This window comes from Colias croceus, chromosome 8, assembly GCF_905220415.1.
Source record: "Colias croceus chromosome 8, ilColCroc2.1".
NCBI lineage: Eukaryota > Metazoa > Arthropoda > Insecta > Lepidoptera > Pieridae > Colias > Colias croceus.
This window is the reverse complement of record NC_059544.1, coordinates 11,518,742-11,571,297: the sequence shown is the minus strand read 5'-3', so window position 1 is coordinate 11,571,297 and position 52,556 is coordinate 11,518,742. Positions and strand designations below refer to the sequence as shown.

The 52,556-nt window shown below is 38.2% G+C and overlaps 4 protein-coding genes across 6 annotated transcripts; 2 read left to right on the top strand and 2 right to left on the bottom strand.

The window, feature by feature from the left end:
• Nucleotides 1-3,891: 3,891 nt before the first annotated feature.
• LOC123693768 (protein phosphatase 1 regulatory subunit 14B) lies at nucleotides 3,892-23,644 on the bottom strand. Of its 2 annotated transcripts, none has more exons than XM_045638979.1 (6): nucleotides 23,442-23,644; nucleotides 7,870-8,049; nucleotides 7,569-7,694; nucleotides 7,144-7,269; nucleotides 6,673-6,714; nucleotides 3,892-4,864 (listed from the first exon to the last, which is right to left on the bottom strand). In XM_045638979.1, the coding sequence occupies exons 2-6, from the start codon at nucleotides 8,023-8,025 to the stop codon at nucleotides 4,823-4,825; spliced, it is 492 nt and encodes a 163-aa protein (XP_045494935.1). In that variant the 5' UTR covers nucleotides 8,026-8,049; nucleotides 23,442-23,644; the 3' UTR covers nucleotides 3,892-4,822. The 2 variants fall into 2 exon arrangements, with proteins under 2 accessions (XP_045494935.1, XP_045494934.1); XM_045638978.1 differs by having other exon boundaries at nucleotides 23,365-23,624.
• A 1,597-nt stretch (nucleotides 23,645-25,241) lies between these two features.
• On the top strand, nucleotides 25,242-37,218 carry LOC123693861. Of its 2 annotated transcripts, XR_006751727.1 has the most exons (11): nucleotides 25,242-25,674; nucleotides 26,502-26,665; nucleotides 27,191-27,297; nucleotides 34,271-34,545; nucleotides 34,660-34,783; nucleotides 34,972-35,130; nucleotides 35,381-35,559; nucleotides 35,800-36,096; nucleotides 36,261-36,492; nucleotides 36,697-36,940; nucleotides 37,031-37,218. XR_006751727.1 is itself a non-coding variant. In XM_045639115.1 (10 exons), the coding sequence occupies exons 1-10, from the start codon at nucleotides 25,441-25,443 to the stop codon at nucleotides 36,822-36,824; spliced, it is 1,899 nt and encodes a 632-aa protein (XP_045495071.1). In that variant the 5' UTR covers nucleotides 25,242-25,440; the 3' UTR covers nucleotides 36,825-37,218. The 2 variants fall into 2 exon arrangements, 1 of the variants encoding a protein (XP_045495071.1); XM_045639115.1 differs by having other exon boundaries at nucleotides 36,697-37,218.
• A 3,314-nt stretch (nucleotides 37,219-40,532) lies between these two features.
• LOC123693725 (blastoderm-specific protein 25D) lies at nucleotides 40,533-48,411 on the bottom strand. Its single transcript, XM_045638923.1, has 6 exons — nucleotides 46,901-48,411; nucleotides 46,356-46,673; nucleotides 45,860-46,143; nucleotides 44,950-45,235; nucleotides 44,491-44,676; nucleotides 40,533-43,112 (listed from the first exon to the last, which is right to left on the bottom strand). The coding sequence occupies exons 1-6, from the start codon at nucleotides 48,221-48,223 to the stop codon at nucleotides 42,855-42,857; spliced, it is 2,655 nt and encodes an 884-aa protein (XP_045494879.1). The 5' UTR covers nucleotides 48,224-48,411; the 3' UTR covers nucleotides 40,533-42,854.
• Nucleotides 48,412-49,946: 1,535 nt separating this feature from the next.
• Nucleotides 49,947-51,787, top strand: LOC123693948 (chitinase-3-like protein 1). Its single transcript, XM_045639215.1, has one exon. It carries the CDS (start codon nucleotides 50,092-50,094, stop codon nucleotides 51,406-51,408), a length of 1,317 nt encoding a protein of 438 aa, XP_045495171.1. The 5' UTR covers nucleotides 49,947-50,091; the 3' UTR covers nucleotides 51,409-51,787.
• The last annotated feature ends 769 nt before the right edge of the window (nucleotides 51,788-52,556 follow it).

Here is a 52,556-nt window from a genome sequence, read left to right as displayed (position 1 = left end):
CAATGGCCAGGCCGCCGAGTAACTTAGGGTTTCTATTATATCTATACTAATATTATTAAGCTGAAGAGTTTGTTTGTTTGTTTGAACGCACTAATCTCGGGAACTACTGGTCCGATTTGAAAAATTCTTTCGGTGTTAGATAGCCCATTTATCGAGGAAGGATATAGGCTATATTATATCATCACTACGCTACGACCAACAGGGGTGGAGCCATGGGGGTGAAACCGCGCGGAGCAACTAGTTACAAATAAAATTACCGATTATTTTGTATGCTCTGTTAAAATCAGAGGATATAATATTATAGTAAATTTAGTCCATTGAAATGTTACATTTTTTAGGACAAATGTTGAGTTTTTTAGAGGACGCAATTTTATTTTTTTTGGAGGTCAGTGTGGAGCTAAAACCAAGTTTGTGGGGTCGCCACTAGTGATGCAACGAATACGAATACGAATATTCGTATTCGCCGAATAGTAGACATTTGGCGAATATAAGAATATTTAAAAACGAATATTTTTGTACGCAACTCTATTTACTACAGATTTAAAAATCGCGCGTAAAAAGATGACGTGTTTAGAGGCCCTTAACCGCAACGACCGACTGTTGATCCTTTTTTCTTTTTTCTTAAGAAAAGAACGAACTAAAGACTTTTTTCAACGGCTGGAAACATCCAGACTGAAAAAAAATCGCCTAAAACCAGAAAATCTACTTACGAATTTAGTTTTTTAAATAAAAATTTGACTATTGTAAATTTTAATTATTAGAAGAGTAAACATTTTTTAAAATAAATATGTAAATCTTTTATTACCAAGGCAAAATATTCGTATTCGTATTCGTATTCGCCGAATAGTAGGTTTGATATTCGTATTCGTATTCCTAAAAGTAGTATTCGTTGCATCACTAGTCGCCACCCTTGTCCCACGGCCGCCATCTTGAAAATAGTGGTTGAAATGGTTTTTACGATATATCACTTAAACTATTTATCTGATAAAAAACATAGTTAGCATTATTTGTTGAAAATTAAATTTTCTGCAATTTTAGTCCAGTAACTTTTTGTCGTAGAACTATAAATAAAAAAGTTATAAGCGAAAATGTTCAGAAATTAAAGCTATTTATATTTTTCAATAATTTATTTTTTATCATTTTACGAAGAAATTGTATCAGACCATTTTTGTAGATTGTTTTTCGAGGAACAACTTTTATATAATATTACAATCTATCTAAAATATTGTTTCCTTCTGGGATTTCGATGAAGATTTGCATCCATACACGGAACAGTTTATGCGCGCCATTATAGAATATGTAAGTATGTATAATCAAATTATTACACAAATTTTGTGTGTGTGTATAATTGATTATATTAATTTGATTATATCATTGCGTGATCCTTTCGCGCTCGGTACTGCAAACTAAGCTTGTTTGAGGTACGATCCCCCGCCAGTTCCCCTGCACAATTAGGTTTCTCTGCATAAGTACATTCGTCGCCGTACTGAAGGAAGTACTTATGTTGTAATACTGTGTCTTGGCACTATTGAAGGTGAGGATCTTTCTAGTTAAGTATAACTTTCAATAAGTTTCTTCTCTTGAAGAAAGAAAAAACAAGAACGTGTATATTTCAAGTGTTAAAAAACCGGCCATGTGAGAGTCGGACTCGCGCACCGAGGGTTCCGTATTTAATACCTATTTAATACCATAATTTGGTATGAATTTCAATTTAATACCTCTACGCGTTTATGAGGAAATGGGTAGTAAGAGCACCCTGTAGGTTTTGATTCCCTTGCAAGTGTCGAAAATTTGCGGCATAAACGGCTGTATCTTTTGATTGCGTTGGCTTAGAAGTTTGATTTTTTCACAGCTTCAAGGGACAGTAGACCTGAGTAATTGATATAAATTTCAGCTTCATACCTCCACGCGTTCCTGAGAAAAAGGGTCTTGACAGACGGACGGACGGACGGACAGACGGACAACAAAGTGATCCTATAAGGGTTCCGTTTTTTCCTTTTGAGGTACGGAACCCTAAAAAATAAGAGATCTAGGTATATAGTTATACTATACGGTTTTGTTTAAGGTCTTAAGTCATGGAAGAAAAAAAAACAAACAACGTATTAAATGTATTTATTACAAAAATTTCATCATCACTTGACAGTTTCTTTCAGGCTAGGTTCTAATACGCAAACTACACGTTACACCACATTGCACTTTGGCGCGCGCACAACTCGGCCACGCTCCGCAAATATTCAAGCATCCCAAATGAAATCCCGCGCCACTCGGCGCTCGCACTACTTATTCATATTAATAATTACTTTTTATTGTATATTTTTATGAATTAAATGCTACAGCAGTAATGCAACGTTCACATACATATGCATAGTAAACAAATTCAGTTCCGGTCTTGTCGTTTTTGGCAACATAGTATACTTTAATAAGATTAGTAGGTACACTAAAAATTAAAATACGTAGGTACATAATATTTACCTACTTTAAGGCCATGATAAGGGTTCGACTGAAATAATGACGACACGGTGATATAATGGTAGGGGGAGTCCGGGAGAGTTGAACCGCTTTTTACTAAAAACTCTATAAAATCTGATCAGTGACCTTGAGAGCTTTAAGATCTTTACCATATGGAAGCCTTATTATCTGGCTAAGATTTTATACCATTTTGAAAATAAAAATTACAAGGATAAGAGAGTAAACTAAGTTGTAATGAAAAATGAGTTTTGATTCAAGTCTCCCCAACCGGTGGGACACTTGATCATAGGGTGCGGGACACTTGCCCATACCTTTTTAGAGAGGAGAAATGAAGCAAATAAAGCACATAATTAATGTATTATTTAGACACGTTTAACAATAACTAAAATATTCATAATCACCTTCTAAACAAATTAGTGAAAATAATTAACCAAATGTTTTCAGAGCAACTGCATAACATAACATTCGTTTTGATCTATCTACTGCTACATAAATCTACAAAACTAATTTAAAGACATTTGTTACTATAACTATCAGTCTCAAAGATTAAATGTGGCACATGTAAAATCAACATAGGTTTAATAAGTGGTAATTCAATGAAATTGGCGAAGTCAAATGCTAGTTGCATTGCTTGTTTTCTGGTTAAGCCATAGTGCATTTTGCAGGTCAATGAGTAACGAACGAGTAATGTCTCTTTATTTACATTGAAAATCTGGGAGCATTTGTATTGGCTCCTCTTGTCTTGCAAAGGTGTTAACTTTTGTTCACCTAACATGTAATACCGTCGTAAAATGGTTCTGTCTATCCCATACTAATTGATTGAAATTTGACGAATAGATCTGCCACTCTTTATTTCTCTGTCTGCATTTTCAATCTCAGACTAAGTAAACGGTTTCCTGTGACGACTACCTTCCTTAGGCTTATTAGGCTTATAGGAATTTTCTTTCTGAAACAAAACAAAAACTAACTTAAATAGTGCACAAACTGCAAAGGGAGAGTTGAACCACTGTTTAAGTCTCCCGACTGCCGACTGGTTCAACTCTCCCACACCCGACTCAAGGCCATATCTTGATTTTTTCCAACAAATCCACTATTAATTGGAGAACAACACTGAACGTACGACAAAATATGATAATCTAGTAATGCAATAACGTAGGTGTTTGATACATACCTTCATAAATGCGTGCATAGCAATTAAAACAACAGATCCAAAAAAATTCACTCCGCGACGATGAAAATACTTTTTCGTAACTCACGGTCGAATGCGTCTGTTATCACTCAAAATTTCGAGTTGCTTGTGATTGGCGGATTATGCGCGTTCATTTGTTTGCCACTTGGCGTAATTTGGCGCCTAATTTAAAAAGTTATTGAAAGTGGTTCAACTCTCCCACCTGGGCAAGTCTCCCGGACTCCCCCTACATATATGCTTCTAAGGAATTGATTCAAGAAGCAAGTTATGTTAAATATAGTAAGCCTAAGCAAATATTTATTTAGGTGTGTAATCGCATGAGAAATCACGATAGAAAAACGCAGCAAGATTTTTGAAACAGCTGGCTGGCATAGAAATACCTATTATGTATCTTACTATGTGGCAAACTCATACTATCGATATTCGATATAAAAAATGATACCACAGAATATGTATAAACTGTTAATAAATATAAAGTTTAAATCTAATTTGGAATCCCGAGACTCCTTTTATGCAATACTTTTAGAACGTTTGTCTCATTAATTGTTGTTGTACTACAACTTTTATGCGTGTGTGTAAAATATGTACTTTATATTATTACGAATATCGAGTAAATAATTTGTTAAGAAATATTTCTTGAAATAGGTAACAACTGATATGTTCAGTGCACTGTTAGTCCCCGTGCGTCGGGAGTCGAGGCCGAAGATAGAAACTGAACTATATTACTTAAAAATATATATAAAACGCTTACACTATAGAACCGTTAGAACATAATACATTACATTAATTTTATCTAGACTGCGACTTCAAGACTCGGGAGTGCAATCGAAACCTGTGAGTATCTCGCGTGGTCGAGAGCAACTCGCTGCCACCGCCTTATTCATAGATATACATAGTTACAAATTTGTAGATAATCATACTTAGTTATATTTTAATTATTCAAAGTTGCAGCGTAAAAAAGTAAGTAATATTTTTTTTGTTCCAAACAATAATAATGTGTAGTGGCAGCATCCCCCGTGCGTAGTGTGGCTGCAACCGGCCCGCACCGGCCCGCACCGGCCGCACGCCGCGCTGATTCGCGCGTGAAATCCGCAACTTGAATTAAACTACTCCACCGCCGCGCCTCGCCGCGGCATCTTGAGATTTGGTTCCTTTATCACGTACTTACAGCGTTTTCGCCTTTTCTAATAGATCGTTTATAAATTTCTGAAATAAAAAACTCGTTTATTAATACCTAATCATTAAAGTAATGAAATTTGGCTCAATTCATCATTATCATTTGGCTCAATTAATCATTAGCTCACGCGATTTACTCGTTACATAATGCTAAAGCCATATTTAGAGGAACGGACGCGCGTGATTTTTCTACTCGAGCCAGGAAAGAAAATTACAAACTAGAATATGCTTGTACAATGTACAAAATAATATAAATATAACTTACTAGCTTTCCGCCCGCGGCTTCGCCCGCGTTTTCAAAGCAAACCCGTTCCCGTAGGATTTCCGGGATAAAACCTATCCTATGTCCTTTCTCGGGTATCAAAATATCTCTATACCAAATTTCATGCAAATTGGTTCAGTAGTTTAGGCGTGATTGAGTAACAGACAGACAGACAGACAGAGTTACTTTCGCATCTATACATATAATAAATCTGTAGAAGGGTCAATTCTGTACATTGACTTGTACTGTACATTCACTTCTGTACATTGATTGGATCGATACCAAACCCAAATATGTGATTAAAAAATTTTTTGTCTGTCTGTCTGTCTGTCTGTCTGTATGTGAAGACATCACGTGAAAACTAACGGTTCGATTTCGATGAAACTTGGTATAATTATACCTTATTACCCTGGGCGTAAAATAGGATACTTTTTATCCTGGAAAAATACGAAGAAAAAAATTAATCTTAATTTTTCAGTTTTATCCATAGACGTTTGTTCTGTAGAACCGCGAACACACGTTGCGTATTATTATAGGCCTAACCGTATTTGGGTCCAATAAATATTTATAAGATGTCATTGTCAGAGTTACTCAAAATGGAGAAATAAACCATCCACGCGAAGGCCGACCTCCGCGCGGACGGAGTCGCGGGCGGAAGCTAGTTATTTAATATAGTTAAAAAAAACTCGCAGTTATCCTCATGAAGTTATTATTATATTTTAATGTCACCGATCGTTGATAAGTGTACAAAGTTTCAATTAATTCTGTCGGTTTAAAGTGTGTCAAAAATTAAAGTAGTCGGTTACATGTGGTTACACACACACACAAACTTCACCTGTATGGGTGAAGCTAATAAAAGCCTGTTAAAAACATTACTTAAAACTACATAAAGTCGAATGTAGTAAAACATTTTAAAACGATTGTACAGTTTTACAGCGGCGTGGGCGGGTAATAAAACACAAAATAACACTTTCGGGGCTGTTTTGTGTAGTTACTGCGTCATTCAAGAACTTAGATAGACTAGATGTCGCATTGAATATTCTTAATGTATTTTTAACGTGTTTTTTACACTTTTTACAAAGTTCGAACACTATGATAGAGCAAGCGTAGTAGGTACTAGCGTGACAGGTTTAACATCCGTTAAAAGGCTATAATTAATCTCAAAAATCTATACATATATTATAATAAATCTGTAGAAGGGTCAATTCTGTACATTGAAAACATTGAAAAAATAAATAGCAGGGGGTGTTACTGGATCGATACCAAGCCCAAATATGTGATTAAAAAAATTTTTGTCTGTCTGTCTGTCTGTCTGTCTGTCTGTATGTTCAGGCATCACGTGAAAACTAACGGTTCGATTTCGATGAAACTTGGTATAATTATACCTTATTATCCTGGGCATAAAATAGGATACTTTTTATCCCGGAAAAATACGAAGAAAAAAAAATCTTAATTTTTCTTAATTTTTCCGCGCGGACGGAGTCGCGGGCGGAAGCTAGTTTATAATATTAGTATGGATAAGCCATCTCATAATTATTCAAACTAAATGAAATTGAACAAAAAGTTCGATACTCACATATACATCTTTTTGTGGTTTCTTGGCATCAGCTAGGAGCACCTGTAACATGATTATAAGTAGTTATGTAAGTATATTCCTGTGACCTGTCATGGAAGTCACGAGGAGGGTGAGGAATTTGAGAAACAATTTTACTTGGCGTAGGTTTGAGAGATATGCCCTGTTTGTTTGTAAGGTGTGTCAGTATTGAAGAACTAAATGCCCTATGTTATTGCCTATTCCCTATGGGTTTTCTGTCAAATCACTTCCACTAACTGAACTTGTGGTATTTTGAAATAAGACCTTTGTACGTTGTGGTCATTAAATAAAAAAAAATATCACCAAATTAGAACTAAGAAAGTTTTTTTTGTCGTTACCACTATGTTATAAGATACTTTCAACCACTTTCAATTATAAGATTGTAAACATGACGTGGAAATGATACAAGAAAATGGATACCTAATAAGGAACGCAGTGAAAAATATGCATTACCGTGAGATGGCGGCGGCGCTGGTCGTCGCTGTCCATGTCCAGCAGCTCGTCGATGTCCACCTCCACCTCCTGGTCGCCCCCCGTCGCGCCCCCCGCACCCGCACCGCCCGCACCCTCGCTCTGTACCTACAGGAAAAAAAAGTCCGTGAGATCTTGTCGCGAGAACTTAGCATTAAGAAGCTTAGAAGCATGAGTACTTATTGGTAAGTAGTTATTATTGGTAAGTATGCTGTATGTACCTACTCTTAAGTAAGATATGAAACAGAACCACAATCGTAAATTTACCATGTAAGTATGGGGGGCACGAGCGAAATAAAGTAAAAACTATATTTTTTATTGAAGATTGAAATTGAATACATGAGTTGTTAAAATTGTAAAGTGAGAACAATATTTGTCTTTAATAGTTGTTTCAGTAAAAAGAATACCGGCGACTCGTAGAGCTTCTGCAGCTCATCGTAGAGCCACATCTCTACGGCGAGCCTCTTGCGGATCAGCGCCATCTGGTGGCTGCCGTACTTTGCCGTCAGAAACTTTTCGCGGCGCTCCTTAACCTGGGAATAGGGATATTTTTATTTGTTTGTGAATACATACCTACATCGAAAAGTATAATCATCAATTTGCGATGGATAAGATAATACATTATTTCAATTCGAACATAAAAGGAAGTTTAGGCCCTTCGTTGTAAATATTAAAGTTGTACGGAAAATTAAAATTTTGGAATCTTACTTCGCCTTTGTCGCTAAAATTGACATGTAGACCTGCTTTCGCAGGCGAGCGCTCTGTGGGCGAGAGCGCGGGGTGCGCCGGGTGCGCGGGGTGCGGGGGGTGGGGGCGCGCCGGGAACGCGCCCGCCGCGCTCGCCGCCGCCACGCCGCACTCCATGCCGCCGCCGCCGCTGCTGCGGCCCTGCAAGCGCAATCAACACAATGTTATATAGTGATTGAAAATTTTTATGGGACCAATTCGACTGCCATCCCGCATCGAACAAAAAAGAATCACGTATATCGGTTCAGAAACCTCGGAGTAATCGGTGTACATTCATAAAAAAATATATATATACCGGCCGAATTGACAACCTCCTGCTTTTTTTTGAAGTCGGTTAAAAAATAAAAAGGTCTGAATTGGTTCGGTATTATTAGTAGTTTAAACTGCATAAAATTAAACTAGATAATAGGAAAGACTGATTCATTAAAAGAAAAATTGTCTGTACCTTCTATTGTTTTCACTTGATACCGTTAAATGATTCAATAAATATAGAAAACTAGCGGTCCGCCCCGGCTTCGCCCGTGGTACATATTAACGTTTTCTCTACATAAGAACCATCCTCGTACTTCAAGGAATATAATAAAAAAAGAATTATCGAAATCGGTTCAGCCGTTCTCGAGTTATGGAATTACAACGAAAAGTGGCATTGAAAATATACACGGTCGGAGTAAGATGAAAGGCGCGGGTTCAATTCCTGCCTCATGATCGAATTTTTTCTATTCTACAAATTTTTATATAAAATATTTGTCATTGCTATAAAGTTAAAATTTTTTACTTAGTCGTAAGTAACTTCAATCTATTGCTTTGCGTAGCGTAGCATCATGGTCCCTGACACTGCATTAGTGAACCGTAATTTCGTCCAATTTCCGCCGAAGCCGCTTTAAGCTGACATAAACTCGACTAACTTGTTAATCCTATAGAATCGAATTTGTGTCAACTGAGTCAACTCAACGCACATCCATTCTACCAGCCGGTAATTAGGAACTAGGAAGTATCTAAGAGGCTTTCTCGGTTCAGTAAAAATTAAACAACAGATTTCCTAGAAATACGATAAAAGTGTAAATCAGGAATTCGGAAAATCCCACGGTCGGTACAAGAAGTAGTTTACAATTATTGTGTATGCAAATGAGAGTCGGAGGGTCTGCGGCGCAGCGGTGCGAGGCAGAGGGTCCGGCTTCGACATGTTAATTATTGTTTCACGGGGAACTGCATATAAGGAGCTATTCACACTCAATGCCCTTTTGTCCACTATATGCGAAGCGAGCTGAGCTTTTCTATAGGGTGCAGGGAATTGTCACAGGGCGTAAGTGTTCTGGTTTATCAACTAGGTATTTAGTGTTGTTTAATGCACTGATTTTTGACGAATCTTATAAATTTATTAAATCTTATAAAAGTCGCGGCAAAATAATTTTTTTCAATCGTAGAGCACTCTTATACTTCGCATTTTGATTTTGATCGTTGACGTTGCTTTTAAAATTTAAATACTAGACTATCATAGTATAAATATAGTGAGCAACTTGGGTATTTTATCTGGAAAACACATAAAAGAAAAAGTTATAATACCTCTCTTAATGAAAGGCCGCTAGCGTAAGCCGCAAATAATAATATTAAAATGATTTCGAAAGCTGCCTGGAGTGCACATGACCCATTTCCGTCGGCTTGCGCTGACCTTAGCTGGCAGCTCGTTGAATTACATTCGGTCAGTGACTTCCAATGCGTTTGTCAATTTATTAATTGCTCGAACAAAGCTTTTGTCCGTTATAATACTATCCCTACTGTATGCTCTACAGTCTACCCCGCGGATAGGGCTATAGAGCCTAGACTCTATAGAGTAGGCATAGTGGGGAAGAAAAACGAGAAGGATCGATCGATTTATTTTTATTTCGACTGCGCGAGCGTTGATAATAATTTGAACCTATATTGATATATAATCGATATTGAATTTTTACTTGTGACTGTTTTTTTTTTTTTTTTGTAAGGTGTTTCTCAATGTTAGCCAGAAGGGCTTCTACATTTTAACGCGGACGCGGGGGTGAACTGAAGGTTCACCCTGTTAGCGACATGCACAAGGGCGTCCCCCCTTGACGGGGACCACGAACCTCGGCTTGAGCTGTCGCTTGAGTGGAGGAGGCCAGAAGGGCCCTAATCGGACGGGACTTGTGACTGTGTCAAACAACTAAACTAAGTGAACAGTTGTACATTATCCTTATCCGTACATTAATCTTTGGAAAGTAATACTTAGAACACAGTCGATACTACAGATTGCCTGTAATACATCACGTTCAAGAAGGATTTAAACGCACAATAGTTGGTAAAATACAGGGCTCTGAGCTGCACTTAAAGGCAACATCGCTCCCCGCAGGATGTGTGTGTGAGGGCGTACAGAAAGAGGCCAGGGCGCTGCGGGAGCGGCGCCATCGCGCGAGTGGGCTCTCGAGGGCCGGCGGCGCTCAGAGCGGCTCAGAGTCGAAACTAGTAATACACAATAATACCACAGTTATATTAGAAAATGAGTACTTCTGTACTCCCCCTATATTTTATTACCCCAAAACTTCATTTAATATATTTATCAGTTCGTATGTTTCTATCTTATACATATATTTCTGCATTAAATGAAATTTACATATTTAATTAGGGATCATGATAAATAGAAAAAAATATATGATAAGTAAGTACATGCATCTTTCTTCTAAGCGTGGTGATGCCTCAAAAGTTAGACCATGATCCAAACGCAGCAATCGAATTTCTTATAGGTAACTGTTTGTATGTTTACCGCGTAATACTTAATCGATTCTTATGAATGTTACCTAGCACGGTTTGAATTTCTTCGAATTAAGAAACGGGATTTCAGACGTTCTTTAGCGTGGTATTATGGTAGTACTCTTGCAAGAATTTTGAATATGAATTGCTTAATTCAATTACCTACGCGTACAATTCGTTTCAATCATTACTTTTTTTTGTTTAAAACATTTTCTATTCCAGATATTTTTGACCAATTAATATCTTGCCCTGAGGCACGAATATCATTGAAAAATTAGATATTCAGAAAGTCATTTCACAGTTTTCTAGGAACACGGGTTGTGGAACTGCTGATTAAAAAAATTGGATAGATACCTATAGCTATAGTGCGTTAAGACCGCTATCTTTGAATAAAAAGTAAAAACTATAATTCCGTTCATTGGATTCAATCTTGATTCAATAATCTGATCGTTATGTTTTTTATGTACTTAATAAAAGTGGAGTATTACAAACGCTTAACTACTAATAATTCGAAACGAAACGCCAAGATACGTATCAAATTCAAGGTTAGCAAGGTGAATTTAGTATTTTTTATTTATTCTGGTGTTGTTTTATAAATTATTGCGGAAATCGAAGTCGCAAAGGTCATCTACTATGAAGAGCATTCATGAATCATGATAATTTTAATAACCGTTCAATTGGTCTGTGCCACAGGTCTGTGCTAATTAATATCTGTTTGATTGTGAGCATGGCTCTCTTTGGAAACTAGAACTAAGTTTCGTCTCGACTTGCAACTGTTTTGACACGTGTAGCCTTGAGCCTAGATACCCACTCAGTAATATAAAAACTTTGTCACGTGTTTATTTGCTTGTCGCCATAGAGCACCTACTTGTGTTTATCTATTTTATCACTGACACAAGCAGTTTCCATATACCGCATTAACTTCGTTAAAAAGATAACCCTGATAATGCATATATGAAATTGACATTTCTTTTTACAAAAATTCATTCGAAGCGTAGGCATTTCAACTAATAGTGAAGAGTGAGCTTTAAAAGAGATATTAATAATATTACAATGTACTTAATCATTTTAGCGTACCTAGAACCTACATCAATTAATGCTCAATAAGTTTGAAATCATAGCCAACCCTATATTTTGTATATGTATAATTAAACGTTGTTCGCCGTTTGTACAAAGGTATTATTATCTTTTCATTTTCCAACTTCACATACCTATTCAAGTACTAGGAGTCAAAAATAAAGCAGCTTGTAAGTCATTATCCACGCAAAGCGTTCCGTGAGAAGTCGCTTTAGTACAAACAAAGGGCCGCCTTGGGCGCGGGCGCCGAGACGTCCGCCCGCCGCCGACGCCGCCCGCCGCCCGCCGCCCAGACACTACACGCAGCCCTTTCAAATGCAACTATTTCACCCCGCTGCATTTTGTATTCTGCTCAATAAACATACAGTACCGAGTACGATCCGCCTGGAAATTATATTTTACGGCACTGCATGCAATGAACTTTACGATAATATTTTCGTGAAATTTGTATTTCAATTTATTTGATAATCACATAAATAAAAAAAAAATTATTTATTTATTTTTATACTTTAAATAAAACAGTACCTATCTACCTAACCAGCCCATTTAGATTAGTACATTAAATATTAAAAAAAAGTAATTGTTATGCAAATTGCTATGTGACATAATATTATTTTGTTTTTTTTTACGTATACATTGAGTTAATAATGTACTCCCCAATATAGTATTTTTTCTGTGTGCCTGTTTGTATGTGCGTCAATCACGTAAAAACCACTACCTAGGCAGACTTTGACCTCATCTTCGAAACTCCACGAAGTAAAAAAAATGACCCGCATGGAAAGCCGCGGGCGGGAATCTAATGATAAATATTTTATTTAATTACTAAAATGCGACCTCAAAATAAAGGATCTTGTTTGCGTGTAAAATATTAACCTTCGGGGTAGTTTTAGACGGCCTTTAGTGACTTGGTTAATCTAATATTATATATTATCCAATCAACTAATGACCTATTGAACCCCATAATTTGATGAGGCTAGTTTTTAGAACCTCACAAAATATAAACAGTATGTAAAACTAGCCTCATCAAATTATGGGGTTCAATAGGTCATTAGTTGTTTGCTTTGTGAAAATAATTATATTATTCAAATTAAAAAAGTTATATTTTGGAATAAACATTGTTCTCTAAGGGAAAATAAAACAATTGAGTTTTCAGTCAACCTAAGAACTTAATACATCTTTGTAAATAAATTTCTGGACTGTCTGCAGAACTTGGCACACATTTAGATCTCATTTCTTTTTTTGGCAAATTAAGTCAACGATTGAACTCGGCTCCAATTTTTACATTTATGTTTTTGGTGGGATATCATTACTTTTTGTACAGAAAATTACTCTACAAATGTGATTTAAGTACTTTATAAATATTTATATACGATTTTTTTTTCTTGCGGTTTCTCTGTATGGTTTGTTTAGTATTATTTTCTATATTTTCTTGTATGTTATGAATGTCAGCGCACATTGCCCCGTCATTATCTGCAATTTTTTAAACTCGTTTTCTGTTTAAAAGATTACATGATTTTCTAAACATCCAGCGTGAATTTGTACACACACTATTACCAAGATGTAAAGATCGTTGTAGAAGAATCGTCGCCTTACTCCATGACGTTACGGTATTGCCATGACGCGATCTTGAAATTTTACTCTAAACGCGCCTAAAGATGTTTCACTCATCTTACGCAAATTAAATCATTTCGACCTTCGACGAAGCCTTCTTCCATTACACCATTTATGGTAATTATTTTTGCATGCTTGTATTGGCTAAACATGTTTGTGCTTTATTAATATAATTGTATCACCATTGAATACCATGTTTAAAGCAAAATAAAGATTTTATTTATTTATTTATTTATTTACACTGAAATTAAAACTAAACTAAACACTCATAAATAAAGAATAAATAAATGTGAATATGTAAAATTATCATTTCATTTTTTTCATTTCATAATCATTTATTCACCATAAAATACAAAATTAAATACATAGTATCATTATCTTAATTAATTATTAAACATTCAAAATACAAGGACATAGATATGCATTGTACCAGATGATTAACAAAGATAATATGAACTGCAGGCCTACACTAAGGCAGCTTGTATTGTAGGCCTGCAACCCTTCCTAAATATTACAAAAGGTACGTACTCATTATATAATTTTAAATTATTTATACATAACGGATTTTATTAAGATTAAATTTACAATATTTTATTTTTATTTATTAATTTATATACTAAATGAAATCTGCGCCTATATTAACGCCTTTATTTATAAGTGTGTAACTATGTGTGAATGTGTGTGTGTGTTCGCGTGTGTGCGTGTGCGAGTGTGTGTGTGTGTGTGTGTGTGTGCGTGTGATTTGTGGCAAGACTGAGAAAGTAAAATGGTTCAGACAATAACTTTAAGCATTTGCTCTATTGCTTCATAATCATGCCCTATCAACCAGTTTCGTATGGCACTGTTGGCATCTCTTATGGACATCGAAGGCAGAGCTCCAATATCTTTGGCCATTCTATTGTATATGAGAGGTCCAAGAAATGTTTGCTGGCGTTGAGCAAGTTTAGTGCTTGTTTTGGGCTGAGAGAATACTTTATCTTTCCTTCTTTTACCTATAGGATTAGAGCTGATTAATCGGTGCTGATTAATGAGAATTTTTTGAATAAAGAGTTGTCTTACAGATAGTACCCCACATTCAGCGAATAATTCTGATGTACCAAAATAAAAAGGCCTGGAAGTAGCGACTTTCAATACCGCTCGTTGAGCCCGTTCCAGTATTAACATGTTGGTACTTGGAGCACCTCCCCAAGATCTACAGCAATAAGTTAGTAGTGGCTTACAGAGTGCATTGTAGACTTTAATTATTAGGTCACGATCTGCGACTTCTCGGAGATTTTTAAAAACATAAATGAGCTTTCGAATTCGCTTACTTTGATACTCAATGTGAGGTTTCCAGCAAAGTCTGCTGTCTAGGATAATTCCTAAGTACTTGATGGAGGTGACGCGTTCCAGTTCAGGACATGCACAGGAAGAAATATGGCAGCTCAGATGCGCTTTTAATGAAATTTGCTCAGGACGATTACGCGTTTGGGAGAAAAGTATATACTTGGTCTTTGCTATATTAAGTGAGAGCTTATTTTTCTGAAGCCAAGTAATTACTAGTTTTAATCCTTCCTCAGCATTTGACTGAGCTTCCTGCCAACTGTTCCCAGTGAATATTAGAGCAGTGTCGTCAGCATAGGAGAATATTTTACCTTGCTTCAAGGAGATATTAAAGAGGTCATTAACGTAGACCAGAAAAAGACTCGGTCCGAGTACACTGCCCTGCGGTACACCATAGCTAACTTCCCGGTTTTCACTTATATAGTCACCAATTTTAGTTTTTTGTTTCCTGTTTGTGAGATAATCTTTTAACAAAGATAGTGCATTTTCCCTGATACCTACTTTCTCTAGTTTTTCAACAAGGGTGGGTATGGAAACTGTATCGAAGGCCTTTGCCAAATCCAGAAAAACTCCAACTACTTTATTTCGTTTGTCTAAGTTATTAACAATGTATTCTGAGATATTAGATACTGCATTTTCAGTTGATCGGCCCTCCCTAAAACCATATTGCGATGCGGATAGAATTTGGTATTTTTCAAGAAAACTCATTAGTCGTTTGTTTATTACTTTTTCAAGCACTTTGGATAACACCGGGAGAATAGAGATGGGCCTGTAGTTTTCGACACTATCGCTGCACCCACCCTTATGAATAGGAACAATTATAGACGTTTTAAAAGCATCAGGAAAAACCCCTGTTGTGAGACTTCGGTTGCAGATGTGAGTTATGACGGGCACAAGCACAGTAGCCGAGCTCTTAACCTCTTAAGACCATAGGTACACATACGTGCACCTGCATTTGTTGGGGAAAAAAGATGTAATAACGACATCTATTGGCATTTTTTAAACTAAAACGTCTTTCTTTAAGCAAGGAGGTTCAAATAAAAGTCACAGATGGCGTATACGGAATCAATAAACTTAAAAATTATTCGTTTGAATTTGACAGATAGATTTTTTTTTCAACCGTTCCTGCTTTTTTTATTGTAAAATAGTTTAAAAATAAAATTACGTAGATTTTAACGAAATAGTGGTGTCTTTCTATTGTCAAATATCTGGAGCAAAGTGTGTAAAAGTAAGTACCAGTTTTTTTGTTTTCTTGTACTAATATTGCCTCGATGTTGTTTTGTTACACATATGTGTACCTCAGTATCTAATATATATATTTTTTTACTGTAGGAGATTTCAGCATGGCGATGAATGACGAAGAAATAGAGAAATTATTGAATGATAGCGATTTTGATTTTTCTGATGATGATGACGACGATGAGTACTTGCCTCCAGAAGACCTTCGAGATCTTCAGCGGCCGGAGGAATCTAACGAAGTCGAAGACGAGGGCCATCTGAAGAACATACGGAAGAGGTGATTCAGAGTACACCGATGTACAGATGTACCCGGTCCCAGTCCTACTGAGAGAGGAGAAGTCTGCATTGGACCTCCAGCAAAGAAACACCGGTTGGTTGTATCACAACCGATACCAGAAGTTAGGCTAAACAATGTGGGGCACCTGCCTCGTTATGTGGAATCTAAGTTCGCATCTAAATGCAGACATCCCATAAGTTCTTCACGGTGCCGCACCATGTGCGTAAAGTGTCAAATGTTTTTATGCATATTGAAAAATAACTGCTTTGAAAGTTATCATACTACCAAAAACTGTGGTCCTTAAATCCCGAAGTGCACATATGTGTACCCAAGTTTTTTTTATTTTCTAATAATAATAATATTAAAAAAACAAATCCTGAGTTTTATTTTAACCTAAAAGAACTCGAAATTAGCATGAAATACTTTCTTACTCATTTCTTTTAGGTCTAGGTTTTAAGAGGTTAATGATTTCCGCTGTGATCCCATCATATCCCGGAGCACTATCACTCTTTAAATTTTTAATTATTCCAAGTATTTCGTCTGGGTCTGTTTCTAACATGACAATGGAATTAGTTTGTGAAAGAGTATGGTTTATGTTAGTTGTCATAGCTGTGGATTTAATTTTTTCAGCTAGAGTCTTTCCCACGCTAACAAAGTAATCATTTATAAAGTTGATAGAACAAGTTGGGTTATCCTTTACTTTAATTAAGCCCACATTTTTATTTTCATCTCTTTCAGTATTAGTGACTTTTTTTATTGCCTGCCACGTTTTTTTAACGTTGTTTTGATGTTTTAAAAGTTCAGCTTTGTAATAATCTTTTTTCAAATTTTTTAATAATTTCGTACAGAAGTTTCTATAACGTAGGTAAGTAGTCCTTAGAATAAGGTTATTAGGAACGTCTTTCAGTCTTATGTGCATATTGTCTCGCGTCTTTATGCAACGGAGAATTCCAGGAGTAATCCACGGTTTTAGTATTCGTTGCTTACCTGATATTTTAAAGGTCTTTGAACAATATTTCATAAGGTTAATTAACTTATTATATAAAATATCTGTCGCCAGATTTACATCCATTGCTTCGAGAACCTCACTGAAGTCGGCAGCCTTTAAATCATTGCATAATTTTACTACGTCAATTTTAGTTAAAGTTCTACTATAGCTCAATTTACTAGATTTTTCTTTAATTATATTTAACATTACTGGCTTATGGTCAGTTACATAAGTGTCAATAATAAGTGTGGTATATTTACACCTTGTTTTGAGCATTACATGATCAAGGCACCTATTCCCACGGGTTATCAGCGTGTGACTAGCTAGAAGTCCATGACTAGCTATTATATATTATTTTTAACTGTATGAGCAATAAAGGCAATATTTTTATTACAATTTTCCTTTATTTTACGTTTAATAACAGTTTTGAATAAAGAAATCATGCAATCGAAGTAATCCGCCCTAGCGATACTAGCGCGAGTGAGTGTGATGTCAGAGGCGCTTCGAATCTACAGATGTTTCGTCCTAATATATGTAAACTTCAATAATCTATATCTCAGTCATTTATTGATGGATTTCAAAATTTTTTTCGGCCACTGATTAGTTTTGATCTATTTTTTAAGACTAGTAAGGTGAATATACTATTTTCTTTTTTTTTAAACTTTTCCATTTTTCCATACAAACAAAATTTATGTCATTGAAAAAAAAATTAAATACAAATAAATTCAGAATTTTCTGATTTTTTCCTTTGTACACTCACTATTACCTAGTTGATTACAAAATTTGAACTTTCTAGGTCATCTGGAAGTGGGTTAGGTTTTGTATATGTTTATAAGTCAGTCAGTCTTAAAAATTGCGATTTTTGGATATTAATATCTACGCAACTGTTTAATCTGTATTTATGAAATTTAAGGTTCTTGTTTATCTTGAGGTCCTCTTGATATGTACCAAATTTGGTTTATATAACTTAAATAGTTTTCGAGTTATAAGGGGGTGAAAAGTGGCTCGAAATGGTTCGTGTAAATATACACACGGCTTCTGCTCGCCAGTTCTCTTCGCTTGAACTCGGCTTGACACGCTGCCGCGTGTCTAGATGTCTAGATAAAGGCGAAAGTTTGTATGGATGTATGGATGTATGTATGTTTGTTACTCTTTCACGTAAAAACTACTGAACCGATTACAATGAAATTTAGCACACATATACAGGGTAACTTGGATTAACGTTAAGAAGAGTTCAGTAGTTCTAAATTTAAAACTTATATAAAAAATGTACTAATTCAGACTTCAGAGAGCCTATTACAGTTTATTAAGGAATACATATATGGACGATAAAAACCCATGGAAGGTTGTCGCGTAAAAACCACAGGACAGTTCTTTGGCATAATATTATGATTATAATGTACATACCTATAATGTATTTTGTAAAATTAAATTGTAAATCTGACATGATTAAAAAGAGCAACTATGGAGTTTCTTGCCGATTCTTCTCCGTAGATACTGCTTTCCGAATCAGTGGTAAATGTTAAAATATGTAATGACGTTTCAAAAGTGCTTCTAAAAGAAGTCTAATTGAATAAATAAATGTTTGAGTTTGAGTTTAACACATAGGATAGTTTTTATCCCGGAAATCCCACGGGAACGGGAACTATGCGGGTTTTCCTTTGCAAACGCGGGCGAAGCCGCGGGCGGAAATCTAGTAATTATTATAAATGAATGAAATATTCTAGGAACGTCACTGATTAAAATAAGGTAACATAAATAAACGGTTGCTGTCGGTGACGCAATACGGGGTGACGGGAGAGCGCGTGTCGCGGGTCGCGTGACGGGCTCGGGAGCAAGACAAGATACACAATTTATAATTATTATTAGTTCTATCATTGTCTTAAGAGTTCTAAAGATTTAAACTATTTAGTTTTCTGTCGATTTACTAACAGAACATTACCTATTTAGGTACTTATGACTTCTATTATTCGTTTTGTTTCATTTTCCGCAATATAAACAGTTTCGTTTCAGACGTATGGTGCGTAAAGTATGAAGAGTGTCACATTTACGTGCACAATTAATTAAAACTGTTACAGAAAATCCTGTATGTAGTTTTAATCTTTCTGCTTTCATGATCTTCTCGTTATATTCAGTATAAGTTAAGCTACACTGTGGTTTACTTAGGCAAGCTATGCCTAGGAAATATTACTAGGTATATCAAAACTTCGTCAGGTATGCAACATAGTACAATATGGTATTCCATATTAACAAGTAAGAGTTGCAGTTTCATTTAATCCTATTTGAAAGGAAAAAACGAAGAAGTGTGATGAGTTTGTTGGATAACAAAGTGTAGAGTAGACGAGTAGGTAGTGTAGAGTAGAATACAAAATGTAATATAATCCCACAGGTTATGTTACTTTAATCAACAATATTAGCTCTACTTAGCAGCTTTTTTCCGAGTATGAGCATAGGAATTTTAAACATAATATCCCATTTATGACATTTATTTCCATAAAAATAAATTGATTCAAGAAAATCTAGAAAATTTAAATATTTTTTCTCGCTATGAGGTTGTTCAGTACGCTCGATAGTATATAGACAGATAAGTACTGTGTAACGAGACGACAGACGTGTTAGGAATTATGATGTAAATGATAGAATCAAGTCCTGAAGAGATCCTGGCAGCCTGGCTCCACGTGTCCCGCGGGCCGCAGAGTCGCGGCGGCGTATCGACCGCGGCGAGCTCGTCGCTACGTTAATAAGCGCGGGACGAGGAGGAATCTCTTCCACATTCATTTTCTTATTTATCGGGATTTTTTATGACTCTCTTGAACGAACTGGACTCTCTTGAACTTGAAACTGATCAACTTCGTTAAATTAGGATAATACATTAAGGACACAATACCGCAATACGGCTCAGGCTCAGTAAAAACAATGATACCTTCTTCAATATTGGAGATATCCACGATTCTAACTACTGTTAATTGAAAATTGAAAGCATGTATAACAAAAATTAAAGTTTTATGTAAACTTACTTTTTTATTATACCTACATTTCTACATTGGTGTAAATTACATCGGTTATTTCCCAATAACAAATGACGCTGTTGGCATTAAATCCAGAAGGAAATTCTAAATATAAATTGGTGAATAGTCACAACTATTTTCCAGTTAATCCAGTTAGTCATAGCCATATCAAATTATAGGTTTTATTTGTCATATTATTTTTGTTTTGTGGAAAAGGTAGTTTTTGATCACGATGATTCCACTTCCGCATTTACGTTGCAGGGAGACTAGGACTTTTCTCTGTATCCTAAAGTTTTACAGAACACTATTATAGAGGTACCTTATTCATGACAGGGCTAAGATACAAACTGAGTATGGAAAAATTATCATGATCAACCATTCTGCAGCGTGCTGTAGAGACTAGAGTGTGGTGTGTGAAGGTACAAAAAGTAATCGATGAATATGGAAACATTAGCGGGCAGCGAAGCGCGTCCTCTCCGGTTCCTCGCCAACGACCTCCTCGACCGCGCACATACTCACTCTGTGAGGTTACCGACAAATACGATAATAATTTTCGAATAGACGATAATTTTCAAAACAAATACAGAGATAAGTTGTTATGAAAATACATGTAGAGTAAGTGGTATATACCTAGAAGTTAATTAGCTTTAAGAACCTTTGAGTGTTCTTGGCTTTATTATTCAATAAATGAATAATACCCATGTTGCAAGTCCAAAGAAATTAAGCGGTATATCCCTGCATCTCAAATTAAATAAAGGTTTGTATCCACAAGAAAAACTGCATCAAATAAATTAAACGAATTATTTTATTAACCAATCTGCCTATAAAATGTTGAGAATGTTCGATGTCCGATGTAAGTAGATAATTAAGTTGTAGAATTTTTTAAAGAATTTGACGTGTCATAAAATTGTATCATTAATGGCTAGGATGACACAGAAAACGTGCGAAGTGCGCACCGCGAGAGGTCGGCAAGGTTGCTGACCTTCGGAAGCTGACGAGCAACGGTGTTTCGCCACACCGCTCTTCCTCACATATCGATATTATCCGAAACACATTCATAAACATGCACGTGAAACTTGGAACAGGAAAGTTTGGCAAACGGCACGTCGTTTGGGACAAAATATTATAGTTTGATAACGAGCAGAACGGCGCAGAAGCTCGCAAACATAGGAACGCTAATAAAATCATGAGATGTGCGTCACCTACAGAAATAGCTGAGAGTTCAGGCGCGAGTCCGCTTCCTATTTATATTGTTAGAAGTGGATCTGACCCTAATACGAGCTGGATTACTGCTAACTGAATAACTTAACGACGATACGTTATAGTATATTTATGCCTGGTTAAGGGGTATTAAAATTAGGTCAGCTCGACGCGTTCCTGGCATATTTTATCGTTCAGAGATTATTTTTGGCCATCTAAAAATAAACTGGTTTTTACCAAAGGATGTTATGCTGCTTATTGTGTGCAAATTCTTAATTAGTTGGGAAGCTATGCAATCATTGCAATTGCGAAGGCAAGGTACTTTGTTATGCAACTGTAGTCAGGTAATGCACGAGGCGCGAGGGACCGCAGCAATCCTCAACGTTCGCAATGCTCTGATGGGCTCGTTGCGCGACAACACCTTTTCGGCCTCTGAAGTCGTAATCACTGCCGTATTTATTTCCCAAATCAGCAATCCTTGTAATAGGTCTTAAATATTAATACTGCTATCCTGTTACATACAACGCATTCCTACGGCTTAATAGATAGGTACTTACTATACAATTAGTGAATTTATAATTATAATACAGACAGTAATATTCTCTGTCATATACCTATATTATAAAATTGTTAGTTTTTACATTGTTATGATTGGAAGAGAGGAACTATAGTTTCTTGACGAATCTTCTCTGTATAAACTGCTTCCCGAACCAGCACGGTGCAGTGGTAAAATTATTATTTTTCTGTATTTTGACTATTCGAAACAAGAGACGAGACAAAAGCGCTTCTAAAAGAAGTCTTAATGAATAAAGAACTGTTTGAGAATGAGTTTTATTACTTCTAAGTTCAAAAAATTTAACATAATTGTAGAGTCACCAATTACAGGTTAATGCACTTATTAAATTTTGGAAATGTTTGGTTTTAATAATATGATGATTGATGGGTAATATTATATGTTACTTGCTTGTTCACTATGTAAATGTTTATTCATATCTTTCATGTATCGATTTCGTGATTGAATCGTTATCTCATTCTTACATTCATAGAGCTACCTATACCAAATTGTTTTTGCTAGAGCTTTTTCGTAGAATTAGCTACATGACGTAGCGTATGAATTTATCGAAGTAAATAATTCGAACTCAAATAGACGATACAAATGCTCGTATTCAGAATACATTATTAGTCCATCGTAAAATGTCTTCAAATAAATTCATTGCACCTGCCAATAGCATTTGCCATAGAAATAATGTAGAGTTTACATTTGAACAATATTAACGGTGCGCTTCGTTGATGAGCAAAGCGTGCACGGTGCACACTGCACATTGTTGTGTTGCAATTGTTTGTGTTGTGGGAATTTATAACATCATATTTTATAGACATCACATGCTTTATCTTGATGCTCTCGATTTTTATATTCAACTAAAGTCTGAAGCATCAGTCTCGCGATGCTGAATTACGGGTGGTTTTAGGGTTCGTAACACAAGTGTCTCGAAGGTCGATGGAGATAATAAACTACCTCGAATTAATGAACAGATAAAAAGATGGTTCCTTGATAATCTAGCGTTATCGTGATTTATTACTTCAATCAGGTTTCAGGTGATTTTACCGGCGTTGCGTACCTACGCGTAAGAAATAGGTACGTAAACACATGATATCCTTATCAGCTCACTGCCTCGTAATTGCCGTCAAATAGTTAAACTGGATCCAATCGATCATAGTACAATAATAGAAACTGTAACTACATATTATAGGTACTTTATTACCGGCGTACGATATTTTATACTGAGAATTCATATAGTTCAAATACGTGATGTAAAAAGCAGATCTTATACTTAAATATTTGTTTGACCTTAAGTATATTAAAATATTGGAATTGCTAATTTTATTCCAGTAGAGTCATAATTATTTCAGTTAAATTTACACTAACGTGCACTGGGAGCAGTCTGGTGGCGCCTCTATCAATACAAACTTACAAAACTAAAGACAGATCTAAACAATAGATCTGTGATGAAGATCAGCGTCGGTGGCTGCAAGCAGAGAGGAGTCGTACCGAGTCCGCGGTCAGTGCCCTGAGGCTGCGCCCACTCGCCAGGCCGGATCGCGGGAGCTCGTCACGGCAACGAAACACCTTCACACCGTTTGTGTCTGACACTTGCCACTGAACGGATCGCACAGAAATCAGAACGCACACACTCGACTCCACGCTCCAACAACGACTAGCGCCGAGCGCGCCGCGGGCCGCGACTCGCGAGCGCCGAGCGGTTGCGGCGCGCGGGGTGTGACCGCGCACGCTGGCGGGACTCCGCCGGCCCGGGACTCCTTGGCGGAGGAGAGCGAGCTTAACCTCTCGGCTTCCCAGGCGACACGCGGCACATTCTCCTTAAGCTCTGCAAGATATACCTAGACACGTGCCGCGACATGCACTAGACATACGATAATATCTTATTGATCTAATTTAAACACCGATCTTATCAAAAATCATAGATACCTACCTACTCAATTTAATAATAATAATATTTTATTTATTAATTGATTTATATTACAAACTTAAATAATTCGCCTTACGACTCTACATTTCAATGTTATAGTTTTATAATGTAGAGATTGAATACAATATGGATAATATGAAACAATACTCTCCGATGCACAGATGTAGAGGTATATAAACAACGCAGGTTCAAGATAAAATATCTGATAACCGCACCCAAAGGTCCATAATGCATTTACTGATAACAGACTAATTTGTAATTATTTTTAGTTTAAATGGAGTTCTGTTGCACTTGACTCTTGGCACTGTGCACACGGAATAAAAGTTATCGCATCTTTGAACTTACGGATAGTTTAATCAGTGAGACAACTCAGCATCAATCATTAATTAATTATTCAATAATTTAAGTTGAAATACTACACGATTTATCACATAAGCACCAATGTTTCGTTTATAAACCAACAAAACATATGCCTATATTATATTATTTAACAAAAACAATTCTATAGCTTATAAAGTTCATGTTACTTTACTTTATCAGATATTTAAATAGAACAGTGTCCTTTAATAGGTGAACACTCAAAACCATTTCACTAATATTAAGTGACAGTTAACTGATTTGATTCTGTATTACTTACCTAGTTTTAATTTATTGAATGTTGCAGATAGGCCTGCAGTTCTGTTACGGGCAAGAACGCGAGAACTGATAAAAATACCTGTCTGTAATAAGAGCAGTAAAGTTAATACTCACGCTCCTGAATTTGAAGAAGAGCGACATGAGCGGCAGGTGTCGCCGCGCCCGCGTCCACACTGCCGCCTGTGCTGCCGCGCCGCCGCCGCCCGCTCGCGCCGCGCAGCCACCCGAGCGCTGCCCTTCCCGTGCGCCGCGAGATCCCCGTAAGGCCCTTCATTATACTGTGAATCTGATGAATTAAGGTGCCATTGAACTCTGAAATCCAGCGCGACGAAACGCACGACGCTTTTGAAGAGACGAAATTTATATTTTTTTAATCAAGATGCTCATTTTATACAAATTAAATAAAAATAAAATAAAATGCTCTACGCAGTATTTTGAAATTTTATTTATATGTAAATTCACCTTTTTATATGATCAATAAATCCTTTATTTGCATTTTAACATAGTATTTTAGGGTGTTATTACAATATTTTATTTTATTAATACCTATTTTATTAAATATATTTTTATATTGTTACTAAAAGATACAGCTGTAGTGAGTTCATTATTTTATTCATAAAAATAATTGTGAAGTGTTAATTGTCATGAATGATAGAGCGATGGGCGTGCGGCGGGCGTCAGACGAGCCTCCGCCACACCACATCGCTCCTCCGCGGCGGCCGGCGCGCCTGCGCGGCGCTATCGACCCGCACCGGCCCGATCAGTCGACCTGACACTTTCTAGGAAGTCACTTCGAAACGTACATGCATATCGAATTAGTACAATAGTGATAATCGTGAAATATATTAGTGTGTCAGAAATTAAAACGATCAGGGTGGCCTCGAAGGTCGGGCCGCATTGTGCTCCCGGCAAGCTCGCGGCGAGATGCTGACGGTGCTGGTGTGGGGCCTGGTGGCGGCGGCGGCGCGCGCCCGCGAGCTGGACCCGGCGGCGTGCGCGGCGCGCTTCGACGTGCAGCGCGACAAGATCATCCGCACGGAGGAGTCGCGCGAGATGGGCGCGCGCTACCTGTCCGAGCTGGACGTGGGCTCGCGCCGCGAGTGCTTGCGGCTCTGCTGCGAGACTGACGGCTGCGATGTCTTCGTCTTCGAGGAAAAGGTAAACTTCGCTGCATCTTCCACAATGTATACGGTTAAATCTAACAATACCGACGGAAACCGTGCTGCGGCTGCGACCGGCAAACTGTTAATATACCTACTTATAGGACAAACATAATATTGTTTTTCCTTTTTCAAGCTGTAATTGTATTTTAGCAATTGTTGTAGAAAATGTTTTGGTTTAGCGAAGTGATTTTAACCATCGAGTTACTATATTTCACTAACACACATACACAAACACTCACATTATACACTAACTATATTAATTCATTTTAACCTTTCATCTCATCTATAAAATAATTTATAATATATCCATTGGTAATTTTTCGATATAATTTTTCACTTAACTTTAATTATGATTAATTCTTTCTCATTTAATGTTCACGTTCATTGTTTATCTGATAGATGTGATTGTTAATGCTTGGGGGCCTGGTGACCCGTAACACAAGTATTTTGTACTTATCGCGGGCACCAGTCTCTCACAAATATTAGTATTAAGATATATAGATTAACAATGTATGTGTTGATTGTACATTTGTGATGAGAAAATAAATAAATATTTAATTTAATAATTTAATTTATTTAATTTAATTAATTTAATATTATGTACTACGTAGTAGTACATAGTAACATAGTAGTTAACTCAATGATTTTAACAGATTTTTTTTCTACCGTTTACTTGTATAATATTATCATTTGCAAGAATCTGTGTGTATGTTGTAGATTTTGTGTTAATAATCTGAAAAATATACAAACTGGCGACTGCATAAGAATTAAGATAGATGTGACGTTGATGTTCAACAAGTGTGTGCTGGTGGTGTATTGCAGAGCCCGGGCAGCTGCTACCTCTTCAAGTGCGGGCCGCCGGAGGACTTCCGCTGCAAGTTCACGGCGCACGGCAACTTCAGCAGCGGCGTGCTGGCGCTGAGCCGCCGCCTGGCCGAGCTGCAGGACCAGGAGCGCCTCGCGCCGCCTGATCCGCCCGACCTGGGGTAACCTACACTCTACATTCTGCAGCCTTAATATAATTGTCGAACAGTACGGAAACAAAACGGTTCCCTCACATATATGCGCGTCAACACAAACGGTCACGTAAATATAAATTTAAAAAATCCATCTTTTTAAAAATTCAACAAGACTATGTTGTGATTTAGGCTGTTTGAATCATATTGTTTGAATATCGCATTATACCTATATTATTTTTTATTATTTAGGAAATCAATTAACTATTTACACAATAGACGAGTGTAGAGTACTCTCTACTTTAGTTACTCCGTACAAAAATCTTATTAGAAGGGTAAAAAATGCGCTCGAATATGGTCTGCAGGCAGACATTTTCATAAGCATTCAGAAGACGGTGTTATGTTAATGAATGAAAGCTCGCAGACGAACAGTATGAAGAAGTAAAGTATACAGTTTTAAAAGACATCCATTAATATAATATTGGCTAAATGTAGCAGCTATATTGGTAACCACGGTCAATGCAATGGTTGTATGCTGTGGTTGTATGTGTGCAGGAGGCAGACAACGACGAGCACGGTGCGGCCGAGCGTGCCGGCTCGCCCGCCCGAGCCGCCGCGCCAGCCGCCGCCGCACCAGACGCTACAGACCGCGCCACTACCAAGTTCGTATTATCAAACAAGACTTCTCTAGAAATACTTTTGAATCTTCTTATGAATTCAATACGATTCAGAAAAGATTTGCACAGAGCTACTTCACTACAAGTCTGTGTATAAAACAAAGTCGCTCTCTCTGTCTCTATGTCGCTTTGTATAAATCTTTAAAACTATAAGTATAACTTACGCAACTGATTTTGTTACGGTTTTTTTTAATAGATAGAGTAATTCAAGAGGAAGATTTATATGTATAATAACATTCATTAAATAGTGGAGAAAAACTGTTATTTTTTAGGTTTCTAATGTAATATCGTAACAAAAAAAAATCCGATGAGATTGCGCAGGCTGAATCCTACGAGATTTATCAAAATAATGTACCTACTAAAGTACTAAGTACTAAGTATAAGTAAGTACTTAAGTATAAGTACATATTTATTTTATAAACATTAAATAGGTCTACAGAAAACTTCGCGATGGTATAATATGTCTATCTCTTATCTCACAATAACATTTTTTTTTGTCATTTACTTTTTACGAGTAATAATGGCTAATTTTCGAAGCAATACCTACAATATTAATCCTTATACCCAATCAAATACCATGCATTGTTAATTTTATATAGATCTATAAGGCCCATAAATCAATGATTTTAAGTAAATGCATATTTTGGAAGATAATACAGATTATAAAAATTACGGGAGCCTAGGCGTTTGCGGAGATTCTATTACACAAATCACAAAATATGTAGGTAAGTTCGCCTCTTATAAATGTGTTGCTCATGCTCTTTCCCAAAAACTATTAAACTGATTAGATTAAATAATTTGTATAATGCAGATAACTATCAGTTTTAGATGGCATGCGATCAAGCCGTGGGCTTAGATTATTGTTAATCGTAATGGTCGTAATCGCAACTACTTAACTGTTTATCATACATATCTCAGAAACAGACAATACAGAATACAGTATTTGTGCTTTTTTTTTTTATTTATCTTTGGGAAACAATCAATACAATATATCTTATACATAAGAGATAACAAACTACACACATATCAGCAAATTTCCACTAAAAATTTAAGTTCTTTAAAAAAATGCACATTCAGTCACAAACAGTCTACTTGAGGATACAAATAAATATAGAAATAACAAGCATGAATACAATTTAAATATCACAGTTACTATTGCATTTATTTCGAACTTTGGTTTTGTACGATTTGAATTTTTCGTAAAATAAATCAAGGTCACTAAAATTATTATTATAATTATGACAAACACGGTATAAATATGTATTTCTAGCAAATTTAGATTTAAATTTAGGTAATGCAAATAGGGCTTTGTCACGAGAGCATAAACGGGGACATCGTAAAAGTAAATTGCTCAAAAGAAAGGAAGAATCTACGTCATTATTAATTATCTTGTATAAGTATACCTGATCTCGTTCATGTCGACGGTTTATTAAAGGGATTATCGCGGGAGTGGGACCTCTCTGATTAGCACTTTTATAATTCAAATGTTTGATAAATTTATTTTGGACATGTTCAATATTATTTATATAGATACTCTATTGCGGATTCCAGGCTGTAGATGCATACTCCAAAATAGATCGAACGAACGAATTATACAGAAGAATCAAAGTTGAACATTGTTTAAATTCCCTACCAACTCTTAAAACAAAACCAAGCATTTGATATGCTTTGGCTGTGATATAATTTATATGGGCAGCAAAAGTTAATTTGTAATCCAAAAAGACACCCAAATCTCTGACTTCAGTCAACCTAGTCAACGAAGTTCCGTTCAGAGAGTAATTAAATAATATAGGCTTAATTTTCCTAGTAAATGATATGACGTTACATTTATTCACGTTTAAGTGCAAGGAGTTCATAGCACAGTAACGACACAAGTTTTGAAGATCCTCCTGTAGGAAGGAACAATCACGTTGATCTTTGATTACTCTAAATATTTTCATGTCATCTGCATAAAGTAGGAAATTACAGTTACTAAAATGACCAATAACGTCATTTATAAAGATATTGAACAGCAGTGGACCAAGGTGAGAACCCTGTGGCACTCCAGAGGTAACTGGAATAAAAGAAGAGCAATGACCTTTTATATTAACAGCTTGGCTACGTTTTCTGAGGTATGATTCCAGCCACCGTAAGAGATCACCATGTATACCGGCTACCCGTAATTTGTGAATTAACAACTCATGGGAGATTTTATCAAACGCCTTAGAGTAGTCGGTGTAAACCACATCCAACTGTCCACCACGGTCCATAGCACAAGCCACATTATGAAGAAACTCACACAGATTAGACTCTGTCGATCGCCGATCAATAAAGCCATGCTGTTGTTCTATGATTAAAGGTCGGATATGAGGAAAAATAGCATCATAGACGATTTTCTCGAATAACTTTGCAATGGTATTTAATTTTGAAATAGGTCGATAATTTTTGATATTATGTTTGTTTCCGGATTTATGGATTGGGATGACATGGTACTGCTTCCAGATTTTTGGCATTGTACCTGTATTTAGAGATAACTGAAATTAATAACAAATGGGCGACGCCAGATTGTGATAGCAGGACTTATAAAACACGGGAGGAATTAGCGGGGTCAATGAGGGTGCTTCTCCCACTTCTTTATCAAATATATCTCACATAAACACGCCGCGGCCGTTAGGAAGTAGGAACTCGATGGCTACCTACAGAAACAAATTGGTCGATAAAAACTATACATACACATACACTGATATGGGCTTTATATGAAGAGATAATCATTGATAAGCTGATTAAGCAGTCCACCTCATTTGATTCGTTTAAGATTTCAGATACAATAAAAAGGCGAATGCTTAGTGATCGATGAAAGATTTGTACCTAATTAGGAATTCATGCGCTCATAATGTGTGTCAAACAACAGCTAATGTTGGCAATAATGGCATGAGAATCGGGCAACAGAACGCGGGGTACAATGGCTTATGGCACGTCATCGCGGCCTCATTTCGTCGCGGAGTATACAAACAAAAGGCTCGGCGTTCCCCGCTAATGAGTCAGTTGGCGGCTACTGACCCCGAGGGCCGTGCGGACAAACCTCTGCTCTGACTCACGGAAAGCACAACAACGGCAACGCTAGGCTTAGCCTCAACAACTTTTTCCCACCAGGAGACATAGTAACTGTTAAATCCATACTCCATACTAATATTATAAATGCGAAAGTAACTCTGTCTGTCTGTCTGTCTGTTACTCAATCACGCCTAAACTACTGAACCAATTTGAATGAAATTTGGTATGGAGATATTTTGATACCCTAGAAAGGACATAGGCTACCTTTTATTGCGAAATAAGTACCACGGGCGAAGCCGGGGCGGACCACTAGTTCTTTATAAACATTATATACACCTAAAATTTTAAACAAACTTCGCGAATCGCACATAAAAAGTTCAAAGAGTATTTTTGCGGTTTTTGAATGAAATCTACGCCAATGTGTGGCCAATGTCTTATTAAGACCTACAACCGCACACCAAAATAAATTTGATGAAAGATATATATTATAGCATGAATGATTGTTTATTAGTATTACAGATTTCAATCAATCTGCTACACAAATAAATATTAAATTCGCTGGAAACTTAGGAACTTTGTTATGTATGCGGTAGTAATTTTTTGGATAATTTGGATGTAAAAGAAAGCAGTATTTTATGAAAAGAGAGTCCATTTGTCCAAAATCCCATTGATTAAAAACAAATCGATTTCTACTCGGTTATTTTTGTGTTCGTCGAGTGTTTTTGTCTGTTGTTGCGTCGAGTACGGAGTGCGGACCTGGTGCAGCCATTAGGCAGTATCGTAAACAGTGGCGCAATCGCGTTATCTCAGATACGATCGACTAAACGTTGCTGTGACAGCCGCACTCGCTGGCCCGGAATATAAACGGCATTGTTGAGCAGTGACTGCGACTCGCAGGCTTTTAGCCACATAAGTAGGCTCTATAATATCTATTATTTGTTTTCGAGGTAAACTGTCGTTCAGATTGATGATGAGATGTTGATGATTGATGAAAACTTCGTAAGTAGAATAAAATTGGATGAAAAGTTTTTAGTGAAAATCAATTTTCATGTTGAAAATTTTAAACTTCAACTTTGAACTGATATTTTCAAAGGCCTTTGCAGGATAAAGTATTACATTTTAGCAATTTAAGTCAAAATTGCAACATATACATATCGCGGGTCTCAAACCATAGGGGCGTATCCACAAAACCCCTACTTTTCAGGAGAGACAAAAAACTTAATAACTTTTTTTGTGATTGAGCCACCTTGTTGTGTTTTTGCATGTAGCTATATATTTACACTGCAGTTAATATAAAATGCTTGGTTTTAAGATATTCCCTCTGTAACACTAGTTTTTAGCTGATACGTCTATTTGCCATGACGAATAGACGGCAAAACTCCGTCAAATTTCCCCCATAAATGTATGGAATTTATGGACGTAAAATCCTTCTCCTTAAATTATTAATATTTATACTTATATTTATTTTTACCTAGTCGGTAACTCAAAATATTGTAATTTAGGAATGAGAACCCATCGAAATTAACGTTATTTACGCGGTTTTTAAAATTCTTACGCCTGTTTGGCTTGGCATTTATATTAAGAGGCGTTTGAATTCAAAGTAGAGGTATAAACCAGTTTTATTCTACAATCTAGACAAAAAAAAACAAATGGAAGTAATTAACTAGTTACACAATATTTTCTGTGTGAAAATAAAAATAAGCATATTATAAAAAAATAAATTTATTTATAAATCTGAACATAGTTACTTAGGTACCTACTTTAAATGACTAAAGTCTTTTTAACTACGTTAAAAACAACCGACTTCAATATGTAACGGAAAAGTAAAAAATAAAAAAAAAGATTTGATGTTATTAATTTTAACATATTATTTAACATATTATTTTTACTAAATAGGTTTGATACTAAGTGCTTAGTGCTTGGCACCGACTTCAAAGCTATTTAATAAATAACTAGCACATCTAAATAATATGTAGTAATTAATAATATCAGATTTTTTATTTTTTACTTTTCCGTTATTGAAGTCAGTTGTTTTTAACGTAGTTATTTTTATTTAATACTTTTTAACTAGTGTATTTTTCAACACGAATCAAACGAGCCCAAACTTGATAAAGTTGAGTCAATATATTACTGAGTTCCTATGGCCACCTTCCGATTCCATCATCAAATCAGCTCTATGTCATGATAATGTTTCATCGTTATCCAATTTACATACGTATACAAAATTTCAGCTTAATCGGTTACCGGGAAGTGTATCAAAGTTACTTGCTAGATTTCAATTAAGTCATCGAGATCAGACAAAAATGCTCATTAAATAAAAACTGCTAGGCCTATCCGAATAAATTTTTTATGAGACCAATTCGACACCATTACGCATCAAACAAAAAAAATAATCACATAGATCGGTCCAGAAACCTCGGAGTAATCGGTGTACTTACATAAAAAAAATATACCGGCCAAATTGATAACATAATTTTTACATGATTTGCTGGAGACATCATTACATATCTTAGCATTGAAGCTACCACTCAATTTCGATTTTGTCCTGGGCAGCAAAGAATCAGGTGTTCCACATTGGTAAGCTTGGTGATATAAGTATACAAACATGTTGAGACTTCATTTGGCCCTCTGTTTCTCTCGTACTCTGGCCAAAAGTAATAGTAGCCCTGTTTGCTCACTGCATTATGTATTGTGAAATTCATAAAGCCCAATTTTCTTTTATAAAAGATAGGTTTACCCAAAACTAATGGACAGTATAATACTGCTTCGAAATCAAATACAGGTACAGAAAAGAAGAGTAGAGTCAACCATTGCCTTTAATTTGTCTTCTTCTTTGGTATATTCTTTCCTATTAACATGTTCTTCATTTTACTCCTCCTGTTTTTCTTTCTGTTCTTCTTCGGGTAACTGCTCAAACTTATGACACCAACATTGGTCTATCCTCGGGATGTGAAAATCTTAACCTTATTATTCTCCATGCAATGTTCTTTATAAAATAACTAGCTTACCACCCGCGGCTTCGCCCGCTTTCTCTAAAACGATTTGAAATTTAAACTATCCTGTCTCTCAAGTTGGATCTAACTGCACATGGTGTGCGAATTTTATTATAATCGGTTAAGTTTAGGAGTCCATTGAAGACAAACATTGTGACACGAGATTTATATATATTAAGATATATATATAGTAAATTCACTAAAGTTATTCCACGCATTCGGATTACATCAACTCGCTTTGGCATCTCACTGCAGAATGATCGTGTTTCCGTGTTGTCGACATGACGATACGTCCACCAACTTGCTCTGTGACGTCCTCATAGTGACGATATCTGGAGACAGCAATACTAAAATATGTAGACGTATGTGCATACGTCCGCAGTGATGACTAAATATCTCCAGGATCATGTTGACATTGATGGTCGTTAAAATAAAACAAACAGTCGTATGTGCATACGTCTATAAGGCACGTCAAAACTGCCTCAATAAGCAATAATATTGCTCTTACGTCTAATATACGGCTATATGGCCTAACAATAATTGTAGACTGTCTAGCTTACGGCAAATAATATTTTGCATTTTATACAAAAAGTAATCGGTATTAAATTATAAGAAAAATTGAGGTTATGTATTGCTTAAAGTAGAATCCAATGGCATTAAAAACGAAAAATCGCATTTTTGCATATACGCCCCTATGGTTTGAGACCCGCGATATGTATGTAACTACATTAAACATGTACAAACTGAAATCATATTGTTATCTATCGTATTTATCGCATGTTTTGTATGAAAATTTTATTTTTTACTCTTTCTTCGTGCAAGCTTTTATGCATAGCATTGATTTTAAAATCAAAGGGATGCGTTGAGCATAAATTGATATTCGGTAAGCCGGCTTATTGTTCCTGTATAACATGTGCAATGATGTTATCCAGCCGGTCGGTGCAGCCGCTACCAGTTCGAGTGCCGCGTGGGCGGCGAGTGCATCGCGGTGTACAACGCTTGCGACGGCATCGCGCAGTGCGCGGACGGCAGCGACGAGGCGCCCGAGCTGGGCTGCCCGCAGGCGCCCGCCGCGCCCGCGCGCCCCGCTGCTCCCGCGCCGCCCGCCCCGCCTGCGCCCCCCGCGCCCCTCGCCCCCGCCCCGCAGCGCCCCACGCTCCCGCCTCCGCCGCCCACCACTAGACCGCCACCGCCTGTTATACCGCAGGTAACTTTTCACTTACTACTGATTACCATGTAAGCTCATCTTCATAATACAGTACTTTTACCAACTTTCATTTCCACTCTACAAAACTGAATAATATCTGAAGAAATGTTTCAGCTGCATGTCGCCTCGGACATGGAAGAGAGCGGAGGCATGAGCGCGGCCGAGGCGGTGGCAGAGGCGGCGGAGCTGTGGCCGCACCGACTGACGCAGGCGCAGCCGCAGCATAGATATAACAATGGTATGAATTACTTTTCTACATAATATGCTGTTTTATGCAGTCTGCCCCCCACAGTGTATAATATATATTATATATACAGGCAGGCAGATGTGCCTTCTTTTCCTGATTTCGGCAAGTGTTAGATACCTATGTCTTTCTCACGGGGGCAGAATATGCAATACATAATATAACTTTATTTTGTTGAACAGCAATGCCGAGCGTGGGCATGAGCGGCGCAGGGTCGGCCGGCGCGCCGCACATCTTCAGCCACAAGGGCGGGCTGGTGCAAGAGCTGGCGGACGGCTACGAGCCCGCGCCCGACGGCGGCTGGCCGCACCGCGCCTGGCAGACGCCGCAGCACCACGCCGGTGCGCCACTCACAACTGACTTCTTATGAAGCGTTTCGTTTTAGAGTTTAGGCTTCTTTCGTAACCACATTACATTTATTATTCTTATATTATTACTAAGCTATAGTTACTTAGCATTCATTCCCCATTTTTTGAAAAACAATTCGGTAGTTATATTTCGATTTTGGCAGGCAGGATTTCGAAAAAGTTGTAAATAAAACTGTTTTATGTTCAGAATATATAACAAGTACAAGTATAATTTTCCATGTAGGTTTAAGTGTGGGGATGGGTTCCGACAGAGTGAACCTGGGCTCGAACATGGGTATGGAGGGCGCAGAGGCGGAGTGGGGGGGCGCCGGCTACGGGCGCGCGGACTGGCCCGAGCGCGACAGCGAGCCGCGCCGCGCCTGGCCGCCGCACCGCCTGCCACCGCCGCCACCGCCGCAACAGGTACGGGCTACTTATACATATATAATAAATACTTACATACATAATAATATGTTAACGGTTCATTGACTAGGTAATCTAGGTAAGTTTTTAACATAAAATTGTACATTTCTTGCCAATCACGCAAATTACTTTCAGGATAGATCAAAGATAATATCTATCCTGAACTATTACATGAATTGGTATCAAATATAAATAATATGTACTAACATAAATATAAAAAGATGCTTTATTATTTTTCAGATGCAGGAGCAAGAGATGTATGGGAATACACTAGGAAATGGAAATATGTTATCAGCAGAGAGATTACCGAACGGTCTGTCCGCGGTAGCCGCAGGCAAGACGATGCCCGAGCTGCCGCTGGTGTACTCCGGCCAGCAGCAGGCGCTGCGTGACGCGCCCAAGAAGGGCTTCGAGCTAGCCGAGCGCATGCCGACCCTCCCCCCGCCGCCACGAGCGCCGCAACTACCCCTGCGGAGCAACGAGATCCCCACCCTGGTAGAGAACGCTACTAAGAAGAAAGTTTTGAAGGAAAACGATGTATGTTGAATAACAATTTTTCATATTTTTTAATTATTAAGTAACTAAATATTATTATTTAGATGTGCTATTTATTAAAAAGGTATCTAAATAATATGTAGTCATTAATAATATCGTCGTCATCGTTCATATCTATTAAACTAATCATTCAATATCATAAACAGCATGAGGAACAAAGCGTAAAGACGTCCCCGGTCGCCAAAGGTGGCGGTGAAACCGCATCAGCGAAGGGCAGCGAGCCGCACGAAGCGGCCGGCGAGGCAGGCGGCGCGGTGAGCGGGCCCGGCCCAGTGGGGGTCGCTGCCGGCCCCAACCTGGCCGCGCGCGAGCAGTGGGCCGACGAGCACGACGGCCTGAGCGAGCACCCGCCGGCCGCTCTGTTGTTGCTCATACTCGGTAATAGCGAGACTGATTTCGCTAATTTTTCTTTTATTGTGTTCGTTGTTAGCAGGAAAAGAATCTCATGAAAGAAAACCATATGAGTTATTAAAATTAAGAAAACTTAATAGCCAACAAATTAACTTTACGTTTGACAGTTCGCGCAGCTCGTTGACGATCAACGTATATCGGGTCAGAATATTATAGTATTGCAATTTGCAGGCACGCTGATGACGGCAGCGCTGGGCGCGCTGGCGGGCTGCCGGCTGCGCGCCGCGTCGCGCCGCCGCCGCCACCACCCGCGCTACGCGCTCGACGCCGACTATCTCGTCAACGGCATGTACCTTTAGCCAGCCACAAGGCGCTAATCTTACTCATTGTCAATAGATAGGGCCAAATCTAATCTAAATACATATTTCATTGTACGAGAAAATCTGGGCTGGAAAGCGTGGGCATGCTTTCAGACATTAACCAATTATCACATATCGGTGGCGCTCCCTAATAAAACCTTACTAATTGACGAGGACTTCACTTTTCAAAAAATTACATAATTAGTATTTCTTATAAAATACATTCAGTTAAGATCCATGTTATCTATACAAATAATATATATAATACGAAGCTATGTGTGCTGTGTTAGTTATTATGGCACGTATGAGTTGTAACTAAAAAGATATTTAAAAAATATCAACCGGAGCGGAGCCAGGGCGAGCAGCTATTTTAATTTTCATATGCATAATTATTATTACCCCTGCACCTTTTTTTTTTTTTTTTTTTTTTTTTTTTAGTGGGGAAATCTTGCATAGATACCCACGGCCTCCGGGGAAGAGGCCGTGGGTTATGTCGGATTCCTACCGACCAAAACCCCACTGTGTTCCGTCAAGCCGCATCAGCGACAGGGCCACGGGTATGTGTAGAATTCATCCGTGACCCCATCAGCGGCAGCCCGTCGCCGGGCCCAAACAAGCTAAGAGCCTGCCAGCTCTACCCTCATGGAGTGGCGTGAGCGGAACACGTCTCACACCGCCTCATCCCACCGGACAATGGACTAAATCCCCGCTCCATCGCCCGGCTCCCATCGTCAAGGAGGCTGGTTGCGGCTGCGTAAATCAGCCGCAGCGCGACGACGACGCCCAATAGGACGTCGGCGCCGGATCGGGTCCGCGTGAGGATCCCTCTCGCGAACCCGCTCCGCCTCCTCTTTCCGCGAGATCACGTCCTCAGAGAACGTGATCACCGCGCGCCAGGATCTGTCGCTACCCACCATTGCGCGAACAATGGAGGGCAGAGAGAGATCCGACCCAACGACCGCGACCAAGCGAGCACGAGGCTCGGCCCACGCGGGGCACACGGCAAGAGTATGATCTGCCGTGTCTTCCGGGCAGGCGCACCAGTGGCAAGCCATGCTGGGCTCCCTCCTCGCGACTTTACACAGATACCGCCCGAAGCAACCGTGCCCGGACAGCACCTGCGTAAGGCGGAAGGTTATTGCCCCATGCCGCCTGTCGCACCACTCCTGCAACACCGGTCGAATCGCTGCGACCGTCCGCTCTCCAGCGCTGGGCTCTTCGAGCCGGCTTTCCCACTCTCGGGACCGCCGTTCGGCAGCCTCAGCCCTCCACTGCTCAACCTCCTCATAGGGTGGATTGATCCCAAGCGACTTGGACGCCGAGACGCGGCGATACACGTCCGCTAGCATCTCGGCATCCAGTTCCCACGGGGGCGTCCCGGCCATCACGCACGCTGCCTCAAATGACACCGTGCGGTACGCCCTCAATTACCCCTGCACCTGCTAATATTTCACAATAAATTCGGCCTAAGCGAATTATTGAACTACATAATATCATTATGTTGTTGCTATCGCAATATTTGAAACATTAAATAATTTCATTTCTATACTTAAAAAAATCCTTCAATATTAAATATCATTTATGAATATTAATAGATTGGTGAGACTTGCCTTGAAACACATTGAAGGTTGTTATATGAACTAAAAAAAACATAAATTTTAATAATTATGCAGTAATATTTCTACATTTAATTGCCATCTGTACTATTTATAAAGTAGGTGAAATATAAAAATGCGTATTTTCAAGAACTGTAAATATTTAATAATTGTATTGTATAATGTAAAATCATGAATGTACAACGGAGACAAGACGACGAGAACGTCGCTCGTGACGTCTTTGTTTAAGGATGTGATCGTTAAAAAGTAAAAACATAGATTAGGATTATACAATGTTAACATAAATATCATTTGTTTGTACATTTATGAATTATTAATAAACAGGATGTTATTTTACTTAATCGTGTTATTTTATTTCCTCTTTCAAGTTTCAATTCCAACACTGGTTTATTAACTCAGGCCCCGGAATCACAGACACATTAGAAAATCTATTGTGTCTTGGACCGATCGGGCCGCTCGGGGCTCAATGGGTTAAATGAATTAAACAAACTCCAATGTTCATTGATCTTAGAGAATGGAATATGAAGATCTGTATTAATATTTTAATAATTTACAAAAGTTCTACGTGTGTTTTATGCATGGCCTAATAAAATCGGATCACACTCTCCAAATATTTATCAGAATTTTTTTCTATATAGGAATGTAAAAATAAAACAAGGAATGATATAATCAACATGTTTATTACACGAACTTTACATAATATGTATAGGATCACAAGGGGCTCACCCGAGGGAATGACGTAATTTTCATTAATTTTATAACAAACTGAGCGGCGCGGACGGGCGAGTCTCGAATTCATTCGAAAAATTAACTACATAAAATAGGTCTCTGCTCAAAATAAACTCTCATTATATAGGTTACAATTGAGGGGTACAAGAAACAAAACACATGTGCCGATTTCCATCAAAAGGGGCCATCCATAAAGTACGTCACACGTAAAGAGGGGGGGAGGGGGTCGACAAAGTGTGACATGGTGTGACAAGGGGTGGGAGGGGTCCTAAGTTTCGTGACATCACATTTCAAAATCTAGAGGTACTAATCGCGTAATTTGAAATATAAATTAAACTAAAAAAATATGTCCAACTCTATCTTTAGGGAACACGGTTTAAATTGTTTTGTTGACAATTTATATTCATTTATTATTTCATTTTCTTGTTATTGTTTCAAATATTTGATATTAATTTGATTTCATACAAAAGTAGGTACTTAATTTAAATGGAAATGAAGCTAATTTCGGAACTGCTGTTTTAATTTAATAATTTTTCGATGTTAAATTGCAAAACATGTGACGTCACACTAGGGAGGGGGGGTCTTAGAAATGTGACCACCTGTGACAAGGACGGGGGGGTGCTCAAAAACTCATGAAATTAGTGTGACGTACTTTATGGATGGCCCCAAATAACAATCAGATGGATTATGTGATTGGATTTACGATGCCTTTGTGATATAAATATCAAATGCAATGTAAGAAGAATGGTAATCGGTCAATGTTTTTTGTAAACTCGATACACATTACATTATTGGATACAAGGAACTTCATGAGGCTACTCTATCTTTAAACATAACGAAAAACCAGTAACCTAGAGATATAACAACATCGTAAAACATGCACTGATTATAGTTGTCGTCTCTTTCTAATATGCTACATGAGACAGAGACAAGTAATTGACCACAAATTTACTGTGTAAAGAAATAAAATCACGAAGGCCGGAGCTCATTGCTACAAAAGTTAATGTACAGAGATCTAATATACCTTCGTGAATTTATAACACAATCGAATACAACTTGTTCAAAATTTGCAATTAGGAACATTTTTATGAATAAATAGTGTCAACACGATAGCTACGTCACAACGATTTAGTCATTAATAGTTGAAGCTAAAACTTATAATAATAATAATTGATCTAGATGCACCTGCCATTCGTTTAGGACTTTTAATGACTATTCACACATTATCTGCTAATCCATTTTCAAGTTATATTTTGAAAACTGATTACCAGCTGATGTGTTAAAGACAACATCGTCCCCGTTAATTAACTTTAACTATGTAGAAACAATGAAAGATGGCGCTCTTACGTGAGCACCATTGAACTTTCAATTATAATAAAATTGATTCATTTAATAAATCAAACATAATCTTCAAATGTACACCAAATCTATGGAGATGAGTTACAATGTTTATATTTGCAATAGTAAGTCATAAACTACGGCTAATGGCTACAAAGTACAACTGAACAGAATCTACACCCGTGCCGAGTGCAACACTAGTGCACACACTATCCGACTCACAACACGACTCACAAATCAATGTGTACTTATATAAGGAAAGATATTTACCAAACTTTACACAATTTTACAATTACTGTATGTAAGCTATGTAGTGGGGTGTTGCAAGCTATTTAAACATTAGGCCGTATATTCAACGACTGATTTCCGATTTTAAAGAGCAATTTTCATTATTCTTAACTTACGAAAATATAAAAATAACGACAATCATAGTACTAATTTAGTACCATTGAGAAAAGGTAAATATTAATAAAAATGTCAATTAACAGCAAGGTGTAAATTTGAATGGAAATTATACAAATCTTATATCACAGTGTCTATAACATAATTGTTCCCAGTAAAATGTTCAAATACAATGAGCCAAATTCAGAACACGCTGCAACACAAGTGCCTAGTGTGTGGTCACAAAACATATCGGTTTGGATACTAGTGCTCATATTATAATAACAGAGTAGAGTATCGACATTACGGCCATTGTAAAAGCTAATAAAATCTATTCCTTTTTGATCAGTAGACATAACATGATAAATGGAAGTCTTGACGTAAACAATATTCACAAAACGTTCATAAAAACTCTAGGGTTAAGTTAATTATTACGAAATACGCAAGCAACATGTATTACGTAAGCATTTCTTATATATTAACGCAGTCGTAAAAGTTTCATACATTTTCATATATAGAACATTAGAGGGACGAATATGGCGTCATTCACAAAATTGTAATCATATCCACTTTATGACCTTCAAAATTTTAAAGTATTTAAATGAGCACCTAGATTTCTTAATAATTACATTTTTGCATGAGTCCATATTCGCATTTACCGGCGAGCACCCTATATTTAACGTAATATATAAACAAACAAAATGTTTACAAAATATTTATTTGTCATGGAGTTATTTCTATTATAATTACGAAGGCACTTCTTAGGTTCATTCGTATTCAGTATGATATCGATTCGTAGGCAAGATTACATTTATTGCGAGTTTTTACAGCGTGACCTTACGAATATAATAAACGAGCATAATGAACTTGAGAAAAGCAAATAAAAAATATTTAAATACATCACAAAATGCTCCCAGTGTCAGTCTTACAAATGATCGATAATAATTTGACTAATTTATAATATGCAGCTTTTGTATAACAAAGGATATGCAAATAAAGTACAATTACAACCCGACGACACGTGATCGGGAGTTACCCAACAATAGCTTTATATATATATTTTATACGAGGTCGTAGAGCAACCCTTATATAATATCACAAATGATAAATAACGCACAGTCCGCGCAGAACTTGTAGCAATAAAACTATACACTATAAATACGTTGGATTCATCCTCAAATTATCACAAACATTCTTGATCACGAAAACGAAGTCTGCAAGTAAATGGATCAGTAATCACGCATTATAATTAATATAAAACCGTAGCATGATCAATAATTGAGTAAGTTTATTCAGTGATGTTCATAAATGTGTCTTTGTGAGCTTTTTTTTTTGGAAATTTTCTTCGAAATTATATTTAAGTATCTAAAATTCACAGCATAATAAAAAAGTACCTATTACGCTACGACATCGACCGGGATCTCGGTCTTTACTCGAAAATATTGCAATTTTCATCGAATGCGTCGTCGCCGAAACGACAGAGTCACTGACTTAACCTAACTTAAAGTAAACAATACTTTACATACGATTATGTAATTACATATACACTGTACTCGTAGTACATAACAGGGATATAGGCACTCGTTCGGCCCGAGCCCCGAGCGTCGGGTCACGTCTGCTTTACCGCGTCGCGCGAGTCGCACGTATTTACAAAGCAGGATAAGCGGAAACGACGGAGCGTCACTTACAAGTATTCTTCCGATCGACGCGGGAAAAATCTTAAGTAAACGATGACGGGCTCGGGCGTCGCCCCGTCGACGGGCTCCGATGATACTCTACGCTTATAAATTAATAAATCTTTCAAGCTTAGCTCGCATATAAATTATTGGATTTCGTTTAAATCAATATCGAACGTCGAACGAATCGCGAATTGAATTTTATTTATTAGCAACAATTAGATTATTTTGCATCGTAAATGTCAAATAAACACACGACACAATAATGTCGAACATTGCGGGGAGCGCGGTCAGGGCAGGCGCGGCAGGTGCGGCAGGTGCGGCAGGTGCGGCAGGTGCGCCAGGCGGCAGTTCTCCAGGTACAGGTCCTTGACGAGCAGGTCTGCGGCGGCCAGGCGCGCGTGCAGGCGCTGCGCCGCCCGCTCGGCGCGCGCCGCCCGCGCCCGCAGCGCGCACACCCCGCCCGCCCCGCACAGGCAGCGCGCCGAACCGCCCGCCCCGCCCGCCCCGCCCGCCCCGCCCGCCTCCAGCCCGCCGCCCGCGCGCTGCTACACACGTACACATTTCAATCATAACCATCATGCGTCATATCCATATAATTATAACCATCATAACATCTCTAATATACAGAGTGGAAATGTTTAATGGGCTCTTGTGGAAAAGTACTTATAATGCTAGAGATAGACATTTTTTTTAAGGAAACATGACATTATTACTAAAGAGAAATAGACCTGCATTTAAAGATTTCCGTTAATTTGCTTGCCAAACCCAGGAACAGAACCGACAAGAATCTGTTAAAATTACACCCTGAAGTTTTATTGCATTCAGAGGACATCATAATTTATAAGGATTATTATCTGATGCCGGCACTACACATAGGCCAACGCGTTGGCAAGCGCGTTGGCACATGCACTTGTCTATGTGTAGAACGTAAGGTCTCAACATAACTAACAAAACGAGCCTAAGCTCGGCACACCTAGCTCTACTCGTCTATTAGTTCCAGTAGCAGTCTTCGAAGTACACCTGCAGGTCACTCCATCAAGTCCGGAGGTAAGGTCTCAACATAACTAACAAAACGAGCCCAAACTCGGCACACCTAGCTCTACTCGTCTATTAGTTCCAGTAGCAGTCTTCGAAGTACACCTGCAGGTCACTCCATCAAGTCCAGAGGTAAGGTCTCAACATAACTAACAAAACGAGCCCAAACTCGGCACACCTAGCTCTACTCGTCTATTAGTTCCAGTAGCAGTCTTCGAAGTACACCTGCAGGTCACTCCATCAAGTCCAGAGGTAAGGTCTCAACATAACTAACAAAACGAGCCTAAGCTCGGCACACCTAGCTCTACTCGTCTATTAGTTCCAGTAGCAGTCTTCGAAGTACACCTGCAGGTCACTCCATCAAGTCCAGAGGTAAGGTCTCAACATAACTAACAAAACGAGCCCAAACTCGGCACACCTAGCTCTACTCGTCTATTAGTTCCAGTAGCAGTCTTCGAAGTACACCTGCAGGTCACTCCATCAAGTCCGGAGGTAAGGTCTCAACATTACTAATAAAACGAGCCCAAACTCGGCACACCTAGCTCCACTCGTCTATGAGTTCCAGTACCAGTCTTCGAAGTACACTTTGGCAAGTACTTATTTACCAAACAATCACTGTCCAATGAATCTACTTTTGTGACCATTCAACGTTACAAACTTTACAAATCAAAGTAAAGTTAAAAAAAACATGGCAATAAAAATAAGCTCAATTATCAAGTCGTGTCAGTTTACTCATAATTTCGCCGCTTCGCGCTTTTCGATGTGTGTGTGAGCCGTGCACGTGTAGTAGTAAGACTCAATTCCTAAAATTGATGCGCGTCGATTTGTAAATACGTTCTTAAATAATAAACATAACCTAAAACTTTTACAAAATAAGAATATACTCACCGTTTGCATCCGTTGTATATCAATTTCAGTACAATGGCGCGCGTTGGATCGTTGCTGTTGTCTTTGTTGCAACAGTTGCTGTTGTTGCTGCTGCTGCTGCTGTTGTTGCTGTTGTTGCTGTTCTAGCGTCGCGAGGCGCTGCTCCAATTCCTCAATACGTTGCTTTTGTTTCGATATTTCCTCCATCTGTAATACATATTATGTTTATGGAGTTCTTGTCCATGGTTACTGCTTTCCGATCGGTGGTAAATGTTGAAAGTTAAAACTGTAATGACGATTCAAAAGTGCTTCTAGAAGAAATCGAATTGAATAAATAAATATTTGAGTTTAACAATAACTTTCTTTTAACTTCAAATGTTTTTTTTTTTGTTTGGAAGCTCACGTTATAAAGAACGTAAATGCCAAAGTAACCCTATTCGTATATCCGTCTATTTTTCCCAATTTTCCCAAAGCGTATACCTTTTCGGCGAGTTGCGTGTGCGCGTGGTGGCGGGTGCGCTGCAGGTCCCGCTCGAGCGCCGCGTACTGGTCCTCGAGCGCGCTCTCGGGCAGCGCGGGCAGCGCGGGCGGCGCGGCGAACTGGCGCTCGAAGCGCGCGATCTCGTCGCTGAGCGCGCGCAGCCGCTCGTCGCCCGCGCGCTGCTCCTCGCCCCACGCCGCGCGCTCCTCCTCCAGCTTGCGCGCCCAGTACTCCTCGCAGCGCTCGTACTCCTCGCGCAGCTGCTCCACGCTGCACTCCAGCTCCCTGCCGCCGGCCAAGCGTTACACCGTACACGCCACCCACACGCATGTGCCACGCCACACGTAGGGCGTGCCACGTGTGGCAAGAGCCACGTGAGACGTGTCAATCGTCGCACAAAGCGCGATATAGCTCCGGCCTTGGCCTTTTTTTTTGTACATATATTGAACTAAAGTAATTGTAATTGGAAATGTACTTGAGTATATTTTCATAGATGATTCCAGTTATTTTACATGTCCGGAAACTATGAAACTGGGCATTAAGATCAAAATTTTTCACTCAAGGTAGTAGCAATGCACAAATTATTTTTACTTTTTATTGTATTTAACTTCTCAAGGCAGTAAACCACTGCAACAATTTCGTTTAACAATTTAACTGATAATATGTTATAATAATAAACATTACAACATATTTTACTCTATGCAATGAAAATTTCATAGAAAATGTGATAACAGGTTCGTAAATAGTTATTAAGTAACATAAGAGCGCTTTGGAATTCGCATGCAAGTGAAAATTGTGAAATATAATGTGAAAAGAGAACATAAGTCCAAAGAATTTATTATTTTTTGTAACTTTCTTTTGACTTTTGCCTAAGACATTATTTATTCACAAAATATTAATAAATAGTACCTGATTATACTATTGAGATTTCCAATCTCCAACTCATGTGTCGCTTTCAGAACAATGTTTTCCTTCCGCAATGCTTCTAGCTCATCGTTGCTTCCTTCCGTTGGAACCCAAACTTCCGTCGGGGCACACTCTTGCGATCTAATTGACGAGATAATATCTGCGAGAGCCGAACAGCGCTCACACTTGCTACTCTCTAGTGATATGCCATTGAATTTTTCTACAATTGATTGTAAGATATGGTCCTCTTTTTTAGGTTTATCTTCTGAAGCTATTAAACTGTCTCTCTGAAATTATGAAATTAAATAATTAAATAAATAACTATAAAGAATAAATTTAATTTACTTACATATTTACACGATATAATAGTGAAAAAAAATGAAACTAAGTGCCAACAAGTAACATTAAGCAAACTATTGAACAACTGCCAATAGCAAGTTACACAGATTGTGCAATAATTATTATTTGATTAGCACTGTTGTATGTTTAGAACTTTTACCTGTGACCTGCAAGGAGATGCAAGGAGGGGCGAGTGTCCGTCGGTCTCGTCGCGCCAGCAGGCCGGCTCGTCGGGCACGGAGCCGCGCTCGCCTCTCCCGACGGCTTCCACCGCAGCGCACAGTTCGTCGTTTCTGTCCCGGAGTTGTTGGTTTTCATGTCTAAGCTCATGTAAACGCGCGTTCAACTCCGCGACCACAGTTCGCTCCCGCTCAGCGAGTTCTGCCTCGCGCTCGGCCGCCGTGCGCGCTTCGCTCACTAGACGCGCGCAGTCGCGTTCCGCTTGGGAGGCACGCGTCTCCGTCTCACGCATTCGTTCCTGAAATATTGAATGTTTTGTATTTATTTGTTTTTTATTAATTGTACTATATAAAGAAATACAGGCATATACCATACTTTAAGCACATTAGATAGGTAAGTTATTCAATGAGATGAAAAATGTTGAAGGAATTTATTTACTTTGTTCAGGTATACTTGTGTAAACTGAGAAGTAGTGAAATGCAGAAACTGGTGCAACAATTGCATTGTTATTAAAAAAGCACAGACCTCGAGTTCCTGGTTGCGTTCATTGCAAGTGGCAAGGTCTGCGCGCAGTCGCGTCTCGACGTCGGCGCGCCTGGCCACCTCCACCTCGAGCTCGCGCCGGGCCTGCGCCGCGCGGTCGCGCTCCGCCGCAGTTTCCTCAGCAGACACTCGAGCCGCCTCCGCGTGTCTCGCTTCTACTTGGCGCAAGCTCGCCTTCAGTTCTGCTTCTATTCGTGCGTGATTTTCATCAACGTCCTGAGCTAATAATCGCGCACGGCGATTCGCTTCGACGAGATCTGATCTTAGTTTATCACGCTCAGCGATGGCCACATCTAGACGCCGTCTGTATGTGTCTACTCTTAAACGCGCCAATGTGTTAGCGGCCAATAGTAATAAGGAGCGTGGCTCAGAAACATTAGGAGAGGATCCTAACGCTTGTAATTCATCATCAAGAGCACGTTCCAAGTCCTTGGGCTGAATAGCTACAATGGAAAAACCTAACTCATGTAGTAGTCGGCGTGGCTTCTGAACACCAGCTCTTTCCCAAGCGTCAACAACTGCATCACTTGGAACAACATCCACATCGATTGCAGTGCAGTCATCGTTTACACTTCTATCAAGACTGGCCTGGATTGATGATTGTAGGGAAGAATTCAAACGATCAAAAAATTCTCCGACAGTAATTTCATCAGCCTTAGTTTCTTCAAATACCCTGTCGACAAATCTTCTATCTACACCGTGCATTTGTAAGCTTTGACAAAGTTTAAGAGCTCTCTCTCTATCAACGCGCTGATCGTGATCCAGGTCTAAAGCGTCGTCGTCTATGAGCAAGTCGGCCCGGGTCTCCATAGCTGAAGAGCTTCTTTTGCACTTCATACGCTGCTTTGCCCGTTCACCGTCTAGGCGAGACTCTGATGCGACTCGGTGGCGCGGGGAGTCGCCGAAATCGACTCGTGGCGGCCGAGATCTTCTACCGTATTTTTTTGAACCAAAAGTGAATTTGGGAGCGACTTCACGTCCTGACGAATCGTCGTCACTTTGCGGTGATGTAGCGGCAGCAGTCTGCACGGCCGCTGCGGGTGAGGGGCTCACGGTGAAGGGCTGCGACGAGGCCTCACCGCCGAGAACTGATAGCAGGCCGTTCCGGAACTGCGAGAAGGTGACACGGCCCGCTCGTCGCTCGAACAACGTGTCGACGAGCGCGGCGCCTCGATCCTCGAGCTGTAACGCGTCACACAGCTCAAGTACAGCTGGTCTGTCTAAGGCTTCTTCGTTATCTACGTCGAAGGATTTAAATACACTGTACAGCTGTTTCTCATAATGATTCATGGAAACACTATCCATAGCGCGGAGAACTGTTTTTTATATAACAAATCATTAGTTTTTCAGTCTTAATATTTATTTTGAATCACATGTTGTAAAGTTAATTTTTAAATAAGAAAAGATACAATCAAGCTTGCAAATGCAAAGTTTTATTTCCTGTCACATAGACACATAGTGAAATCTGACAATTGACAAGTGATAATTTAATATACATATATTATTAGATATATTATGTCTGTGATTATGTCAGTTAGAAAATACAGATATGGTATGGTCATGGTACCGCATACGTTTATTATTACCTCAAAAACCTGAGAAGTTACTTTTAAACCTATGTTTTTAACACATGCTATAAATCTGTGCTATAAATTCCTTAACAATTAGGATATGCAGATACCTACTTACTACAGGTTTATACCTAGAGCTATTCATTCTATCCTCCATAATCCAATTTTTTTAACTGTAGGTAGGTATATATTAAACAAAACATTCTTAAAAGTAATGCGCGTGAATTGGTGCGTGCAATCGATTTATCGTTAGTAATTATTAATTGTTGGAAAAAAATTTAAAGCTTTCCTTTCATTGTAGTTTTTTCGAAATAATCAAAGTTAATTCAAATTGTGTTAAAAAAATAAATATTAAGTATGGATGAAGGTACAAACATTGAAAAAATGTTAATGAAATAATCAAAATCCAAATTACTTAAAATAACCGTAAATAGTTTTCAATGACTTATTATGTATACCACTTTATTTACACATTAATGAGGTTATTGCTAACTCTATGAATATTTTTTTTTCAACACTAAACTTAGCGCAACCTGCTGGTGCGTTTCACGTTCCAATTAAGCATCAGCATAATTCGGCATTGTGCGCCACTGAGTCGCATTATGCTCTGTAATTGGAAAACAGCCACTGTGTGCTGTAGAATGTAGGTATGGAAGCAGATTATATTATAAAAATGAAAAAAAATACGTGTGGCACTCGGGGACTGCCGCGTTAAAGCTATTGCATAGCATGCCTTCAGGCCACACCTCCGCCCGTCGGAGTGGGGAGCGTGAGGTTTTTTCGTTACGGAATTTCTCGATTCGGTCCCCGCGCTCAAGGCCCGCGATAGAAGCTATGCAATAGCTTAATAAAAACGACGTGTGACACTCGGCGACTGCCGCGGTAAAGCTGTTGCATGCTAATTGCTATGCCCTCAAGCCACACCTCCACCCGTCGGAGTGGGGAGCGTGAGGTTTTTCGTTACGGAATTTCTCGATTCGGTCCCCGCGCTCAAGGCCCGCGATAGAAGCTATGCAATAGCTTAAAATATTATTTACATATAATATTATATAAATAGTGTATATATACGTACTTATCTACGTCCATGTAATAGGAAAATCTTGATGTGGTATGGAAGTGGTATGGTATCTGTGTTTTGCAGTCCGTCAACGTCTACGTCATTAATCGTAAAATTTTTCATTAATATTTTGACGTGATTTTGAATTGGATTTTGACCATGGATTTTGACCAACATTTTGAGTTTTGACGTGTAGAAAACTATACCTACCTACTGTGGGTGCTGTTTGGTTATTGGTATTGGTTTGTTAGACAGAGCAAGTGTTTACGTTTAGTGTTTACTGTTTAGTAGATGTACATTAGCTGGAATCACAGGCTGGAATTAATTTTCGCTACCTATTACAGCCAAACAGCTAACGACCTTGTGCCTTGTTTTACTTTGATTTCTATAATCGTATAGGTATTATCACGGATACTTAATATTCGATACGACTTTGAAATGCATTTATGATAAAACGAAGCAAAACAATTCGTACCCTCGCGCTCGCACAGTAATGTTTTTATTTAATTTTGAATTCATCGGATTGGATATGAGTGTTGAAAATAATGTATACAGATCAGGAGCTAAATAAAAAATCATTTTCTTCGTATTCTTCAATGGAATTAAAGAATACTTCGTCAACAACGAGCAGGTTTGCTGTTAGTATAGCTTCTATTGTGTGTTTATTTTTATTGGCCTACGCTACATGGACTTTAATTGATAAAGGTGAACCCAAACTTGAAATTTTAAATATTTATAACTATTACAAGGATGTTGAGGTAGATAAAGTTGTCTCATGTTACTACAACACTCCATCAGAGGATGATACCTCACAGCTGTTGCCAAAGAACATTCACCCACACCTTTGCACTCATATTAACATTGCCTTTGCACAAGTGAAAGATAAACAAATCTACTTGAGTGAACATCAACTCATAACTGTACAGGAAATTGTTAAACTCAAAAAGGCGAATCAAAAACTAAAAGTTTTGTTATCTGTCGGAGGAGCAGGAAACAATGATGGATTTTCTGAAATGGTTGTTGATCATGCCTCAAGAAAAATATTCATCAAATCAATAAAATATATGCTCAGGAATTATTCCTTAGATGGCATTGATTTAGACTGGGAATTCCCTGCGCTACATCAATACAACTCGGAGACAGGCAAGAGAGAACGACAACACTTTTCTCAGTTGCTCAGAGAGATAAGAATGGAGTACATCAGAGAGAGGAGGAACTACTTGTTGACTATTGCCATAGCTGCACAACAGATCATAGTGGATGTGTCCTACGATGTGGACCAAATCAATATGTATGTGGATTACGCTAATATAATGACTTATGATTTTCATTATTACACCCAGTTCACACCCTTCACTGGACTCAACTCTCCCCTATATGCCAGAGAGACTGAACATTTCTATATGGCAACATTAAATGTGAATTATACAGTACAAATGTATATAAGTAAAGGTTTAAATGAAAGCAAAATAGTAGTCGGAATACCAACATATGGCCACAGTTTTAGTTTAGTTAATAAAAATAATGCTGACATCGGCAGCCCTGCCGCAGGGTTTGGCAGCCTTGGGAATTTGGGGTTTGTGAACTATCCAGATATCTGTCGATTCATAAGGCATAATAATGTTACCATTAAGAATGACTCTGATGCTAAAGTGCCATATTTGCATGAAGGGTCTGAATGGATTTCATATGACACTCCAATCAGTGTGATTGAAAAAACCAAATACATCAAACAGTACAAATTAAGAGGAGCCATGATATATTCACTGAATTCTGATGATTACCAAGGATCGTGTGCAGAGCTATCAGACAGTGTAAAATTCCCCCTCGTAGAATCTATTAAAAACAGTTTGTTTGATTGAACATTAATGTTAGGGAAAATGTAACACATGAATGATTCAATATTGCATTATGATTTTTGTTGTGTGATTTGCAATGGCTGATAAATGCTTCGGTAAAAGTGGATTAGAGATGGAAATATATGCATAGCATCCTGCACCCGCGAGTTAGTCAATTGCCGTGCACTCGTTACCTTCTTCTTCCGCGACACGTAGGTGATCTTGTACATGGTGCAGGATTTCATGGTGGTCGGCGGCGCGGCGTCAGGTGGTGTGCGGCATGTCGCGCGCGGGCGTCGGCGCCCACGCACAGCTCGACTGGTCAAGGCGCTCGCCGCCGGCCTGGCACCACGCACGCGCATACGTTACATACCTCATGTGAAGGAGCCGAAGAAAACTACCGCTCGCCATCCGCGGGGCTTTCCACTCGAGCGCGCCTGACGTAGCCATTGCGGACACTACGAGAAATTAAAACTGTTGCAAGCATTCATTACGATGGACAGTTATACGGCGTAGGTAGAATGTTTAATTGCTCATTTTTATGTTTTTTTGATAAATCGATTGCGAGTATTATTTTTGTTACGAGTATTATTGGTTTGTGATTACGAGTATTATTTTTGTTGACACGTTGATTGAAAGGCTGTGTTATCGTTATATTAACAATATTTTCAAAATGTGTACCTACCTTTATTTTTTTAACGTTAATTTCAAATTTGTAATGGTTTTATGCAAGTGCAAAGCGAACTTATACCTATATCGATCAGATATTAATTTACAATGTATAAATATAATGTTAGGCATACGAAAGCAATACAATATATACCCACCAACCATTACCATTCGTAATTTATTATGTATGTACGTAGGTAGGATGTTAACGCCAATTCTGTCTCTTGTCGTTTATTTAAATTTAGATTATATAATTATTTTTATTTATTTAAATTTTGTTGTTTATTTTAATATTATGTGTGTTCAATAAAATAATACATATTTTTACCTAATTTCATTGGTGAAATAATTATACATGCAAGTCAAATCCGTTTATACCTCTCTTTAGGAGTAATAAAATCAATGCAATCGTTATACTGCTGCTACAAGATGTGGAAGTCCCATAATACCTACATTGCATACTGCATTGGAATCAAATTTAAATTCGGGTGAAGTGTGAACAT

Bases quoted from the DNA above. Each gene is read 5' to 3' on its own strand.
- LOC123693948 (XM_045639215.1), top strand. From the start codon at position 50,092: ATGTATACAGATCAGGAGCTAAATAAAAAATCATTTTCTTCGTATTCT.
- LOC123693725 (XM_045638923.1), bottom strand. From the start codon at position 48,223: ATGGATAGTGTTTCCATGAATCATTATGAGAAACAGCTGTACAGTGTA. The intron at 46,144-46,355 runs GTAAAAGTTCTA...TCATAATTTCAG, and splicing joins CATCTCCTTGCAGGTCACAG to AGAGACAGTTTAATAGCTTC. The intron at 44,677-44,949 runs GTATACGCTTTG...TATGTATTACAG, and splicing joins ACACGCAACTCGCCGAAAAG to ATGGAGGAAATATCGAAACA.
- LOC123693861 (XM_045639115.1), top strand. From the start codon at position 25,441: ATGCTGACGGTGCTGGTGTGGGGCCTGGTGGCGGCGGCGGCGCGCGCC. The intron at 25,675-26,501 runs GTAAACTTCGCT...GGTGTATTGCAG, and splicing joins TCTTCGTCTTCGAGGAAAAG to AGCCCGGGCAGCTGCTACCT. The intron at 34,546-34,659 runs GTAACTTTTCAC...GAAATGTTTCAG, and splicing joins CACCGCCTGTTATACCGCAG to CTGCATGTCGCCTCGGACAT.
- LOC123693768 (XM_045638979.1), bottom strand. From the start codon at position 8,025: ATGGAGTGCGGCGTGGCGGCGGCGAGCGCGGCGGGCGCGTTCCCGGCG. The intron at 6,715-7,143 runs GTAATGCATATT...ATCATGTTACAG, and splicing joins AGCGCCGCCGCCATCTCACG to GTGCTCCTAGCTGATGCCAA. The intron at 4,865-6,672 runs GTGAGTATCGAA...TTTTTATTTCAG, and splicing joins AACCACAAAAAGATGTATAT to AAATTTATAAACGATCTATT.